The 72,089-nt window shown below is 45.4% G+C and overlaps 1 protein-coding gene and 1 long non-coding RNA gene across 2 annotated transcripts; one reads left to right on the top strand and one right to left on the bottom strand.

Moving 5' to 3' along the window:
- The first annotated feature begins 33,836 nt into the window (after nt 1-33,836).
- LOC124696215 (pumilio homolog 1-like) lies at nt 33,837-47,496 on the top strand. The gene is made up of 9 exons (XM_047228975.1): nt 33,837-33,998; nt 45,097-45,422; nt 45,504-45,596; nt 45,782-45,923; nt 46,026-46,133; nt 46,460-46,672; nt 46,772-46,882; nt 46,971-47,171; nt 47,275-47,496. Exons 1-9 carry the CDS (start codon nt 33,837-33,839, stop codon nt 47,494-47,496), a joined length of 1,578 nt encoding a protein of 525 aa, XP_047084931.1.
- Nucleotides 47,497-48,978: 1,482 nt separating this feature from the next.
- On the bottom strand, nt 48,979-50,060 carry LOC124701772. Its single transcript, XR_007002222.1, has 4 exons — nt 49,966-50,060; nt 49,775-49,831; nt 49,640-49,696; nt 48,979-49,087 (listed from the first exon to the last, which is right to left on the bottom strand). It is a non-coding gene; the product is annotated as an uncharacterized LOC124701772 (long non-coding RNA).
- Nucleotides 50,061-72,089: the final 22,029 nt, after the last annotated feature.

Below are 72,089 nucleotides of genomic sequence, written 5' to 3'. Positions count from 1 at the left end.
CTATGCATGAGGCTTGCAACTTATAAGATATAATTTACATGATGCATATGCTTTATTACTACCGTTGACAAAATTGTTTCATGTTTTCAAAATCAAAGCTCTAGCACAAATATAGCAATCGATGCTTTTCCTCTATGGAGGACCATTCTTTTACTTTCATTGTTGAGTCAGTTCACCTATTTCTCTCCATCTCAAGAAGCAAACACTTGTGTGAGCTGTGCATTGATTCTTACATATTTGCATATTGCATTTGTTATATTGCTTTGCATTGACAATTATCCATGAGATATACATGTTATAAGTTGAAAGCAACCGCTGAAACTTCATCTTCCTTTGTGTTGCTTCAATACCTTTACTTTGAATTATTACTTTATGAGTTAACTCTTATGCAAGACTTATTGATGCTTGTCTTGAAGTGCTATTCATGAAAAGTCTTTGCTTTATGATTCGACTTGTTTACCCATGTCATATACATTGTTTTGATCGCTGCATTCACTACATATGCTTTACAAATAGTATGATCAAGTTTATGATGGCATGTCACTCCAGAAATTATCTTTGTTATCGTTTTACCTGCTCGGGACGAGCGAGAACTAAGCTTGGGGATGCGATACGTCTCCAACGTATCGATAATTTCTTGTGTTCCATGCCACATTATTGATGTTATCTACATGTTATATGCACACTTTATGTCATATTCGTGCATTTTACGGAACTAACCTATTAACAAGATGCCGAAGTGCCGGTTCTCGTTTTCTGCTGTTTTTGGTTTCAGAAATCCTAGTAACGAAATATTCTCGGAATCGGACGAAATCAACGCCCGGGTTCCTATTTTACCGGAAGCATCCGGAACACACGAGAACCGCCGAGAGAAGGGGGCAGGGCCACCACACCACACCCGGCGCGGCCAAGGGGGGCGCGCCGCCCTAGGGTGTGGGCCCCCCAGAAGCCCTCCTGCGCCGCCTCTCCGCCTATATAAAGCCCACGACCTAAAAACCTCGGGGCGTTCGACGAAAACCACGAAACCTTCCGGAGCCGCCGCCATCGCGAAGCCAAGATGCGGGGGACAGGAGTCTCCGTTCCGGCACCCTGCCGGAGCGGGGAAGTGCCCCGGAAGGCTTCTCCATCGACACCGCTGCCATCTCCACCGCCATCTTCATCACCGCTGCTGCTCCCATGAGGAGGGAGTAGTTCTCCATCGAGGCTCGGGGCTGTACCGGTAGCTATGTGGTTCATCTCTCTCCTATGTGCTTCAATACAATAATCTCATGAGCTGCCTTACATGATTGAGATTCATATGATGATGCTTGTAATCTAGATGTCATTATGCTAGTCAAGTGAGTTTTACTTATGTGATCTCCGGAGACTCCTAGTCCCACGTGTGTAAAGGTGACGAGTGTGTGCACCGTGTGGGTCTCTTAGGCCATATTTCACAGAATACTTACTCAATGTTGAATGGCATAGTGAGGTGCTTATTTATATCTCTTTAAGATTGCAATATGTTTTGTATCACAATTTATCTATGTGCTACTCTAGTGATGTGTTATTAAAGTAGTTTTATTCCTCCTGCATGTGTGCAAAGGTGACGAGTGCGTGCACCGTGTTAGTACTTGGTTTATGCTATGATCATGATCTCTTGTAGATTGCGAAGTTAACTATTGCTATGATAATATTGATGTGATCTATTCCTCCTACATATGCATGAAGGTGACGGTGTGCATGCTATGCTAGTACTTGGTTTAGTCTGTTGATCTATCTTACACTAAAGGTTACTAAAATATGAGCATTATTGTGGAGCTTGTTAACTCCGGCATTGAGGGTTCGTGTAATCCTACGCAATGTGTTCATCATCCAACAAAAGTGTAGAGTATGCATTTATCTATTCGTTATGTGATCAATGTTGAGAGTGTCCACTAGTGAAAGTCTAATCCCTAGGCCTTGTTCCTAAATACTGCTATCGCTGCTTGTTTACTTGTTTTACTTGCGTTACTACTTGCTACATTACTACTTGCTTGTTTCTTGTCCTGGGCAAAGCACTTTTCGGTGTCGTTGCCGTTGCTACTGCTTATTCATACCACCTGTATTTCACTATCTCTTCGCCGAACTAGTGCACCTATTAGGTGTGTTGGGGACACAAGAGACTTCTTGCTTTGTGGTTGCGGGGTTGCATGAGAGGGATATCTTTGACCTCTTCCTCCCCGAGTTCGATAAACCTTGGGTATCCACTTAAGGGAAACTTGCTTGCTGTTCTACAAACCTCTGCTCTTGGAGGCCCAACACTGTCTACAAGAATAGAAGCTCCCGTAGACATCAAGCACTTTTACGGCGCCGTTGCCGGGGAGGAAAGGTAAAAGGCTCTCATACTACGGTCTCAGGTAAAGTATTTTTCTGGCGCCGTCGTGTGTGTGCTCGAAGCTATTTCCTTTAGATCCTGCAATTGCATCTTTTTGTTTCTTGTTTACACTAGTTTGGCATAATGTACAAGAGTGAGCTTCTTATTCTATTTCCTGATTTAAGACATGGATTGTTTGATGCGAAAATTAAAAAACCTATGAAATCTTATTTGCATGATGGTAGTAATATTAGTATGAACGCTTTGAACACCATTGTTGATAATGATATAGAAAGTTCTAAGCTTGGGGAAGCTGGTTTGCATGATATTTTTAGTCCCCCAAGCATTGAGGAGAAAATTTTCTTTGATGATACTTTGCCTCCTATTTCTGATGATGATAATGATAGTGGTCTTTTGATGCCACCTACTATGGAGAGTAAATTTTGTTGTGATTATACTATGCCTCCTACACTTGATGAGAATAATAATGATAGCTACTTCGTTGAATTTGCTCCCACTATTACTAATAAAATTGACTATGCCTATGTGGAGAGTAATAATTTTATGCATGAGACTCATGATAAGAATACTTTATGTGATAGTTATATTGTTGAGTTTGCTCATGATGCTACTGAAAGTTATTATGAGAGAGGAAAATATGGTTGTAGAAATTTTCATGTTACTAAAACACCTCTCTATGTGCTGAAATTTTTGAAGCTACACTTGTTTTATCTTCCTATGCTTGTTACTTTGCTCTTCATGAACTTGTTTATTTACAAGATTCCTATGCATAGGAAGCATGTTAGACTTAAATGTGTTTTGAATTTGCCTCTTGATGCTCTCTTTTGCTTCAAATACTATTTCTTGCGAGTGCATCATTAAAGCTGCTTGAGCCCATCTTAACGGCTATAAAGAAAGAACTTCTTGGGAGATAACCCATGTGTTATTTTGCTACAGTACTTTGTTTTATATTTGTGTCTTGGAAGTTGTTTACTACTGTAGCAACCTCTCCTTATCTTAGTTTTGTGTTTTGTTGTGCCAAGTAAAGTCTCTATGGTAAAGTTGATGCTAGATTTGGATTGCTGCGCAGAAACAGCATTGCTTTGTCTGTCACGAATCTGGGTCTAATTCTCTGTAGGTAACTCAGAAAATTATGCCAATTTACGTGAGTGATCCTCAGATATGTACGCAACTTTCATTAGTTTTGAGTTTTTCCATTTGAGCAAGTCTGGTGCCATTTTAAAATTCGTCTTTACGGACTGTTCTGTTTTTGACAGATTCTGCCTTTTATTTCGCATTGCTTCTTTTGCTGTGTTGGGTGGATTTCTTTGTTCCATTACCTTCCGGTAGCTTTGAGCAATGTCCAGAAGTGTTAAGAATGATTGTGTCACCTCTGAACATGTGAGTTTTTGATTATGCACTAACCCTCTAATGAGTTTGCTTAAAGTTTGGTGTGGAAGAAGTTTTCAAGGGTCAAGAGAGGAGGATGATATACTATGATCAAGGAGAGTGAAAGCTCTAAGCTTGGGGATGCCCCGGTGGTTCACCCCTGCATATTCTAAGAAGACTCAAGCGTCTAAGCTTGGGGATGCCCAAGGCATCCCCTTCTTCATCGACAAAATTATCGGGTTCCTTCTCTTGAAACTATATTTTTATTCGGTCACATCTTATGTACTTTACTTGGAGCGTCTGTTTGTTTGTTTCTATTTTTGTTTGTGTTTGAATAAATTGGATTACATCATGCTTGTGTGGGAGAGAGACACGCTCCGCTGGTTCATATGAACACATGTGTTCTTAGCTCATAATATTCATGGCGAAGTTTCCTCTTCGTTAAATTGTTATATGGTTGGAATTGGAAAATGATACATGTAGTAAATTGCTATAATGTCTTGGATAATGTGATACTTGGAAATTGTTGTGCTCATGTTTAAGCTCTTGCATCATATGCTTTGCACCTATTAATGAAGAAATACATAGAGCTTGCTAAAATTTGGTTCGCATAATTGGTCTCTCTAAAGTCTAGATAATTTCTAGTATTGAGTTTTGAACAACAAGGAAGACGGTGTAGAGTCTTATAATGTTTACAATATGTCTTTTATGTGAGTTTTGCTGCACCGGTTCATCCTTGTGTTTGTTTCAAATAACCTTGCTAGCCTAAACCTTGTATCGAGAGGGAATACTTCTCATGCATCCAAATACTTGAGCCAACCACTATGCCATTTGTGTCCACCATACCTACCTACTACATGGTATTTCCTGCCATTCCAAAGTAAATTGCTTGAGTGCTACCTTTAAACAATTCAAAATTTATCACCTCTGATTTGTGTCAATGTTTTATAGCTCATGAGGAAGTATGTGGTGTTTATCTTTCAATCTTGTTGGGCAACTTTCACCAATGGACTAGTGGCTTCATCCGCTTATCCAATAATTTTGCAAAAAGAGCTGGCAATGGGATTCCCGAGTCCCAAATTAATTAACAAAAATAGACACTCCTCCATGGTATGTGATTGTTGGACGGCACCCGAAGGATTCGGTTAGCCATGGCTTGTGTAAGCAAAGGTTGGGAGGAGTGTCATCATAATAAAACTAAAATAAAAAGGCACTCCTTCATGGTATGAGATTGTTGGCGAGGCACCCGAGGGTTCGGTTAGCCATGGTTTGTGAAAGAAAGGTTGGAAGGAGTGCCATCCAAAAATAAAATAAAATGGGAGCCGCTCTTTGAAGGTTTGTCCGGCAAGGGGGTTAGAGTACCCGCTACCATTCGTTGACAACAACATACACCTCTCAAAACTTTATTTTTATGCTCTCTTTATGTTTTCAAAATCAAAGCTCTAGCACAAATATAGCAATCGATGCTTTCCTCTTTGAAGGACCATTCTTTTTTACTTTTATGTTGAGTCAGTTCACCTATCTCTCTCCACCTCAAGAAGCAAACATTTGTGTGAACTATGCATTGATTCTTACATACTTGCTTATTGCATTTGTTATATTGCTTTGCATTGACAATTATCCATGAGATATATATGTTATAAGTTGAAAGCAACCGCTGAAACTTCATCTTCCTTTGTGTTGCTTCAATACCTTTACTTTGAATTATTACTTTATGAGTTAACTCTTATGCAAGACTTATTGATGCTTGTCTTGAAGTGCTATTCATGAAAAGTCTTTGCTTTATGATTCAGTTGTTTACCCATGTCATATACATTGTTTTGATCGCTGCATTCACTACATATGCTTTACAAATAGTATGATCAAGTTTATGATGGCATGTCACTCCAGAAATTATCTTTGTTATCGTTTTACCTGCTCGGGACGAGCGAGAACTAAGCTTGGGGATGCTGATACGTCTCCAACGTATCGATAATTTCTTGTGTTCCATGCCACATTATTGATGTTATCTACATGTTATATGCACACTTTATGTCATATTCGTGCATTTTACGGAACTAACCTATTAACAAGATGCCGAAGTGCCGGTTCTCGTTTTCTGCTGTTTTTGGTTTCAGAAATCCTAGTAACGAAATATTCTCGGAATCGGACGAAATCAACGCCCGGGTTCCTATTTTACCCGGAAGCATCCAGAACACACGAGAACCGCCGGAGAAGGGGGCAGGGCCACCACACCACACCCGGCGCGGCCAAGGGGGCGCGCCGCCCTAGGGTGTGGGCCCCCGGAAGCCCTCTGCGCCGCCTCTCCGCCTATATAAAGCCCACGACCTAAAAACCTCGGGGCGTTCGACGAAAACCACGAAACCTTCCCGAGCCGCCGCCATCGCGAAGCCAAGATCCGGGGGACAGGAGTCTCTGTTCCGGCACCTGCCGGAGTGGGGAAGTGCCCCGGAAGGCTTCTCCATCGACACCGTTGCCATCTCCACCGCCATCTTCATCACCGCTGCTGCTCCCATGAGGAGGGAGTAGTTCTCCATCGAGGCTCGGGGCTGTACCGGTAGCTATGTGGTTCATCTCTCTCCTATGTGCTTCAATACAATAATCTCATGAGCTGCCTTACATGATTGAGATTCATATGATGATGCTTGTAATCTAGATGTCATTATGCTAGTCAAGTGAGTTTTACTTATGTGATCTCCGGAGACTCCTAGTCCCACGTGTGTAAAGGTGACGAGTGTGTGCACCGTGTGGGTCTCTTAGGCCATATTTCACAGAATACTTACTCAATGTTGAATGGCATAGTGAGGTGCTTATTTATATCTCTTTAAGATTGCAATATGTTTTGTATCACAATTTATCTATGTGCTACTCTAGTGATGTGTTATTAAAGTAGTTTTATTCCTCCTGCATGTGTGCAAAGGTGACAGTGCGTGCACCGTGTTAGTACTTGGTTTATGCTATGATTATGATCTCTTGTAGATTATGAAGTTAACTATTGCTATGATAATATTGATGTGATCTATTCCTCCTACATATGCATGAAGGTGACGGTGTGCATGCTATGCTAGTACTTGGTTTAGTCTCGTTGATCTATCTTACACTAAAGGTTACTAAAACATGAGCATTATTGTGGAGCTTGTTAACTCCGGCATTGAGGGTTCGTGTAATCCTACGCAATGTGTTCATCATCCAACAAAAGTGTAGAGTATGCATTTATCTGTTCTGTTATGTGATCAATGTTGAGAGTGTCCACTAGTGAAAGTCTAATCCCTAGGCCTTGTTCCTAAATACTGCTATCGCTGCTTGTTTACTGCTTTACTGCGTTACTACTGCTACATTACTACTGCTTGTTTACTGTCCTGGGCAAAGCACTTTTCTGGTGTCGTTGCCGTTGCTACTGCTTATTCATACCACCTGTATTTCACTATCTCTTCGCCGAACTAGTGCACCTATTAGGTGTGTTGGGGACACAAGAGACTTCTTGCTTTGTGGTTGCGGGGTTGCATGAGAGGGATATCTTTGACCTCTTCCTCCCTGAGTTCGATAAACCTTGGGTATCCACTTAAGGGAAACTTGCTGCTGTTCTACAAACCTCTGCTCTTGGAGGCCCAACACTGTCTACAAGAATAGAAGCTCCCGTAGACATCAGTTACTAAGAAAGATCATTACCCTTTGCCATTTATTGATCAAATGTTAGAAAGGTTAACCAAAAATACTCATTTTTGCTTTCTTGATGGTTATTCTGGGTTTTCACAAATTGCTGTTAGAGCTAAAGATCAAGAGAAAACCACTTTCACTTGTCCCTATGGAACTTATGCTTATAGGCCTATGCCTTTTGGTTTATGTAATGCTCCTGCTACTTTTCAAAGGTGCATGTCTGCTATTTTTCATGGCTTTTGTGAAAAGATCGTAGAGGTATTCATGGATGATATTTCTGTCTATGGGAGTTCTTTTGATAATTGCTTGTGAAACCTTGATAAAGTATTGCAGAGATGTGATGAAACTAACCTTGTTCTTAATTGGGAGAAATGCCACTTTATGGTTAACGAAGGAATTGTATTGGGACATAAAATTTCTGAGAGAGGTATTGAAGTTGATAGAGCTAAAGTTGAAGCAATTGAGAAGATGCCATATCCGAGGGATGTTAAAGGTATTCGTAGTATTCTTGGTCATGCTGGGTTTTATAGGAGATTTATTATAGATTTCTCTAAGATTTCAAAGCCTCTTACTAATCTTCTTCAAAAAGATGTACCTTTTGTTTTTGATGATGATTGTAAGGAAGCTTTTAAAACTCTAAAGAAAGCCTTAACAACTGCTCCAGTAGTTGAACCTCCTGATTGGAATTTACCTTTTGAAATTATGTGTGATGCTAGTGATTTTGCTGTAGGTGCTGTCCTTGGACAGCGAGTGGATAAGAAATTGAATGTTATTCATTATGCTAGTAAAACTCTTGATGCTGCTCAAAGAAATTATGCTACAACTGAAAAGGAACTATTAGCTGTAGTTTTTGCTTGTGACAAGTTTAGATCTTATATTGTTGATTCAAAAGTTACAATTCATACTGATCATGCCGCAATTAGATACCTTATGGAAAAGAAAGATGCTAAGCCAAGGCTTATTAGATGGGTACTTCTTTTGCAAGAATTTGATTTACACATTATAGATAGGAAAGGTGCTGATAATCCTGTTGCTGATAATTTGTCTAGATTGGAAAATATTACTTATGATCCTGTTCCTGTTAATGATAGTTTTCCAAATGAACAATTGGCTGTAATAAAGGTGAGCTCGCGAGATAGTCCTTGGTATGCTCGATTATGCTAACTTTATTGTATCCAAGTACTTGCCTCCAACCTTTTCAGCTCAAGCAAAGGAGGAAATTCTTTTATGACTTGAGGCATTATTTTTGGGATGACCCACACTTATATAAAGAAGGAGTGGATGGTATTATGCGAAGATGTGTTCCCGAATATGAACAACAAGAGATATTGAGTAAGTGTCATGGTAGTGCTTATGGAGGACATCACGCCGAAGATAGAACCGCGCAAAAGGTTCTACAATCAGGTTTCTATTGGCCGACTCTCTTTAAAGATGCAAGGAAGTTTATCTTAGCTTGTGATGAATGTCAAAGGGTTGGTAATATCTCCAGACGCAATGAAATGCCTATGAATTATACTCTTGTTATTGAACCATTCGATTGTTCGGGATTTGACTTCATGGGTCCTTTCCCTTCTTCAGAAGGTAACACTCATATACTTGTCGCTGTTGACTATGTTACTAAATGGGTGGAAGCTATACCGACAAAAAGTGCTGATGGTGAGACTTCTTTAAAAATGCTTTTAGATATTATTTTTCCTAGATTTGGAGTACCTAGATATATTATGACTGATGGAGGTTCTCATTTTATTCATGGTGGTTTTAGAAAAACTCTTGCTAAATATGGTATTAATCATAGGATTGCTTCCGCTTATCATCCTCAAACTAGCGGTCAAGTAGAATTATCAAATAGGGAGATTAAATCTATTTTGGGAAAGACTGTTAATAAATCTAGAAAGAATTGGGCTAGTAAATTAAAGGAAGCGCTATGGGCTTATAGAACTGCTTATAAAAATCCCATGGGTATGTCACCTTATAAAATGGTTTATGGAAAAGCTTGTCATTTACCTTTAGAACTAGAGCACAAAGCTTATTGGGCTGTAAGGGAACTTAATAAAGATTTTAAACTTGCCGGTAAGAAAAGATTGCTACAGTTGAGTTCTTTAGATGAATGGAGAAGTGAAGCTTATGAAAATGCTAAACTTTTTAAGGAGAAGGTTAAGAAATGGCATGATAGAAGAATTATTAAAAGAGAATTTAATGTTGGAGATAAAGTCCTATTGTATCGGTCTCGTCTCAGATTTTTTGTAGGGAAATTGCTCTCAAAATGGGAAGGACCATACGTCATTGTGGAGGTGTACCGTTCAGGGGCAATTAAAATTAGTTCTCTGCAAGGTGATGCCACACAGGTAGTGAATGGACAAATGCTCAAGCACTATATTTCTGGAGATTCTTATAATGAAGATGTTGATGTTATTCAAGTGGTGATTCCGGAAGCTTTCATCAAAGGTCAAATTGATAGTTCTGCAGAGTTCGACTTTGAATAGGTAACAGTTCTGGTAATGAAAAGTCCGCGTTTAACTTTCTAAACAATGTTTTTGCTATTTTCGGAAAATATGAAAAATTACGAGATCGAAACGGAAGGGAGGAGACGCGTGAGGGCGTGCCCCCATAGGCCGGCGCGGGCCCCAGCCTGGCCGCGCCGCCCTATGAGGACAGAGCCTTGTTGTCCCTCTCCGACTCTGGTTCGACCTGGTACTTTCCTTCTGTCGTAAAAATTTCTGCTATATAATCCCCCGGACCCCTGGAGGTCCGTATATCGTTTTCTCGTCATGTTTTGTTTCGAGCTGTTTCTGCCAGGAACTGCTTCGGATCTAGAGCCAGCATGTCTTCGTCGGGGACTCCGAAGGACAGCTTCTTTGAGGACGTCGTCAACCCGTACATGAACGAGCTGAAGATGCACCCCAAGGAATTGCTGCTCGTAGACGGAGAGTTGCAGATCAAAGATGTCCAGGGTCCTAAAGGAGAAGGAAGCTTGGAAGACAGGGTGGAGAAACTAGAACAAGAGGTCTTAAACTACAAGAAGATGGCTGAGCGTGAAGTGGACATCTTCCACAAGATTGTGTCTGAACTTATTGACGGACACAAGAAGGAGACTGCAAAGTTGTGGGACGATATCTTCTCGCTTCACGACACTACCAACAAACTCCAAGCTCAACTCTATGATGTTCAGAATCAAAACTGTGAGTATGAAAACAGGTTTAAACACATAAGTTATGCTGCTAGTTTCAGGATTCCGGAGACCAAGATGTCGTTTGTTGATGGAGAGCCTCTTCCTTGGAAGTCTGATGATGGGAAGGATTTACCATCATCACAGAAGGAGTAATTCATCATCGGTATTGGCATCCCCTTGGTTTGTTTCCAGCTTGGGGGAGTGCCGTGGTATCACATCATCACTATCTTTTACCTTTTTACTATCAAGTAGTGTCATATCATGAGTAGGGAAGTTATCATATAAGATGGTTTGCAGTGTGGAAGTATCTCTCTTTAGTTGGTTATCTATGTATCCCTTGGTGTGAGTTATCGTTATGGAATATTAATGAGAAGTTTTATCATTTACATATTGCACACTTTATTTTAGTTTGCAACCTCTATTTTGTGATTGATCTTGTTGTTAGTATTGGTATCACTTTGGGAGCATCAAGTAGATCTATTTGGTTTTGGCAAATTTAGCATTGGTCAATAGCAACAACACTCTGAGTTTAAATAGAAAAGAGGAAATACATGTAGATATGATAGTTCATTATCTTTCTTGATCAACTATGAGCTTAGTATTCTGAAGTTAAAATTGTTTGTGCTTGCAAGTAAGATGCATGATTGTTTCTATCACATGTATATTTGTTTGTTTCCCTTAACTCTTATGCTTGCTAATCAACCTTGCTAGCCAAAGACCTGTACTGAGAAGGAATGCTTCCCGTGCATCCAAACCTTTAAACCAAACCTATGACATCAGTGTCCACCATAACTACCTAATATGTGGTATTTTGCGCCATTCCAAGTAAATACTTCATGTTCTACCTTTAAACAATTCAAAACTTTATTACTCCTTATTTGTGTCAATGTTTTATATCTCATGAGGAAGTATGTGGTGTTTTATCTTTCGATCTTGTCATTTACTTTTGATAGACTTTCACAATGGACCAGTAGCTCATCCGCTTATCCAATAATTTTGCAAAAAGAGCTGGCAAAAGGGGTTCCCAGCCCCAATTAATTAACTTGCATTAATAATTCTCTTCACATGCTTTGCCCTGATCAATCAGTAAGCAACTAAATTTTACAAAAAGGCACTCCTCCATGGAATGAGAATGTTGGAAGGCACCCGAGGATTCGGTTAGCCATGGCTTGAGAAAGAAAAGGTTGGGAGGAGTGTCACCTATATAAATAATGAAACTAAAACACATGTGTAAACAAAAGAGAAGAGGGATGATCTACCTTGTTGGTAGAGATAACGTGCTTCATGGGAGCCGCTCTTGAAAGTCTGGTTGATATGGTAGTTAGAGTGCCCACTATCATTCGTTGACAACAACAAACACCTCTCAAAACTTTAATTTTATGCCCTCTATATGATTTCAAAACTTGAAAAGCTCTAGCACATGATTTAATCTCTGTTTCCCTCTATGAAGGGCCTATCTTTTACTTTTATGTTGAGTCAGTAAACCTATTTCCCTCTATCTTAAGCAAGCAATTGAGTTGTTGTGACCCAACCATCTATATTGTGATCTATTTAATCATGCCTTTTATTCTTCCTTGTTTAGTACAAGTTTTATCCGAATGAATATAGCTTTGAAAGTTATCAATGATTATGAGGAGATTATTATAATTGAGTATGCAAGTTGTGTTATATAAGCTTTAATATAAGAGCGCTGCTCGACGAATAAGTATAATATGTTAATTGTTCTTTGACCAAGAACGAAGTTTGCCATCACAAAGTATGATTTCCTATGCACCTTTATTTGTGATGTCCTTCTACTTGTTTCAAGTTGAATTATATTGGGAAGTTGTTCACTAGAATGTCTTGTGTGAATCAATATGATGCTTCTTGTCCGTATTTTATTTATCGACTCTTCACTCCATAAACATGTGGTCTTGTTTACTGAGTTCAGCTTCGCTTGGGGACAAGCGAAGTCTAAGCTTGGGGGGAGTTGATACGTCCATTTTGCATCACTATTTTATATCATAATTTACTGTTATTCATTGATATATTTCATATTTATAGATGATACTTATGTTATTTCATCTATTTTGCATGTTTCATGATTATTGGAGAATCGCGCACCGGAGTCAGGATTCAGCTGGATTTCGGAAGATCAGCAATTGACGGAAATTACACGGAAAATCTTATTTTTTCCAGAAGACGGAGACAGCCAGAAGGAGGAGCCGAGGAGGGCCGCCATGGGCCCTCCCCATAGGCCGGCGCGGGCCCAGGCCTGGCCGCGCCGCCTTGTTGGGAGGGGGCCCACAGCCCCCTCTGGCCTCCTCTCCTTCGCGTACTTCTTCGTCCCGAAAACCTAAGCTCCGGAGAATAATCGCGAGGAGACACAGCCGCCTCTGCGGGGCGGAAAACACCAGAGAGAAAAGAGCTCACCGGCGGGCAGGAATCCGCCGGGGAAATTCCCTCCCGGAGGGGGAAATCGACGCCATCGTCATCGTCATCGAGCTGGACTTCATTGGGATCATCATGACCATCATCTCCACCATCGACACCGCCATCTCCACCGCTGCACCTCGTCACCGCTGTAACATCTAGGGTTGAATCTTGATTGTTTGATAGGGGAAACTCTCCCGGTATTGATTACTCCTTGTTATTGATGCTATTGAGTGAAACCATTGAGCTAAGGTTTATGTTCAGATTGTTATTCATCATCATATCACCTCTGATCATGTTCCATATGATGTCCCGTGAGTAGTTCGTTTAGTTATTGAGGACATGGGTGGAGTCTAAATGTTAGTAGTGAATTATGTTGAGTAATATTCAATGTTATGATATTTAAGTTGTGGTGTTATTCTTCTAGTGGTGTCATGTGAACGTCGACTACATGATACTTCACCTTTATGGGCCTAGGGGAATACATCTTGTATTCATTTGCTAATTGCGGGGTTGCCGGAGTGACAGGAACCTGAACCACCGTTGGTATATCGATGCAGGAGGGATAACAGGATCTCAGAGTTTAAGGCTGTGGTTAGATTTATCTTAATTACTTTCTTGTATTTGCGGATGCTTGCAAGGGGTATAATCACAAGTATGTATTAGTCCTAGGAAGGGCGATGCATTAGCATAGGTTCACCCACACAACACTTATCAAAACAATGAAGATTAATCAACTATATGAAGCGAAAGCACTAGATTAATTCCCGTGTGTCCTCAAGAACGTTTGGTCATTATAAGTAAACAAACCGGCTTGTCCTTTGTGCTAAAAAGGATTGGGCCACTCGCTGCAATTATTTCTCTCGCATTTTACTTACTCGTACTTTATTTATCTGGCTATATCAAAACCCCTCGAATACTTGTCTGTGAGCATTTACAGTGAATCCTTCATCGAAACTGCTTGTCAACACCTTCTGCTCCTCGTTGGGTTCGACACTCTTATTTATCGAAAGTACTGCGATACACCCCCTATACTTGTGGGTCATCAGTCGGCAGTAAGTTTTCCAGGAAACCAAAAAAAAGCCGATCTAGATCTAGATCTAGCTCGGGTTCATTTTGTGTGTTACTGTGGACCACCTTGTTGTCGTTGCCACGCCGGTGTAGGAGTAGGAGGAGTAGTAGTAGTAGTAGGCCTGAGGTGGACGTGTAGGTGGAGGTGGAGGTGGAGGTGGAGGAGGAGTAGGCCGGAGGTGGACGTGGAAGAGGAGGAGGAGTTGGCCGGAGGTGGAGGTTGAGGAGGAGGAGGAGGAGGAGGCCGGAGGTGGAGGTGGAGGAGGAAGCCCGAGGTGGAGTAGAAGGAGGAGCTCACGCCTGAGGAGGAGGCCCGAGGTGGAGGAGGGATGTCACCGGAGGAGGAGGCCCGAGGTAGAGGAGATCACCAGAGGAGGAGTAGGAGGAGACCGTCGGGGAGGAGAAATGGAGAAGGAAGGAGAAGAGGATGAGGAGGGAAAGAGGAGAAGGGGGACAAGTGAGGAAGGAGAAGAGGGAGAGAGAGCCGGTTTTGGCATATAAAATCAAGGTTACCGCCGGCGCACCAAATATGGTAGTGCGCCGGCCGTAATTTTTCCTATTTTCACCCAAATCTTAAACCTCAAAAAAGTCATGTTTCTGTTTTCAATTTGCCAAATCCAATTTTTTTCCAAACGACCGTAGGTGGTTGAATTCGGATAGGAAATTTCGCGTAGATAGATTTTGATATAAAAAAGTTTTTCATCAGAGGTCGTATGCAACCAGAAATCCCGTTTTACCGAAAGATGACGCCATTGTGCATAATATATCGAAATTCATGTTTTTAAATTTTCATTAAAACTAGATGGCATAACACATGGACACCTCGAAGGATTTAATTTTTTGAATTTTCTATCATTTTCTTTTATTTTTTCAACTGGTAAAAGGCGTTTCGGGGGGGGGGGGGTTGTGGAGCAAAAATGGCAACTCCTCCTACTGCTGGCGCACAGCCATATTGGTGCGCCGGGGGTATTAACCCCGGCGCACCAATATGGGGGTGTGCCGGCAGTAGGAGAAGCTGCCCATTTTTGGTGGCCCGAACCTGGCCGACCATTAGCCCTGGTGAAAGTGCATAGAGTCCCCATGTGTGGTTTTGGTAATTAATGACAATCCCTATGGACTAATGTTTGCATTGAGTCATTATTGTAGGAGTTGTCTATAGGCAATGCTTGGACCATATGTTGGCTTCAAGGTTGCAATAAGAAGAAATAAAGTGAAAGATCAAGATGACCCAACTCGAAGAGATCATATGCTTGAAGCTTGCCTTTCATATGGTGATCATGGATATGTGAAGATGCACCGAAGAAGAAGCTCTCCCATAATGGAGTATGGGGAGCAATTAGCAAGACTTCATCAAGCAAGCACAATCAAGAAAGGCGTTCCATCTTATTGCGTTCAAGATCGTCATCACCGAGCTCAAGTGGAATGTGCAAGGTTAAGGTTTTATCTTTATGGGGTTTCTTTCTTACCGGTCTCGTGGTTTAGTTGGGAGACCGGGTTATATGTTAGTTTCCGCACTATCAAGGGGCTCTCGAGTGAGTAACTTGATCATATCGTTCGGAGAGAGTTCAAACCTTTGCATCTTTGCATAATCTTTCTTGGTTGTTATTTGGATCTTATCCACATGGTGTTTTAGAGCTTGTACTTATACTCATGACAATCTCTAGTTCATCAAAAATGGATTCCACATGAAATACTTGTTGTGTTTTCGATATTGGATTTTTTCCCGGTTCTTCACTTTGAGAGGTTTCACATCTAAATGCATGGAAAAATCTCGACAAGGGGGATCCCAGCAGATCCTCCTAGGGTGTTGCCCGATCTTTCACAGCCGAGAACCCGGGATAGTAGATCCTCCCAACAACGCGATAAACGCAGCCTGGAGAAGAGGGAACGAATCCAGCAAGCAACATATCGATGAACGATACGCCTCAAACCTTGAGCTAGACAATCCTTGATGAACACAAGAACCTTCGCAGCGGATATAATAGATAAACGGTAGCGCCGTACCCCCGGAGGGATGATACACGTGAACACACGCAATGGGGTAAACCCTAAAATTTAGTCTAAACTTGTCTCTCTAAACCCTAGCCGCCCCACCTCCTTATATGAGGGGGAAGTGGCCGGCCAGCCTTGCTAGGCTGGGGCGCCCCACTATGGGCCTAACCTGGTTTGGTTTGGACAGGCCCAAAACCAAACACAACCCTAATTTAACCCTAATTGGCCCACCACATGACCTGGCTACATTATTTCCTAACATAGAATGAATGACACAACCTTAGACTTAATTATTACGTAGCATAGGTCGTCCTAGCGTGTCACTCCTGAATCCTCGATGGCGTACCACCTAGCTTGGTGGAGTCCTGAATCTGGGCTCCACATAGGCCTCCATGCCCGTATCATCCTCCCCCTTCAAGAAGCGTTGTCCCCAACGCGTGAGGGTCTTCTGGAAAAGGTGCGTGATATGAACATGACACGTCCTCGCCGTCCTCAAGTCTTGCTTGCCTTCCACATCACATCCTCCCTCGCGGCCTGCTTGACTTGATACAACACTTGGCGCCTCCTTTCTTATCCACATGAGCTTGGACTTCGGCGCCAATTCCTTCTTCTTGCGAGGTTTTGATGGACCCCTGTGTCGCTGCACATAACACTGCAGAAGATGTGTAATTCCAGGGCCACATAGATGTCTTACACGTCCATCCTTGCCTCGATGCATCCGCGGTGTCACGGAAAACTGGACTGCAGTACTCCTAGCACGGTCATAGTGCCGCTGCCCACTGTCTCCACTGACGCGCTCGCCTCCCACTCCTCCCACGCGCATCTGCGCCATATGCACTGAAACACCATCAGCACACCCATCATCAGTCTGTGTACTGGCATCAACACAAACTGGAACTGTAGCATATGCTGCCTCATCTTCATCAACAATAGGATTAGCTTCTTCCGGCTTGTCACCAACAAGAACTGGCTTGTCATCTACAAGCATGGCTGAAACATCACCAACATCAATTCTCGGAACACCATGTACCTCATGCTGCACATTAGGCTTGTGCAACTTCTCCTTACGCACCACTAACTCCACATCGGACTTGATATGATCATCACCCATAGGCTTCAAAGTCCGCTGTTTGCCACCATGCATAAAAGAATATGTATTTGCTCTCCCAAAGATGTTTCACATTACGATCATACTGCCAAGGACGCCCAAGTAGCAATCCACACACCTCCAATGGCAACACATCGCACTCTATCTCATCAACATACTCATCAACTGTAAATGGCACACGCACCTTGTGAGTAATCTTCAGCATACAATAGCTATTTAACCACTCAAGACGTTTAGGTTGAGGAAGACGCCATGTAGACAACCCCAATGCTGCCACCATCACCTTGCTAATGCCATTAGTATAGCTACCACCATCAATCATCAACTTGCAAGCCTTGCCCTTGATAATGCACTGAGTCTGAAACAAAATCCATCGCTGACCCCTGTCAACTGTCTTGCAAGCATCATCTTGTACCTTCTTGAGTTGCATATTCAGCCCGCTCAATGGTACATCCTCCTCAACAGTCACAGTAGTGCCCTTGGTATCAGAGCCAGGTTTCCTCTCCTCAGTGACTGCCTGAACTGGAACAACGCCCTCTATGGTAGTGTTAGAGCACACCACCGGCTTATTCAACCGTGTAAACTTAAAGCTAGGACGCAGAAACTTCTTGAAATCTGCCCAACTAGACCGTACTCCAATGATACCCGCAACGATCAGAGCATTACGGTACCAACTAGCCACAACATCATCAACACGCCGGTATGCAATAGCAAATTCAGTCTGGCCACCAAAAGAACTATCAAACACCTTGCATCTCTCAAATCCACCTTCAATGTGTGATTCCCAAAGTTGAAATTCCGTCGGTGTCGCGGAACTAGCAAACCTCCTCTTGATTGTAGATGCATCAAACTGCGTACCCGTCATCATACCGAGGTAGTCATGATACACATCCGCAATCCTATCTGTCTCACCAACAACACAAAACATTGGAGCAACAACATCAATAGCATTAGCCAGCATCGCCGGAGAAACAACAGCAGCAGCAGCAGCAGCCTGCATCGCCGGAGAAACAGAAGCACCAGAAGCCTGCCCGGCCCAGAGCCCGGTTGGACCGGCTTGGGGACCGGTTGGACCGGCCTGGTGACCGGTTGGTCCGGCCCAGGGCCCGGTTGGTCCGGCCCAGCAGATCCTCCTAGGGTGTTGCCCGATCTTTCACAGCGAGAACCGGGGATAGTAGATCCTTCCAACAACGCGATGAACGCAGCCTGGAGAAGAGGGAACAAATCCAGCAAGCAACGGATCGATGAACGATACGCCTCAAACCTTGATCTAGACAATCCTTTATGAACGCAAGAACCTTCGCAGCGGATATAATAGATAAACGGCAGCGCCGTACCCCCGGAGGGATGATACACGTGAACACACGCAATGGGGTAAACCCTAAACTTTAGTCTAAACTTGTCTCTCTAAACCCTAGCCGCCCCTTCTCCTTATATGAGGGGGAAGTGGCCGGCCAGCCTTGCTAGGCTGGGGCGCCCCACTATGGGCCTAACCTTGTTTGGTTTGGACAGGCCCGAAACCAAACACAACACTAATTTAACCCTAATTGGCCCACCACATGACCTGGCTACATTATTTCCTAACATAGAATGAATGACACAACCTTAGACTTAATTATTACATAGCGTAGGTCGTCCTAGCGTGTCAGTCCTGAATCCTCGATGGCGTACCACCTAGCTTGGTGGAGTCCCGAATCTGGGCTCCACATAGGCATCCATGTCCATATCAAATCTACCCCACTTTTTCTTTATATTTTCACTCTTTGTGGGTTAGCTCTTGTCATCCTATTTCCAACTAAATTGGTTTCACCTAAATCCGACTTTTCTAACTCAAGTTGTTGCAATTTCCTTATTGGAGGTGTTACCGGTTTAGCTCTTATAGATAGGTTAAAACTTTCCCCTTTTGATCTTATACTCCGTGGTTGGACTATGATGTTTCCCTGGATGATCTTGTAGTGATTTTCGTTGTGATTCCAACGAGCCCAAGATCATCAAATTCGGAGTCCCGATGTGAAAATGGCGACGTTTTTGGTGTGCGATGCGCTGCGAGCCGAAGTGGTCCGGCCCGTCCGGCCCCCAGTCCGGCGAAGAGATCCCGACTCTCAGATTAGTCGCCGGAATGGGTCTGGGGCCGGCCCGGACAAGTCCGGCTGACCAGATTGGTCCGGCTAGGCCCGGAAGGTCCGGCGGGGTGCGAAAATGGAGCCCTTTTCTTCAAACGGCTAGTGCTCCTCCTCCCATATAAAAAGGGGTCTTCTTCCCCATTGAGTTTGTTGCTTCTCCTACTCTTTCTCTACTCCATTGTTGACCTTGAGAAGCTTTCTCTCCCTCTAATCCCTCCATGATTCTTGCTCATATTTGAGGAAAAGATAGAGGAGATCTAGATCTACATCTTGACCAAACAAGGTCTTCTCTTTGTGAGGGAAATCCACTAGATCTAGATCTTGGAGAAATTTGGTGTTCCTCCTCCTATTTGTTCTTCCTCTCTTATTCCCCCAATAGCTTTTGTAGCTTTGTTGGAATTTGAGAGAGAAGTACTTGAGCATCTTTGTGGTGTTCTTGCCATTGCATTTGGTGCATCGGTTTGATTTCTCCGCGGTGATACGTGGATGTGAAACTTCGTGAGACACTACTAGGAAAAGGCCTAGCCGTAAGACTGCCATCAGTGGCGCACCATGGCTGCCGTGCGCCACTACTACTTAGCAGTGGCGCACCACAAAACGGTGGGCCACTGTTACAAAAGTAGTAGTGGCGCACCTTGATTCTGGTGCGCCATAATTAAGTGGTGACAGGAGGCCGATCCTCCCCCAACCTAGTAGTGGCGCACGTCTCCGGGTGCGCCATCGCTACATTCCTTACCTATGGCGCACGTTGTAGAGGTGCGCCACTCGCTAGGAGGTGTCCGGAGACCGTTTAGAGATGATAGGCTTAGCAATGGCGCACCGCCGTGGTGCGCCACTGCTACATAGGTTACCTATGGCGCATGTCATTAGGTGCGCCACTCGCTAGGGGGTGGCCGTAGCCCCTTTTAGAGATGAGAGGCGTAGCAGCTGGCGCACCACTTAGTAGTGCGCCATTGCTATGTCTTAGCTTAATAGGTAAGTAATGGTGAAGCTTTCTTAGCTTAATACCCTACTCAATCTCAACTTTTTACCTCATCCAACACTCTAGGTCTCGCCGTATCGGTAACTTTGTTGGTTTTATGCTTTGTGTGTGACCGGTTCCGATCGTCTTGCACACACACGTATGTGCGCATGCGCGAAAAGCGTCTCGATCACGTGCATGTGTGTTGTATGCGAAGCCTCCACATGTGTTGTATATGCAAAGTCCTCCGATCCACACATGTGTTGCATGTGTTTGTTTGCAGGGATTTGAAATGCAAAGGTCACCGCGAAATATGAGCCATGGGTACTAGCTTCCCAAGTGGACCAATGCTTCTTAATTACCGACCCGCAAAAGCCCAGCCGTGTTGTCGTGAGGAGAGGCAAAAGGAGCATCATCGGAATGGATGGAGCCACCAACGAGCTAGACTTTGACCAAGCACGGCGATCCGAAGATGGAAGATGACGACGACGATGATGAAGAACCATACACAACAAGAAGAAGCAGGACCACCCTACCTAAAGGCCGTCCATTCAAGAGAAAGAAGTCTAGGAGTTCCGGGGCTAAATTATTCAACCGCGAGAAAGAAGGGCAAGAAGATTGTGAAAAGATAATATGTATCATTTTCTTGTATGAATAATGGATGTCATATTGTTAATCTACACATTGTACCGATCAAAATAGACATATAATTTATATTTTTGGATATTTTCTAGATTCTATAGTATTTTAAATATTCTACATAATTATAATTATTTATGCCTTTTATTTTGGTGTATTATGCTATTTTGGATGTTTATTATAGTGTTAAATCAATTTAAAAAGAAAAGGAAAAAAATTGGGTCCGCCAGGGTTCGAACCTGGCCGGCAGGGGTTTGGCACAAACCAACCAGGGACAGAGCCAGTGCGGTACTAAGCAGGATATGTCAATCCCCCGCGCGTTATTCTTTTGACCCAGCCATAAGAGGCGTGGCGCACCCCTAGAGGTGCGCCATTGCTAAGCCTCATAGTGGCGCACCCCGAGAGGTGCGCTATTGCTAAGGCGTCGGGGACTTAGTGAAATTTCCCTTTCTTCCCCCGTTCGACCAGCATCCCACCTGCCCCGAGCGACGCCGCCGTCCCTCCCTTCCCCCGAGCGACACCGCCGTCCCTCGATCCGCCTCGCGCGTCGCCACCCTCCCCGAGTGACGCCACCTCCCACCGGCGGCCGCCACCCCTCGCCCGAGCAACGCCCTCCTCGACCCCGGCGGCCGATCCCCTCGACCTCGATCCCCCTCCTCCCACCGGTGGCCTCACCTCCTCGATTTACCGCCGGCGACCGCCTCTCCCACCTCGTCCGCGACCTTGTCCTCGACCTCGCCGCGGAGGAGCAGCACCTCGTCCGCGACCTCGTCCCCGACCTCGCCACGGAGGAGCAGCACGCCACGCAAGCGTCCCGGAGCAGCAGCGGGAGAAGCACGCCGTGCCGCCCTCGACCGCCGACGCCACCACCGCATCCTTCCAAGGTAGGTTTCTTACCGCTGCTGCTCCCCTCCTCTCGTCGCTAGGATTTTTTACATGCACCTAGCACCTGCCTTGTGAATCTGTTCTCCCGTGTGTGCACTAGAGCCTCGTTTGGCATGAGCTTTACAATCCACGATAGTAGCACTCGTATGCTGTATTGCTGTGTGTTATCAGAAGAAAAATCAAAGGTAATGGACATATTGATGCTTATCACCAAACATGATCTAAGCACAAAAAAGAAAAGAACTGCTGCTCCTTAGAGGAGAACTTGTGAAGTGGGTCAATATATTTCAACAGCGTGTTAGGCCTAGATGCTGAGAAGTGGGTTGGCGTGCATGCTAAAACTTAATTTGCGGATATAATTTTCCTTAGAGGAGCAATACTGCTAGCATTACATTAGGATAAGGTGAATATATGACTCTGTTTAAGGTATTTTACATTAATATATCAAGCAGTATTGAGTGATTATTGAACTTGTATTCTACTATAAAAAATAGGAGGAAAAGGTGAAACCATTCTTGAATGTGGGCATGTTCATATCTAGTTTTGTGGTTCTTGTTCATACAAATAGCACACTTGCTTCATTCGGTCGATCAAAGAAATTCATGGTAAATATGTAGTTGGTGTTGTGTCCGTATTTGGCTGCTATAGTATATATCTTGCAAGGTTTTGTTTTGGAATGAACACCGTAAACTGCAGCATGAGGATTTCATCTGTATTCTAGGTACTATGTGCTTGCTAGGTTGCTTGCTGCTGCTGCTATGTGCTTGCTAGGTTGCTGCTATGTGCTTGCTAGGTTGCTTGCTTGCTGCTGCTGCTATGTGCTTGCAGATGTAGCAAGCAAGGAAGGGGGAAAAGATGTTTTAGTTCATAAAAAGAACAAGTTCATTCTCTGGTTTAGTTCATTCTCTGTTGCTGCTTGTCATATTCTTGTGCAGGGATCGACAGAGTTGCCCATTATCGCCGAAATGTTGATTCATTTCCGTTTCGGCGAAAATGGGGCACTCATATGTCCATAAATTAGCATAGGTCATGCCCAATTTTTCCGTGAAATCTTGCGCTAACTTTATGCATTTTTTCCTACTTAGTTCGAACATGGCCAACAACGAAGAGGTCGGGCGGCAGCGGTAGCAAGCCATTCTGGATGCTAACCGATGAAATGGAGGTGATGGAGTCACAACCTCGCCGCGACGACGGCGAGGATGATGGCACCGATCCGGAGTACCGAGCGGACGATGCCGCCGAGGCCGACACCACCGATTGTGCCGCCGAGGATGACACCACGGATGGTACCGGCGAGGATGACACCGGCGCACCGAAGAAGCTACGGAGGGAGCGTCGCCCGAATGTGCTCAAGCACCGTGAAGCGTGCATTCACCGAAGTGAACACCACCGGGCTTCCAACGGCGCCCCTGATTTAGTCAAAGGTTACGCTGCCCAACTCGGGTGCATCCTCCGGAGCACGGTCTCGATCAACACCGAGAACCTCAGGCATCCCGACCGAGCGAATTTGCGCACCCTCCTCTTCCGTAAGCCGCACGAACGATACGAGTTCCCGGTGGACCGCTCGGAAAAGCGTCTCATGCGGAACAAAGTGCACAATGCCGCCCTCACGAAGATGAGCACCGCCCTCGCTAGTTGGAGGAACCGAGTGAAGAAAATGATTAATAATGGTGAGAGTTACGAGAAGATCAAGGAGTCAAATCCCTCGATCACCGAGCAAGACTACGCTGATTTCAAGATCAAGTGCGAGAGCGAGTCAACATCGGATTCTAGTCAGTGGGGGAAGGACATGCGAAAACTGAACTTAGGCACCCACAAACTTGGTCCTCGGCGGTTTTAGGGTGGCGCAACCGAAATGGGACGCCGCGGATAAGGAGCGTGTGAAGAACGGCCTCGAGCCCCTCTTCCCGCAATACAAAAACAAGCAAACCAGGAACTTTCTCCCGGCCCGGTACCGTCTTGACCCGAAAACAAAGGAGCTCACCACCACTCCGGATGTGAAGGAGTTTGAGGCTCTTCTGGTAAGGAATGCACCCGCTTAATTAGCTCCTTTATGGTTGCATTCTTATTGATGAATCCAAATTTCTAAATGGTTCATGCATGTTCCTCCCGTAGGCTAAGGAGATCGCTGCGGAAAGTGAAAAGGAAGCTAGTAGCGGCGCGGGGTCCACGAGCTCCTCGCAGTGTGCCCCTTGGGACAACCCTTTAAATAGGGCGTTGAATGCCCACAAGAAGAGGGATCCATTGAGTAAGCCGACGTCGGCTGGTCGTGTGGCCGGCGAAGGATGCTCTATGAAATGGTCGAATACTATAAGTCGGGGAAAAAGGAGAGAAAGGCCACCATCGATGAGAAGGAGGTCGCACAGCTCAAGGCACAAGTTGCGCAGATCCCGACATTGGTCGAGGAGCAAGTGCGGCAACAAGTGCAACAAATCGTGGAGACCCAACAGAGGACGCAACGACGACAGCAAGTGGAGGACCAAGTGGGCACGACGCTTAGCTCCCTCATCCCTACCTTGGTTGCCGGTCTGGACGCGTGGTATAAGGGAGGACAAAAGGGGGAACCCCCGGTTCCCAGTTTTGCGGGCAGCAACTCCCACAACGTGGAGCCATCGGTGAGTCCGCAGCGGCAACAATGGTGTCTCCGGCGGCGCCAACCTTGGTGGCTCCCGCGGCGCCAACCGTGGTGGCTCCCGCGGCGCCAACCTTGGTGTCTCCCGCGGCGCCATTACTTCAGCTCAATGCACCCGTCGCTGCGGATAATACGCCGCCCGGCACCGCGCCATCAAGCGGCCACTCCATCAGTTGCACGCCCGTCGCCGGCGGTGCCTCGACCTTAGCCGAGCTGGACGCCATCACGGTAACCAACCCTCGGCCAATGACTTCCATATCCCATCCTTTGACTAGCTAGCCATCCCTAACGCCCTACATGTTTTCCGCAGAGCTCCGCCGTCGACGTCCCATGCACTCTCCTCGCACTTTGTGAACGGCGAGTTGATCGATGTTGCCAAGGCCAAAATCGTCTCAACCGAGCAACCGCCGCTACACGGTAGACCCATGCAACCCGACGTGTATAGGATTCAACCGATTCGGGTGCTTAGCGGCTACGACGACGTGGTACCTCCCTTTCAACCCGATGGTGCCGACGAAGATGATCAGTGTCCTTGCCCTCCACCAATGCTTCAATTGGTCCATGGTTTGGCCAAAGAGCCGATTCGTTTGGGGGCGAGCGACACCACCCCACTGGACAAGCACCCCAAGCCATGCCGGCGCCAAGCCATGGCAAGACCACCCCAACGGTGCCGCCATCAGCCGATGTGGACATGCAGATGGCACAGGATCCGAACGACGGTCCGGACGAGGACAAGTACGTTCGCCAACCCGGACCGCAACTTCGATTTTGGGGTGATGGACTACGATCTCAGTAGCCAACCCTCTCAAGCTGCCGCCGAGGGGAAAACCTTTTGCAACAAGCGGCGCCTATTCTGTTCTCGTGGAGACGCCTCCAGCCGCCGACTTCACCGAGACTCAGCCGATAGCCGAGGTGAGAAGTGTTATCAGTCCTAACACACTGAAGAAGGCTTGCGAAGAGGAGAATGCAGTCCCAGTAAATACGAGGCCGAAGGGACGGAAAAGAAAGAAGAAGGACGACAAGTCTGCCAGCCAGCCGGCACCTATCCGTGCTCAGGACGGGCCACCAGTGCCCAAGAATATCGAGGCGAGGGTGCATGTGTCGGGTGAGCGGATGCTAATTCAAAGATTGTACGATGCTGCACCCGGTCCTATGCGATCTCAGGTTGACGGTATTCAGCTTTATGGAGGAGCGGCGTCTCGTGGAGAAAGATAATGGATACCCAGATGTATATTGCCAAGGTGCCCTCGGGCCATGGCTTTGTCGATAGTGGCTTCGCGGAGAAGATCTTCCCGCGGTATGATGACATCTTTGCCATGCTGAACAGCTTATCCGCCGCACTACACCTTCATTCGCCTATACTCGCTCAGCAAGGCGATGCGGATCATTAGAAACAACATCCCGGACATCGCGATAGCCGACCCCTTCTACATGCGTGCCGTCCACTTGGCCACCGCCGGAGACCGGCAGACGCGAGTGGATACCTCAAAGACTTCTTTCTAGCAAACCGTAAGAAGTCTAACATCCTCCTCGCTCGTATTTCCCGAGTAAGTCACCCCCTCACCGTACCGGTCTTAACTCGTGATTTTTTTAGATTTCAATCGTCATGTTCTTAAACATTATGTGTTCTACGCAGAGACAAAACCTGCACACTCATCTCCATAACCCCGAAGCATTCCGTGGCCACATACCTCGATGCGGACGGTAAGTCAACCACGGACTACACGAATGTCAAGGCCGTACTTGATGATGCTCTCAATGCCTACGTCAAAGCGAAAGGCAACATGCAGAGGCCAAATGTTAGGTACGGGAAGCATGTGTTCAAGCACCAAACAAAGTTTCCCTGCGTCAAGAAGCCGCCTTCTAGTAACAAGGATGCCTACTACGCCCTCTATCACATGGATAAGTTCATACGGGACCAGCAGCAGCTTACGCTACCTGAGCATCTCAGAGACTGGGCCAACAAATTGGCGCGGGTCCCTGACGACGGCATCAAGCAAGACTTCTTCCGCATCCAAGTAGAGTTTTGTGAAATCATCCATCAAGATGTCATTAGAAGCGCTGGGAGTTCTGCGCCGGCTATCAGCCGTCAAATAGTGACATAGACACAATGCTCCAAATGCAGTGGTGACGACTACCGCTCATGGATGTGCTTGAAGAAAGGCGGCGGTTTTATCCACGCTCCGCAAAAGTCTTGATGTGCGAGCCTAGTTATGTAGTTGTGAACTAAAGACGAGCTTCGTTGTAATAAACTTTATCCAAGCACTTTACTTGCATGTCTCGTTTAATTACTAGTTCGGCTATGTTTGTGAACTTATATATATGGCTCTATCGTTTTCCGCACTTGATTTGGTCGTTAATTTTGTTTGCATATGCCGATGATTAGAATGTTCGGTCAATCGTACACTCCGGGGTGTCGCTAGTGAGCCCTGGTGTGATGACACAAATATCAATCTCTTGTGCATCCTACCCGGCCTCACTAACGCCATCCCGGGATGTTCATATTTGTTTCGACCAACAATGTATGAGGCCCTTGTCATTCTTCCATTTGCTTTGGTATCTCAAAATGCCAATGATTAGAATGTTGGTCACCTATACACTTGGGGAGGGGTCGATGAACCCGGTGCGATGACACAAGTATCAATCTCTTGTGCATCCTACTTGGTTTCACCGACGCCTTCCCTAAATGTTAATATTTGTTTGACCGACAAAGTATGAGGCCCTTGTCATTCTTCTATTTGCTTTGGTATCTCAAAATGCCGATGATTAGAATGTTGGTCACCTATACACTTGGGGGAGGGGTAAGTGAACCCGGTGCGATGACACAAGTATCAATCTATTGTGCATCCTACTTGGTTTCACTTACTCCGTCCCTAAATGTTAATATTTGTTCCGACCAACAATGTATGAGGCATGCCTTTTAGTTCATACTACTTGGATCGTTTTTGAGTTTGCTCTTATTCGTTGCAAACATCTATGAGCGTGCACTAATGTTTCTTTGGCTTGTGCATATGTACGCGGATATGACGTGGTATGTCGTGTACAAGGGCAAGGTTCCCGGAGTCTACAACGACTCGGGAGGAGTGTCGGAGACAGGTTCACCGTTTTAGCGGTAACAGCCTACAAAGGGTACACCACTAGAGCGGAGGCCGAAGACAGATACGCACGCTATCCGGCGGGAGAGAGGACGGAGCGGAGGAGGAACCGGATGAAGACCACTTTCATCGGGACGGTGCTAGTAGTGACTCTAGCTCTCTTCTATGTGATGCTAGTTTAGATGATCGACCTTGTGCCACTACTAGCTCATTTGTGACTTGTAACACCGTAACTTGCATTGTAACCTCTAATGTGAATGCTTGTGAATCATGTGGGGCTAATGTGAAGAACTATGTATGGATAAGCTGTGCCGTTGTTTATATGCTGTTATATATCCCGTATTGTGCTATTGTACCGTCATATACAACCCGTATAAATACCTGCCAAGATACAAAAAAAAATTCGAAATCCTAGCAATGGCGCACTAGTGGACCATCTCGTGGCGCACTACCACTAAGTAGCAGTGGCGCACCGCTACCGATCCAAAGGGCGCACCGCCCCGTGATCCTCTCCGAGACTAGCAATGGCGCACAAGGATAAGTAGCAAGTGGCGCACGTCCTGGAGAGGGCAGTGGCGCACGTACTAACGCAGCAGTGGCGCACCTACTAGCTGGACCAGTGGCGCACGCAAAACTGTAGCAGTGGCGCACCTCTTCTACACAGTGGTGGCGCACTGCCTCTGACCAACAGTGGCGCACCACTTTGGAGTAGTAGTGGCGCACTGGTGGGCATGTCAATGGCGCACCATGCAGTGCGCCACAGGTATCTAGGCTAGTAGTGGCGCACCCCTAGTGCGCCACTACTATGTGTTAGCAGTGGCGTGATAACAGTGGCGCACCACTAGTGCGCCACTGATGGCTATATGTGGTGCGCCACTGAAAGCCTTTTTTCTAGTAGTGAGACATACACTTCGGGAGCTTGTTCCTCTCGGGTCTTTGGACCCTAGACGACTTAGTGGTCTTGGTGGTGTTCTTGGGGCCTCCAATTAAGTTGTGGAGATTACCTCAAGCTTTGTGCTTTGTGGCTTAGTGGTGTTCTTGGGGCCTCCAATTAAGTTATGGAGATTTCTCAAGGGAAAGGCCTTTGTGGCAATTTATTGGGAGCCTCCAATTAAGTTGTAGAGATGGCCCCGAGCTTTGTGCCGGTTCGGTGACCACCCTAAGGTTTCATAGTGGATCAAGGACATCCCTTTTGGTGGGAATTCCCAAGGAGAATACGGTGGCCCTCGTGCATTTGGAGTGACTTGTCCTCCACACCGCTCCAACGGAGAGTAGCACTCGCAAGAGTGTGAACTTCGGGATTCATCGTTGTCTCCGCGTCACTTCGGTTATTCCTATACCCGAGATCTTTACTTATGCACTTTACTTTGTGATAGCCTTCGTGCTTGAAGTTATATATCTTGCTATCACATAGTTGCTTGAATTGCTTAGCATAAATCGTTGGTGCACATAGGTGAACCCTAGTTATATAGGTTTTGTGCTTGACAAATTAAACGCTAGTTTTATTCTCCATATTCGTAAAAGTTTTAAACCGCCTATTCACCCCCCTCTAGGCGGCATCCGTGTCCTTACACCCGTCGCACCAAATAGGTTGTGCGCCGGCGGTAAGGGAGCATCACCGGTGCCCCTATACAGTGGCGCGCCGGTGGTAAATAGCACCGGCATACCTAAAATGGAGTGCGCCGGCGGTAACCTTTGCAACTATAGGCCTTTTCCTAAAAGAAGAAGAAATTGAGGTGGGCTACTGAGACGGGGTCTGAAAGGAGTGAAAGGGACTCAGTTTATGACTACATGGCAAGTACGACTGACTTGGCGGCCTCTGAGGAGGACCGCCGTGAACAATGAGTGCCCTGAGCCACAACTGTCCTGGCTTGGGCGGAGCTGCGACACTAAAAGAGATCCACGACTTAGCGCGGAAACACGCCCCCACGGTGATGTGCGTCCAAGAAACCCAACTTCAGAAGGCACATGTGGAAGGATTAGCTCGATCGATAGGTTTTGATAAGTGTTTTGCTGTAAGTAGTTCAGGTCGTAGTGATGGCCTTGCTATCTTTTGAAATAATAATATATCTATAGAGATTTTACCGTATTCACAGTACCATATTGATGCTATTGTGAAGGAAGTAGGAAAGGAACCATGGCGTTTGACGACAGTGTATGGTGAGGCCCAAGTGGCTAAACGATTCAAAACCTGGGATGTCTTGAAATTTATTCGATCATCGTCACCATATCCGTGGGTCTGTGTGGGATATTTCAATGAAGTACTGCATCGACACGACCATATCCGTGGGTCCGTGGGCCTGCTCCGGGTCAGTGGGGACGTGCGGTTGCTCACCCACTGCACCTCCTCCTCCGCCGCCTCAGCTTCTGCGTCTGCTACGTATGCCTCGTCCCACTCCTCGAACCGTGGATCGATAGAGTCGTCGGAGTTGTTGTCGATGTCGGCGTCGGGCTACGACGGCTGTGGCTGCGGTGGTGGTTGAGTCGCCACAGGCGGCGTGCAGCCGTTGCGGCCACGCATCGAGTAGGTCGTATGGAGCCGCTGCGGCATTGTTGTGGTGGAGAGGAGAGGATAACGCGGCACCAGTGGTGGAGATGAGAGAGGATAGCGCGGCGGCGGTGGAGATGAGAGGATAGTGCCGCGGCGGTGGAGGGCTAAATAGGGGTGCTAACTACCCGCAAAGCAGCCGAGGTGTCGCATTTACGGCGGCGTCTGCACGTGGACCGGTGATCTCATCGGCGGCCGCCGCGCTTCAGCTGGGGCGTCGCATTTATGATGCACCGTCGTTTCCAACGCGAACCGTCGCCTCCTCTCACTTCCAAGACGGCCCCATCCGCGAAAACCGACGTGCCGCGAGACGCCGTTGCGCCCGATTTGCGCCCTTCGAGAAGGGGCCGACACGGGGTTGTCGACGCTTCTATTGGGCTCGAAACCGCGCCGGCGCTTTTTGGTGTGCGCCGGTGTAAGCATAAAAACCATACCGGCCAACCCCCAAAATACTATCGGGTTCGCTATCGAAGCCGCCGGTGAAGATACTCTTAGGACCAACATGTAGATGTAGATGCTATGAGGAATAGTCAAACCCTTAATTCCATAGGTTAAAAAAACCTAAAATAACACTCTAACCACACATTTCTCGTGAAAGACGTGACTATCTCGTGGCGCCACATATTTCTTACGTTTTCTTTAAAAGGGAACGGCCCCGAAGGACCAAGATGTCACTGCATTAAATCCAGGCGGTGGGAGTAAAAATTACAACAATTGCCCCAAGGAACATAAAAATTACATCCTAGTTTTGAATTTTCTCAAAGAGGACCATAGATCTAATATTGAGCCGCAATCGATCAAGTATTTCTCCACCGATGCTGACGTGAGGTGGAATCTGCCGCGCGGACACTGCCTTCATCACCGGGGACTATGTCACTTGGAATCATGAAAGTGTGGAACGCCACCGCCGAACCACCAAAGTACCCCCCCCCCCACCCCCACCATTTTGGCAGTTGAGATGCCGCCTTTTGGCAAGGATCGATGGCCTACTAAGGAGCATCATAGGAGAGTTCTCACTTGTACCAGGTGCTCCCCGCCGCTGCCAAGCTTTTGTCCTCCATCACACCGTTGCATCCTCTCTTCTTCCCTCGCCACCAAGTTCGTCCAGAGAGAGAAGCTGTGTTGTCCATAGGAACGAGAGCTCACTGCAACAACAAACCTTATTGACGGAGTAGCCAGTTTCGTTCCTCTCCGCGACATCTAGCTCCATCATTAGGACCGCCCCGACGATGAAGAACAACTCCAGCAGGCACTAGATATGGCTCAGGAGACCTGACAATTTCCTCCTTTCAAGAAGCCTTTGTCTAGCATAAAGCCGAGATGGCCTACATCACATATTGAAACACCTAGCTAGTATATATGCTACAAGCTCCGGTTCCTCGCCTTAGCACGTCCCGGTCAACATCGCTGACTTGGATGTCCTTGGGTTAGCCTAGCTCACCAGGGCCGACTCTCAACTTCTTGGACTTGGAGGAGCGGAAAAGGAGAGAAGGGTGTAGTGGTTCTTTTTGACCAAAAGACCATAGTTTCTACCATATTTCTTACCTCGTGCCGTGCTTTTCACATGCGCATGTAAATTAATTGGTTTTGCACTGTCTCGCATGCATGTAAACGATGATATCATCCAAGATATTATCAAACTCCAAAACTATTATCTCATTATGTTTTGACCATTGGCTTAGTCGCGAAGAGATATTCAAAAGTATATCCCATATTTACATATTTTGGACAACTTTTTGTCGGTAATTGCCTGATTATCTAACTTGCGCCATGCATCACACTCTCTCCCATGGAAGCAACTCACCATATCATCCAAGATTCTCTCAATTCTAAAGATTATTTCAATTCTCAATCATATTATACCATGCAGCCTAAGTTTGCTTACTACTGCACTAAACTATGATTTGGTTAACGTATGTCGAATCACACAATCACATACACGTTCGGTCCACATAATTTGTGCCATCGAACTGATAATTTTGGGGCACGGAGTGTACGTATGGCCGGTGAAACAATAGTTTGATGTGTCGATGGCTTTCGATGTGGCGGAGGGGAGCGCCTAACCATCACCCCTTAGCGATGGTTTATAACCATCGCTAAGGGGAACCATTTAATGGACCTAGCCTATTAGTCGGTTATTTCAAAAAAACCAGACTCGAAAATTTGCTTAGATTCAAATTTGCCCAGATTTGAAATTTGCTTAGATTTAAAAATTGCCCAGATTGGAAATTTTCTCAGATGTAAAATTTGCTAAGATTAAAAATTTGCTTACTTCGAAAATTTGTTCGAATTTGAAATTTTCTTAACTTTAAATTTTGCTCCACTTTAAAATTTATTAAAAAAGAAAAAACAGAAAAAATCAAAATACGAAGAAAAACCAAAAGAAAACCGCAAACCAGAAAAAAAACCCAACGAAAACAGGAAAAAACGTGGCCTACAGCCTCCCAGCAGGTTAATGGGCCACGGTCCAAAACGGCCCGCGGGTGAAACCATGCGGGCGATTGTTGATAACTACCACCCACGGGTGATGAATAGGTTTTGGCGTAGCGGAGCCCACTGGGTGGAACGGTAGGTCCCACCCTGAGAGTTGGCCCAACATATACATAGGGCACATGAAAAAAGAAAGTTAGAAAAAAAAGCCTAGCCCAGCTTAGGCCTAGCGTCTCACCTTAGCAAATTGGAGTTGGATCCGCTTCGTGTCGATGTTGCACTCTGGAAGAGAAAAAAAAACACGCGAGGTGGCCTGTGCGGCTGTGCGGTGCATCTGACTTCCCCTTGTCTAATTGCAAACGTATTTTCACTAACGTCACACATGGAACAGTTGGCCGTATCTTGTGGCTGTAGAGGGTGTATCTTGTGGCTACATACGACTGTCCTTTTGTGCAGCACAGCCGCACAGGCACAGCTAGCCTAGCGCCAGGTAACGTACGTTACGTTTGTCCAGCGTGCATGGTTTCCCCCATATCTAATTTGACGGTCAACAGTATGCTCATGCCATTTCCCCCATATCTAATTTGACCGTAGGTAATTAAAACGTGCTATATATACACACCATCCGGCCGGCCTACACCTCTCTTGCTCACATATTACAATTTCGTTTCTTCCTCCTGGTTCAAGTCATCCAGCAGATCCTCGGCTCCTCATGCTGCCTTGTGTTTCCTTTGAACCAGAAGAAGATCAGTATCTCTTCTAGTTTGGCTTAAGGCTAATACCCGAAAGGCAAGCCTTAACTACATACCTTGTGCATATTGTTAACTCTGGATCTACATAAATCCTTGTATTCTTGGTAGTATGCCTGTACTTTTTTAGATCTAATTTTTCCTTCTTTTTCTGTCCATGTCCATCGGTCCCATGTTGGTTAACTTTGTGTTTCTTTGAATCACCAGATCTATGCCATGCTAATTTCTCTTTGTGTATTTTTTAGACTAGATCTACCCATGCATGTTTTCTTGGACTTGGTTTTTTTTTGGTTGTTGCTACCTAGATCTGTTTTTCATACTAAGATATTTCTCTCCAGTTCTATTTGTTAAATAAAATTCCCCTTTCCACTATATCATGATGTACATGTTTTAGACTAGCTAGATCTACCCATACATGTTTATAATTCCTGGACTAGCTTGGTAGTGTTTTGTAGCTAGCTACTGTAGATCTGTTTTCATACCACGTATTTCTCTCCATTTCATTCCTGATTAACTCTGTGCACGTACGTAGTACATGTCTTCTGCTCTTGCTTCTACCTACTGTCCGGCCTGAACATGTGTGCCTGTAGTAGCTTTCCTGTGGAAGAAATTATAAAGTTTTACGTGATGTTGCAGCTAGAGACATGGCTGACAAGGGTAAGTCCAAGCTTGTTGACGAGGACCTCCGTAGTAACAGCAGCAACGAGGGAACACGTAAGGAGGTATGGGAGGACGATGCTGTCGCCGCTGCTCTTGGCCACCACCGCCGCGACAGGAGCCTCTTCCTCGGTGTCTTGCAGGAACAGGTAATTCATTCTTCGTGCCTGCCAGCTCCGTATAATAATTAATGTACTGCTTTAAATGTATATATGCATATCTAACCATTATTATAGTAATTGCCTTGTTGTATTGTATACTACTGCACATATATGTGCTGTTCACTGAATTTGGCCATATATGGCTTCCATCCACGCACTCTCCAATGGATCGTTACCAGTGGGCTGGCACCTAATTACTCAGTATCTGCTGGATGCAATGGTGGGGGTTAATTAGTTAATGGGTTATAAATTTGATCAAGAAATTATTTTTGGAAACTATTTATACATTAATAGTGATATTATTTTGTATAGATGGAAAATACCATTTTTGTGAACTTTTCCAAAATAGTGATAGTTTTTTTGTGACGTTCCAAACTGATATTATGCAGCCCTGGCTGGTACTTTTTTAGGAAAGAAAAAACACTGTTATTTTTTTAGGAAAGACAAGCACTGATGCATTTTTAGGGAAAGAAACACTGATTACATTTTTGAGCAAAAGAAACACTGATACTTTATTTTGAGTAAAAATAAAAAATAATATTTTGTTTTGAAACTCAATAAAAACTGATATTTGATATTTTGTTTTCAAACTCAATAACCACTGATACTCTCTTCTGTGTGAAAAAGGCCTCATTTGGGCTGAATTTGCTTGAAAAAGACTGCTACGTCTTTCTTTATCTTTCGTAATGGGCTGCTATGTAGCCTGCGTGGTGAAACAAAGGACCTTCTATTCGGTCCAGCGCAATAGACTACTATAGCCCACTTTAGTTCGTGAACCGGGAACTCTAAAAATGTCACTGGAATATCTGGAATCGGCGGCGGCGGGGCAAGCTATAGAGGAAGCCGGGGACCCGACGGTCGCTGGCGGACCTCGAAATGAACGCAGCGTATGCACCCGGAGACGGAGGCCACGACTGCGTAATCGCTCATGGACGCCTCGTCAACGAAGCTAAGGTCGCGGGCGATGGGGGAGAGAGACGGATGACGGCGACAGAAACGTAGATTCCAAACTCCAAACCGCACTGGTTTCGTGTTCGCCATCCAAACTCCAGTCGAAGCCAAGCTATCGGCAGGGCAGACAAAATCGGCGCTGTGACGCCGGTCGGGCCAATGTTCGTCTTGTTCTAGGTACGCACTTCAATCGAACACCCAATCCCGCAACCACAGTGTAATCCGATTCAGTGCATGGATCTTAGTTTTTTTTTCTTATACTACCTCCGTTCCAGATTAAGTATTGCAACTTTTTTCTTGGATAATTCAGGTCTAGTTGGAAACAAATGCTTCCTAAAACTGAAGTGTTACAAAACCATACTTTCTCCGTTTCTAATTATAAGTTGTATAGTTTTTTGAGAAAAAAACTAGTTGTACAACTTGTCTCGATAACTTTTTTTGAGATTTGATTCTATTTTCTTAACTTTTGCAAACTCCTCTATTTTCTCACGTAAATTATCAGGCGTAATCCCATCCAAACATAGTGTAATTTTTCCTCCATGTGTATTCTTTCATTTTTGTGCCAAAAACTATACACCTTATATCTAGCAACAAAGAAGTAGTATTTAACTAGACCAACAGTTTAGTTTCAGAAAATAGGCCTTCGGTTGTTTTCCCAATACTTCAAAAATAGCACCTTTTGGGAGATAAAATACTACAGGTTTTAGTCACAGCTAAACACTTCAAAGTATTTAAACTGTGACATTTTTAGGAACTATATAGTATTGCTGAAATATTTTGAAAATAATTTTTTACCATTCTATATCTAGACAAAGCTGCGTCAATTAATTTGGAACGAACGAAATGCTAGCTTATGATACTCCTAGTTTATGGTGCAAGGTCGAAATATTGACAGCCCACGGGTCCCTTTTCTTATCCGAATGGAGGGGAGAGGGAGGAGAACACCGCTGGCGGAGAGGAGGAGAAGGGAGTACCGCCTTCGTTGTTGCCTCTAGATCTAGCCTACCCTTGCATTCTCACCCTAGCCCGCGGCCGCCTCGCCGAACCCTCTCAAATCTTGGCCTCCATTGGTTCGTTGCTGCCCCGAGACCCCCTCTAAGCCCCTCAATAGCCTTGTCTTCTACAGTCACCGGTGAGCGCTCCACCCCAGAACTCCTAAGTTCCTTGCTTGTTCCATCTGAGACGATGTCTTCTCCGTGGCGGCTCCCTAGTGGTCCCCGGGACGTAGTCTGTGGTGGTGGGTCATGGCAGTGGTGGCATAGGGAGAAGGAGGTACCATGGTGTTGTCTGTGTCATCGCGAGAGGAAGAATTGGTAGAGGGATGGGGAATAAAGGATGGAAGAGGGGATAAGTGCCTTCATGCGGGTTGGGCCCACCGAGGTGAACATGTGTCGCACATTGATTGTAGGCATACCCACCCGGAATGATGCTAGTGTGATGTATATGTTGTCCATAGAATGGAGACAACCCATGGTATTCTTAGAGGAACTCTAGGCTCTAGCAGATCCCCCATATGCATTCCCCATAAACCTGCTATGGGGATCCCCCATATCAGTTATAGGGGAAATGGAGGTATTGCAATCCCCCAAAACAACACCCCCATATCATTTTTTTACAAGTGGCACCTTATCATCATTCCAATCTCTCTCTCCTCCCTTCGTCCTCTGCCCGCAAATCGGTCGTACGATGGCCACGATAGCCCTCTCCCCGAAGTTGCCTCTAGGTTTTAAGTTGAGCTTCAAAGCATGGCCAGACCAACGGCAACATTTTTTTTCTCCTAGAATCTAAACATTCCCAAGTTTACTACTCACTCCAAACATTCGAGAAACAAATAAAAGCACCAGGTTTCCATTTTTCTACTTGTGAGTAATGACAGGTCTCCCCATGTTGCAATGGTTAGTTGGATTTCTTTAAAGATATTATTGCATGTCACTACATACCGTACTCTCTTCATTGGCTCCATCTGCGCCGCTATTAGTCACCCTTTGTTAATAGAGAATGTGGTAAACGGATTTCCTTTTCATTCCGAATAGGAACAAGCCGTAACTACATGGAGAGGCCAAGGACCAAGTACCGAAACAAAGCCTACCCTTCGGCATTGCATACCTATGGTGGTAAACCACTTTCTAACACTTTGTATCTTCTTTGATAGAACAAGACAACGGAACATCACAATGCATGTCCTGGAAGACCCTAGCGTTCTTCTAACGTCGAAGAGGACCACATCATCAGGGCAACCATTGATTCGTACCCTAGCTCCTTTTCTTCAGGGATGCGCTCTCGGCTCACCTGGCACCAATCCTTTATGGAATCTAAAGTCGAGGGAGAGAGACGACCAACATCAACCTACTTGTTCTTAATGGATCATTGCCCTTAGAGTTACTAGTGGCAATTATTTATCACATGTGGGAACAAATGATTGTATATGCCCAAGTGGAGCTTGTATCGGTTTTAATATTGGTATGAAAGTTCAAAATGTCATATTGATGTGGTCTGAATATGCCAATTGGTACCAATATTGGAACAACAAAAATCTCATTAATTGCATCTTCCCCCAAATCTGATGTGCAGCAAAGTGTCGACTTGAATTAGATCCACCATAACATCATTTATGGTATTTGTAGTTTGTAGTATTCTTGGTCGGAGGTGTAGGGGAATCGTTTGAAGAGACTCTGAATTTCGGGAACCTTGAGCCATGCTCTTGTCCCATTTTGTACACAGGGCATGTTTGCAGTTTGGTTATTGAAACCTTATTTCTCAAGGTACCTGAAGCATAGAAGTGGTCGCATGAATAGTTCCACCAGAATGTAACCTACACCTTTTAATGCAATCCATGTTTTCGTCCTTGAAGGCTTATTTCTCTATGCACAAAGCCTAATTTTTTGGGATGATTTTCATACAAGGTATGCTTTGGTCCTTGAATCATTGTTTATGAAGGTGTCTAAAGGACGACACAACCTCAAAGGCACCCTTCAATGCCCAAAGCCTACTTTTGGGGTGAAGGGAAATGATACCTTGATTTTTGTTTCTATTTTAAGTGGCCTTAGTTGTAGTAATTGGCGATTCACTATTGTGCTCCACCAATGAAATATCAAGTTATCACCTTGTTGTCAAAGTGGAGGTCATGTGTAGCGATTGGTTGCTTTGTGCATTGCTCCTCAAAGATGGGTACTGAGTTAACAACATCGTCGTGCCAAAGTGGAGACTAGGTGGCATCCTTATAATAAATAAAACACGTACCAAGGTGAATCCCATCATATAAATTTGGCAAACATAATTGAATGATTTTGTATGGTTATACCAGCTGAGATGTCTACATATAGAACTAAATATGAGTTCTCTCGGGACAAGATTCTACTTGCTTCTTTTTCTTCGAGAACACACAAATGACCTTTGCGTTTCATTTCATTGAAAAGGTACGGGTTTCGTTAAAAGCCTCCTAGGAAGCGAATTCCTGTGTACAAAATGAAAGCTCAATGGACATCCTAGGTCGTAGGAAGCACAACACCTAGCCCTAATGCGCCAGCTTTGGCCCAATGCATAGATTCATCTTTAATTTTGTTGAATAGAATGCTCGCAGATGACCTTGCATTGTTGAAAATGCAGTCGTTCTTGTGCTTCCATATCATCCATGGTGTGAGCAATGTCATGGAAGAAATGCCTTGTGCATCGTCTTGGTGGTGCTTTGTCTCACGTGTGCCCACTATCCAACAGCGATGCTTCATTGGACGGAGGGATGCACGTCATGCACAATCATGACAGGACCCCGTGCTATACTTGCCTGGGCGAGATCAGGTGGCGCATCCTCTCTAGTTCTTGGTCATAGAGAGGGAACCGTGGGTGGTGCTGCAGCCCTCGGCAAGCGAGATGGTCGGCAGTCCAACAACAGTCCAAACTGGCAAGGAAGTGGAAGAATTTAACTCGCGGTGGCGTCGATGTCTTCCAATAAGCTTCCATGTGCTGCAAGACATTGATCCCTGGAAGGAGGCTAGGTAATAAGATTAGGAAGTTGTCATTCCTAGTCCATCTCCACACCAGTTTAACAGGTTCAGTTGACAACGTCATGTCTTCCAACAGTCGCCAGATTTGCACGTATTGACCGATCTCGTGTATAACTAGGATCCCATGGATGTCCCGTGCTACTTGCTTCTTTTGACTCCAGAAGCTTTTGGTCATGCTTGCTTTGATGTATTGTTGTGGCTATTACATGGAAACAAACTAATGGTGTTGCACTCATGTCAGTATCAACTCTCGAATGCGAGCCTCATTCTATGATGTGAAAGCCACCTAAGATCATGAACCATGAGGTTCCTTTAGTAAACTCCTTCCAAAGATGAAATATGCCGTATAAGCTTATGTAATGTTTACAAACATTTGTAGTAAAGAAGTGAGCCTAGCGCACTTGGTTAGGAGCAAATAGAGATAGGAAATAAGATTTTAAGTTAGAAAGACTTTTGATCAGTTGGTTGGTTGGAGGGGATGTGAATTAAGGAGGGAAGAGGAGATGTAATTCACATGTTGAAATCCCAATAATCTCTTACCCGTGGGATCATGGTAATTGCAACGTGGGAGCGGGAAGAGGCATTGAAATCCCCTTCCCCTTCCCTAGGATTGCCAAACATGTTGCAAATGTGAATGTCATGGGGAAATGAGATCTCATGTCATGTACCGAAGTCCTTTCCTTGTGATGCATTTGGAGAGTTGTTTTTTTTATTTGAATTATCATCTACAAAACCTCAGTGCACAAACTCTTAGAGGAAAGTACTATGATGAATTCCTCCGTTAAAATGTTAAGGTACGTGTAATTATTGTAAATCACATAAAAAGACTATAATTGAAGCCTAGATGAAGGAGGCATCCTCCATAGGGAATAGTGAACAATTGACATAATGTTAATAGTTTTCTCTATAATAATGGATATGTAAACATTTTTTTCTTTTTTAACAAACAAACCTCTAGACACCTACCGAAGTTGCGAAGATGACAACGCTATCTGGGATATTTTTCTGAAAAGGCATCTTATAAAAAACGGCTGAGATTTGAAATACAATGCCCTTTGTGGAACATACCATTTATGGTGTTAATGTTGATACACCATTGTTACAACATTCCCACGGCTGTAGTTTATAAATGAGCCAAAACCTATTCTAACATGCTAAACATTGCCTTTCTAGCACAACTAAATGAAACTTTCATGTAGTAGAGATGTAACTACGCTCACTCCTAGGAAAAAAAATTATATCCATGCTAGCATCACTAGCCTCTCCATGGCCATGCTCCGTCAAAGACAATTTCTTGCAAGTTGCAACTCTGCTCACTAACAAGTTCAATGCCCAACTCATTGTGCAATTTATTGTAGGAGTTGCATACCTAAATACGTTGGAGCTCATTGTGGCTAGATCCTTTCGAGCTCATGATCCCCATGTATCTTGCGGAGACCTGGTTCCTCCTTGGACCATAGATTGAAAACATAGATGTTTTTAAAACGGAGGCAAAAGCTTTGCCTCGTTCATTAATTAGGAAGAAACTGTCCAGATTTTAAGAGAAAACCAAGCGAAAACCTACAACAACAGGGCCAAGCCCACACAAAAGGCAACACAAGAGACCACAAAGCAACATCAACCAACACTCGAAACACGATACTCAAACAACGCGCCAACAAAGACTTCCCATGCGTCACACATCAATCAACTGCGGGTCCAGGATAGGCAGCATCCAAGGTGGTGAGAAAATCGTAAACCTCTCTAGCGACGACAGTTCGGGACACCGCTGCAAGAGTTGTGAGTTAGTAACCACATCACCAATAAGAACCACATGCCTGCCGGGCCTAGGAAAGAGAGATATTGCAGTATTAACAACACCACTCTTCTCAACCAAGATCACACATGATCTGCACCATCGGTGCCAAGATCCTGTCTATTCCCTCGTTCTCATAGGTAGCCAACACAACAGGCTGCGGCAACTGGCTGAGACTGACATGAGGAGAGAAACAACGGTTGAGATGCTCTTCCTGAACCGCAGATGACATCTGGTGAGCGGAGCCAAGTGGAAGCGAAGCCCTGCCCGCTACAAAGAATCACCAATGGGTGCCAACAACAGCTTGATCCTTGCCACCTCTTCACGAAGGGGGCGAGACGCCTCCTTGACGTGGTTAGCAACCAACTGATGGAGCTCCATTCTTAACAACACAAACTTCCACTGAAAGTGAGAGTCCAAACTAGCGTTGACATTGAACCCCTCGCAACACCTTGGGGAGGGCCTTGGCCGCGATGTTGTAGGTGACGACGAGCGGCACACGACCTCAGCCCAACTCCGGGACGCTGAGGGATGACAAGGCTGAGCGGGCGGAGAGCGGCTCCGTTGGCAAGGAGCACGTGGATCCGGAGAACTAGCACAAGTGTTCGGAAAACATAGAATTTGTTTCCTTTGGTTTAGGCTAAAGATCGTTCAAGTAGGTCGACCAGTATGAGCTAGTGGGTTTGTGGTGAAAAACAAATAGTATGGTGCTATCCTTTTCGAAATGTTTTTTCTTAAATCTACAATACTACTAACAAAAATTCCCCACTTTTCTAATGAAAACGATAGTTAATCATAACTTTGTGTTTTGTAATTCTATACTTTATTGCAATCAGACTTAAGCTATTTAACCTGGTAAAACCTCAAACAATATTTGGGGACTCTTACTAGCACAATGTGCTAGTTAGTCTTCCCATGATGCAGGTTGTAATAGTTTTTCCCCTATGGAGAGAAAAGTGGTATGGGAATCTGCCACCTCATGCTGACATCATTCTTTTTAGTTGCTAAATTAGAATTTAAAATGATTTTTCATCGCCATCAGTATACGGTATCATGGTTTGCTATGTTAGCAAGGGAAAAGAAGTCGCAATGTACAAGATATATCATCTAAACCATATCAATAAAATCAAATTGTAATAACATATGTTTTGTAGTTAAATAAAGACAAATTTTGCTTGTAGTTTTAATGTGGATATACACCCACTAGGCCTATCGAACAAGTAAATTTCCTTATCGGTGTTGAAATTTGCCACATCTCTTCCTATTATATAATACTGATTTACAATTTGAGCCGTATAGTTAGAGGTTGAAGCAACTAGTTCAAAAAAAATGTTATGTACAATCAAAATATTAGTCTAGTTAGTACAAATGCGCGGAGGCCTCGATCTATCGAGTATGGAGTTGAATAGCGGAATGAATGTCCGCAAAATCAATAAATGCATCAATGATGTGTGTTGATGGTGATGGCCCCTTCTTGCTCCCTTATCTTTGCCCCTGAATGTTAAGAGCGACCATTTGCCTCGATAGTAGCATATAATAATATATATGTTTTAAGACATACCAATGCCATAGAGGTAGAGATTTTATACCATAAAAGTACAACCATGCAAGTCTTATGTGTGTGGGGAGCAACCTCCTAAAACATGACAACCAAGTTACCATAAACTAGTAACCAAGTGCATATAACCTTGGTTTCAACCTCCTTTTCGAAAAGGAAAAAGTAACTAAGTGACAATCATCAGTCAATTATTGATGGAAAAAAGTTGTCGAAACATGTAATCATAGAATCTAGTTTTGAAGATTTTGTTCGTGAGGAATCCAACCGGGCCCTTATACGAGAGATTGGGCTAATTGGGTGTGTGGCTGGTTGGCAATATTTTGTAGGCCATGTTGAAAACTTTGGGCTAAGGCTGTGTTGGGGCATTTAGAATAACACTTTAGAAATATTATGATGGATTTAGTGATTCCAGAGTATAACAGAGCCAATTTTTCCACCATAAAATCATATTTATGATATATTGGACATAAAGGGGTCAATCAGGTATATGCGCATGCTTTTAACAATATGATATTTCTTATATAGTACCCCTCATTCCTCCAAGATGTTGGAGCCAGGATTCAACCAAGCCCCAAGCCAAACACTAAGTGCCCATATACCCCGGGAAGTACCAGATAGCAAGGCATAACAAATACCTAGAAAAACAAATCGATTAAAGCTACAATAGTAAGTTTCACCCGCTTTATTGAACCAATCCACTAAAGGAAGGAGAAATATAAAAATACGGAAACAAGATATTATACTAAGCTGTAGTGGGATAGCAACCTTTCTGGTCTTTTGGACTGGACTCATGGTTCTTGGTTCTTTTATGGAGCATAGCCGCCAGTGCGGAAGGCGTCTTAGCTTGTGGCTAGCTCTAACTGGTGGGAGGCAGTTCAGTCTTGGAAGCTCACAGAGAGCTCCAGGTATGCACGAAGGTCAAGATGGCCCAGACATGCATAGCGTCACCACGAGCATTCGTGGTGGTACTTGGAGTTAGGATTCGTCTCCGGTACAGTTGGCATCAAGCCAACAAGCTTTGTTCTTTTTTCTTGTAAGTTGTTTGCTTAACGGAATATATGGCTTGGTGAAAAATATTGTGAGTCATCTATGAGATTTGTCGGAGGGCCGTGCTAGTGGGCTTTCATTAGGAGGACTGCATGGATAGGAATTTGTAGGCTGAAAATCATAAATCACAAACCAAGCCACAAACCCACATATAGATAGTGAAGAAAAAATTCCAGGCCTAGGCCAAAGCCCTAGGCGTTTAGGGCCCAGCTTCGAGGGCCTCCGCCTCCCCTCTCCTCGTATTTATTGCTTCCTCCTTGATCTCAATGTTTCCCTAACCTCTCATCTATGTTCTTCCCATCGCTGCAGCCACATCTAGCTAGGCTCTTCTTGTCTGGACATGCACGAATGGAACCTGGGTGCGGGCGCACCCAGTTTTCCAAAAAATGAAAAAATGCTATTTCAAAGTTTCAAAAAAATATGTAGTAAAATTTTGCATGTACATATTATGTTGATACATATTTGTGTGCATTTTCACGAAAAAATACTATTGTATGTGGTCTACACACAAATGACAAAATGTCCAAATGACAATAGTGAATAGGAATCTGTACTATTCATAGGATCCGAAATTTACATTTTGTCATTTTTGTGTAGGCCACATACGATGGTATTTTTTCGTGAAAACACACACGGGTAAGTATCAACATAATTTGAACATGCAAAAATTTACTTCACATTTTTTTTAAACTTTTAAATAGCATTTTTATGAATTTTTCATAACTGGGTGCGCGCGTACCCAGGTTCCGTTTGGTATTTTCGCTTCTTGTCTCCCCTTCCTTGTCAACCACCCTCCTTCTCCCTCCCGCTACTTGTGCCACCGTTTTGATTAGGGTTAGGGTTAAGTGACCACTACCAATTCTGACCGACCATCGATACGCGGTCTCCACATCATCTTCACAATCGTTGTTTGGCAACTAGCCAACAATATAAGATTGGTCTAAGATGGCTTCACTTCATGAGGATAAAACAAGTTTTTTAGTTACCAGTAGCACGCTCAAAGGAGTGCACATCATTTTTATTACATGAGACCAACAGCTGGACGGTGTGGATTAGGTTTATGGTTCAGGTGAGCGGCGATGATCTGGTAGTGGTGAAGCTGGTCGGTACTGGCATGTAGGTTGGAGGTGACTGCCGCGGTGGGCCGGTGGTTCAGAGGATGTGGTGTAGCGTGGGCACTGAATGTTTTGCTAGATTCAACCTAGGGAAGGTTGATTATATTTGTGCTTAGTGTTTCATATTTTGTATCTTGTCCCATCTCAAAGTTAAAATGAGAGTGTTCTCGATAAAAACATGCTCTGAAAACCTTGCAATCTACATTGGTTGGGACAAATTATGACGCTTTAGCCATTTATAGTTGACTAACTGCTGATATATGTTCTGTAGAAGGTGTACTGCATTGTGCTTATACTATGATACACTATGAAATAGTTCTCTGCCAAAAAACAACCAAAAATTTACTTCTTGTTTCCCTATCTTAGAACACTCCGACTATTGTACATGAAATTTACATTGAGGAAAGTCATCCATCTTTGAGTCAATATTAGGTGTGATCCACTAAGCAGTTAGCAATCAGTACCAAAGAGATCACATATGGACGGAATTTACCCTTGAAACTACCATATGGTTTCAGTTGGTTGCCTGTTTTTTCATTGCTATGTTTTACTTATTGGATGTATATGCACCATGAGCTATTTCTCTTATAGTACTGAAACGTTGCCGTTTCCTTTTCAGAATGATCCAGGGAGTGAAGAGCTGGCCCCAGACAATCAAAATGTGCCTATAAATGACACAAAAACAGATCAATGTCTTCCTCAACAGTCTTCATCTGCCTCCTCAAGGAGTGCATTCCAGACTTCCGTCGAGCAACATGCACAACAAAAGGTTGATGTCGAAAACCAGGAGTCATGTATGCGTGCATTGATTGACCCAGACGAGGAATATGCCTACAGACTATGGACTCGGTCCCTGGAGGCTATGAAGAATCACTACACTCCTGATGCTGATGTTGAGAAGGCATTATCTGGGCAACATCAGCCAACTACAAATGCTCCTGGAAATGGAACAATTTCTGATTTTTCTCAAATCCGAGATTCTGGCGGTAGACTGGGCAATATCCACAATTCTGACCGTGTAATGTCCACTCATGTCGATTCCCTTCTTCAGCAGATCAAGCATCCAGTGGACCATTTTATAAGACTGATTCATATCAAGGGTCACGTACCTGCTATCAGGTGCACATAACTCATGCAACCCTCAAGTTCATTATTACATGGTTATGTTGTCGGAAGTACTAGGCAGTAGTTTCAGTCCGTATGTCCATAAGGTTATTCATCCCATTGTGCTATGTGTTCCTTGAAGTGCTCGCAACCTTATATTGCTAAATCACCCATTACCCTTCGATGTATTGGACATGCAGTGTTGATCCAAATGGGAGTCGCTTTATCCTGAAGAAACTTGACACCGCAACTACTGGGGAGATAGTTATGCTCTATAACGAAATCACTCCTCTAATGAAATCACTGATCATTAATGTCTTTGCCAATAATGTGATTCTCAAGGTTTCTTACTCCAATCCTTTATATTTGTAACTCGAGTCTTTGATTATGCTGGGCTAATCTTGCATAACCTAATGTACTTACGTTCTGTTTTTTTTTCATCAGCTTCTTGATTATGGACCATCAGTCTACACCAGGAAACTCATCGGTAATCTGATGGGGCATGTGTTAGACCTAAGCCTTCAGCTCTATGGTTGTCGAGTGATCCAGAAGGTAAACTGAACAGTGTGCCTTTCTTAACATTTCTGGTTGGAAATAATTAGAACGTGCCTGTGGATTGCAAGGTTGCGCTTTTAGATTTAGTAGGCTGTAATGTTCATATAAGTTAGAATATAACTGAATTATGTTGTTCATTATATGTTATTCTCCTATTATTGTATTCTTTATCTTAAATAGCTTCTGCTGTAGATATTATGACCTTCTCAAATGCATAATTTTGATTAAGTTGATTATGTTTTGTCCTAGTTAATTAAGTTTGTACCATGATAGGCTTGTTGTTTCACGGTGAGCTTGATCACTAATGGTGTCTCTTTCTTCAGGCTTTTGAAATAACCGACACTGATCAGAAGGTAGAGATGGCCAAGGAGCTTGGTCGCAACATATTGAAATGTGTTTGTGACCAACATGCAAACCACGCCATCCAGAAATGTATAGAGTTTGTGCCACCACAGCATATCCATTTCGTCTATAGAAGCTTACGTGGGAAGGTCAAGATGCTATCCTCCCATCCTTTTGGATGCCATGTCATTCAGGTTGTTAGATTGGACATGCATTTTTGGTTGCTTCCTACCTTTTGACGTTTGTTTGTATTTGTTCATTGCTTATCCTTTTCGTTCTTGTGATTTTCCCAGAAAGCGTTGGAGTTCTGCAGGGATCCGCAAATGAAACAGGCGCTTGTCACGGAGATTCTTGAATCTGTCAATGAGTTGTCGGTAGATCCGTATGGAAACTACGTTGTCCAGGTAAAAATATGGAGTGATTTGCAAATGATGATTTAATAACCCCTCAGCGAAAAGAAGATTTCAACTCCGTTTTACGGGCATGTTGCAGTACATTGTGGAGCATGGAGAGCCCCGTGAAAGAGAAATTATTGTGCTAAAATTTGAAGGGCTGGTTATGCAAATGAGCCACGAGAAGCACTCTTCCAACGTCATTGAGAAATGCCTAATCCACGGCAGCTACATGGACCGCAAGCGGATCATAGTTGAGATTTTCTGTGCTGCGGGTGGCACAACCGCAGACCATCTACTGGTATGGCTCTTAAGATCATACCATCCATTGTTACTCTTACGACATGCGTAGCAAGCTGTACATGAGTACATGACTAATCTTGTGTGGTTGTCTCATGGTCCAGGGTATGATTGTCCACGAATATGCGAACTATGTGATACAGAGGATGCTTGAGGTGTCGCGGGAGTGGCAGGTCGACGTGATTGTGAAGCTGGTGAGGCGTCACGAGGCCATGCTGGCCAAGTACCCCCACGGCAGGCACGTGATAGCGCAGGTCGAGAGGGTTGTCAATGCTAGAGCGGGGCTCCCTGGCTCTGTTGCACCAGCATCACCCCAGTTCCCCTAGCTGCCTGCCTTGCCTAAGCTGTGGTGATTTGCAGTCATTCGTGTATTGAACTATGGTGAACTTTGTTGCTCTTGTTTTCCCGATTAGGAGAAACGGAAACTCTGAGCGGAGAAGTGAACTACAACTTCCGCTGGTCTCTAGACTTGTGACGTCTGCCGATTATGTATACCGACTATCTATTATTTCGTCAGAACTCAATCAGTTAAGTTTCAGACTTCTAAAATATTTGTTGTTTCATTATGCATGCATGTTTTAATCTGCAGTTCGATCAGGTAGCATAAAAGCATGCTCCATAAATGTAGCTACAGTTTGTCCAGGTATATATAGCGATCGATAGCGATCCATGGATCATTCAGGCTGTGGTGGGTAGAATATGATGAGGTATCGGTTGGCCCTGAAGCGGTTAAGGCTTGAGGCGTTGTTGAAGGCGTAGCTGTAGGCCTTGGGGAAAATGGCTTTGAACATGTGCGAGAAGATGGTTGTGCTTGCACGAAGGCAGCTGGTGTCCCCGCCACCTTCCCTTCCCGGTCACTCACATCCAGTGCCGACGGGCAAAGTATTAGATTGCCGTATACGTATGTACTCTGGTTTGCTGAAGAGGTAGATGATGCTGGTTGCTTACGTTACGAGTAGTAGGGATTGCCATGGAAGATGATGACACTGATGAGGAGGATGAAGTGCTTCGGGGAGGCCATGACGTGCGTGTTTGGCAGTTGGCAGCTGGAACTTGGAAGTAGTACTATAGACATATTAACATACTCCATTATACCCTGGGGACCTAAATAATTGTAGCACGATGGATCCAGACATATTTTATCCCTACTAGGAAGGTGAGGCGCGCCGTGCCCGTGAGCGATATCGTGGTTGTAAAGCATCTGTGGCAATGCTGTTAATTAGTCAAGATGACTAAATTGGCATGAACGAAGGCAGGCAGTTGGAGTAATTACACAGGGGTACTCAAGTGCTTAATACTACCAATACACTGGTGGTGTTTATAGATAATGTTATCGCAGTCAGCAGAGTTCATACTTCCGATTGTGACAGGTAGGCAAATAACATTTGACATGTAATTTTGGTGGCTGGCATTGACAAAATAGATATCTTGATATAGATCACCAGTCTGGATACTTGTTCACTTCTTCGGCTAACCTCGTTTGTTGCTGCAGATAATACTTCGTTGTTTAATTTGCTGCAAGGAGAAGAGTTAAGAGTCAGTACTCTTGGTCGTGCTGAAATTTTTGTCAGGTGTTTGAAGTTTATCTTAAAATCTGACCTGGTAGCGTGAAGCTTTCTACTTGGATGCCTTCTTGTTTTTATAGGTGCTACTGCAGACAATGAATAGTGAGTTCTTGGTATCACTGTAAACTGACTAGATTGAGAGCATGGGAGTAAATGTACCTCTTTGAGGTATTGTATTAGATGGCCTTCAGTTTTTTCCTTGTTATCACTGCAATCCGGACACTTTCCTAAGGTTGGCCAAAACAAATCCAAACTCTCTCTCCAGGATTAGTGCTCCACTATACCTACCTTTTTCTTTTGTAGCCCTTCAACCTTCCTCAGCCACATCAAGTGTTAAGTGCCTACATGAAACCTGCAGAAATAGTCCTCAGTACATAGGCGGCTGATAACTGACAGGAAACATTATCATATAATTAACAGTAACTGAACATCAACAAACGCTCCTTACAGTGCGTTAGCGAGGCAGTAGTGCTCCTGTTCTTTTTTAGGTCGAGCAATCTGGTGACTTATGTTATGCTCATAGTTTTGGATTTAGTAGAACATATGGGACAATACTTTCACCATATCAGCTAGACAATAATTTCTAATGAGGACAAACCATGGATCCAATACTAAGCAGGGTCAAAAACACGCATATGACTGACTGCAACTCAGTGGATAGTTAAAGTCCATCAGAAATTCTTGATCTATAGGTCCTGAATACTTTTGGACTATTTAGATACATCTATTTTTGGGCAATTATTTTGAACCGGAGGGAGTAACTTATTCCTGGCATCTACGTTTAGTTAAAACCTAAGACAATGTTTGCGTTGTTCTGTAGATATAAGTGCCAGTGTTATTTTTTGGTACTTTTTAATAAAGGGATGTGTGCATCTATTGATGCAGGGGCCAGGGCCAGTGTTACCTTTAATTGGGTTTGCTGCAGAAATAGTTCAGAGGTAGAGTGGTCTCTTGCCAGCAACTAAAAAAATGAGAAAACCCCGTATAAGCATAACATGTAGATTTAAAGGTAAATTGTAGATGTAAGTGGCAGTGTTACTTTCAACTGGGTTTGCTGCAGCAATAGTTCAGAGGTAGAGTGGTCTCTTGCCAGCAACTAAAAAAATGAGAAAACCCCATATAAGCATAACGTGTAGATTTAAAGGTAAAAATAATAGTAAAGAAAATATACAAACCGTAAGGCGCATGATCAGCTGATGGTTCGAAAGTAGCATGTACTTGAGAACTAACCAGACCATGAATATAACAGGTGGCACAACTGAAGGAACCGATGAATAAGTATCAGTAGCAAAAGGCAACCGAAATCCAGAATTCTCGGCCAATATACTACTATACTATATTTGGGAACAAACATCTTTTTTCTCCTAATTTTGAATTTTTTTGGAGATTAACATTGAGCTGACACGTGGTTGGCTTTCTGCTGGTAATTCTTTGTGTGCAGTTTCGGTGCTCCTCTAGAATTTTCTTTAGATCCCGTTTGAACCGGTCTAGCATCAATGTTGGTCTCCTATCTATGTGTCCATAGCTCTAGCACCGCTTTACCCATCCCTTATTTCTTTTGTCTCCCCACGTGGGCCATCTAGATGACTCAGGAAGTCTTCAACCGACACACGTTTTCAGATATGTTCCTCTCCTCTCTCCACTCAACACGAGGGATTGGATGTCGAGGATCTTCCCCACACCACCGCCGCTGCCGACGTGCGTCCGCCGACGATGGCGAGGACGGGATCCGCCTCGACGTTCACCTCCCGCCCCGCTCCGCATCCGGCGGCACCAAGACATCGGCGGCAGCGCCGCCCTCCACCACCCGTAGATATGCATCTACATCGGCCTCCCCTGCTCCCACATGACCTCCTACCTGCTCGACCCCCCTACCTGAGCTCTCCGGGGCTGAGCCTTCCCCGGCCGCGAGCTCCCGTTGCAGAGCTCCTTTGTGTCGACGGCCGTGGCGGGGGTCGGGTCCCGCTCCGGTGTCGCAGCCGTCTGCAAGGCACTCCGGCTCCCCGGACAGAGCTCCTCACCTGGACGGCGCCTAGCCTTCTCCATGGTCTCCGCGCATCGGCGCTCGGTGCGCAGCATGCCCGTCGACCTGGCCCTGGAGCTCGACGACGCCGACGTCATATGGGGCGGAGGAGGCGCTTTCGTGCGCGCCGGCGGCCGCCGTCGCCCGGGTGTGCTGAAACTGCAGGTGCTGCCCCTCGGCCAACGGACGCAGACGGCGTGGAGCCCTCGCGATGGAGGCAGAGAAGGCTGCCTGCAGGCACGACGACGGTTGACGGCAACCAGGCGACGGCAAAGCGCTGCGTCCAGCCGGTCAGGTATTTACCACTTCTCCAGTCGCATACACATAGCAGATAAACTTGGGTCGGGAGCTTTCGTCAAAAAAATTCCCCACGCGCGATTTCAGGACACTGGGCGCTAGGGAGAGGCGCTGTTTCTCAGCGATCTTCACGCGACCTCGGGGCGGGGTAGACGCCGGCAGGGGACGGCGATCTCGAGGCGGAGCAGGTGCGGGCCGCAACGACCTCAGCAACCCGGCGAGCGACCGGCGACGACGATCTCAGGACGGGCTAAGAGGGGGCGTTGACCGAGCCAGGCGCCTGCCGGGGACGGCGAGCTCAGGGCGGAGCAGTCGCGGGCCGGTGGCGGTGATCTCAGGGCAAAGAAGGCGCGGGCCGCCGGCAGCGACCTCCGGCTGGAGCAGGCAGGAGCCAGCGAGCCACCGTCGACGGTCGCAAGGAGGAGGACATGCGGGGAAACGGCAGGCTGCCGTGTGGGTGTCTGAGATCGGCGCCGCCCCTTTTTCATCATGCGACAATGTTGGTCGGAGCTTAGCCGCCTCCAGTCCCTGCTCATCTTCGTCGCACACGGGATCCATCCAAGTTCTGACTCCTCCACTCGACGCCTCTTCTTAGCGCACAAATCTTGGGCGGCCGGATTCTTCCTTCTGGACTATAGGTACAGCCTAATCCCCACCTTTGCACACGAATGTTGGTCTTCCCGTTTGGTCATGATTATGTATCATAGCCCTCTTCTTTTGTTTTTACAGAAACTTGGAGTTAGCAACCAACGTTGGGCTGAATGCGGAAATTCATTCGCATCCTCTCTTGGTCTCCTCCTTTATACAAGCCATCTGTTTTCGCTACAAGCTTCTGTTAGTTTTACTTATATGGAGTTGTAAAGATTTCGTGTTTTTGTTTTTTTTTCCCAAACGATCCACAAGGATCGAATTTTCATTATCAGGGGAGATAACGAAAATACAGCAGTGTTCACGAACAACAAAACAAAAGCGGAGGATCGCCACCTAATGCTAGCGTTTTAGGGGGAATATTACAAACCAGCATACAGTTTTTAAAAGCTAACAGCATGAGCACCCCTGCCTACAGCCAAAAGGGGAAGATCTTGCTCAAAAGAAACAACTACAAGCATATATCCAAGAGCAGTCAAGCAGCAGCGTCATCATTTGCATCTTCTCCAGGTTCTATTATCCTCCAAACGCAGAAGATCGCCACGACCATCGTTTCCAGAAGATCTTACTCCAGCCACCTCAGCCAGGCGCAAGAGCCCGTCTGCACCAGCACGAAGATCTGAAGCATCTTGTTCTCCATGTAAACCTGCCCAGTATTTCATAAACACAGCAGCGTAGCTGGTTAGATCAAAGGGAGAACTAATCATCTTTTGCTCAAAGCAAGCTTTATTTCTAGTTTTCCAAATAGCCCAGCAAATAGCTGCTAAACATGCTATCTGGGTGTTGCGGCTGACTGAAGCAAATTGGGGAAACCACCAAAAGAATTGTGAGAAACTCCCAGGCCGTGTGGGAGATTTAACAGCAGTAGCCACTGCACTCCAGACAAATTTGGCTGCAGAACAGCCAAAAAAGAGATGTGAGATGGTTTCTTGCTCACCGCAAACCGGCAGCTTGGGATTCCCGGACCAATTGCGTTTGAGGAGGTTGTCCTTAGTGGCTATTGCATTATGCCAAATTAACCAGAGCCAAATTTTGATTTTGAGAGGAATTTTGCTCTTCCACGGATGCTTAAAGGATCTGTCTCTACCATTCCCACATATCTGTTTGTACACAGATTTCACAAGTAAAGCAGCCATTTTTTGACCATTTCCACCTAGGATAATCATTTTCCTGAGTCAAATTTGTTTGATTCATCAGCTGAAGCAATCCAGCCTCCTGAATGATGAGATCAGGAGTCAACCATCTTCTATAAGAGAATCTCCATCCCATAGCAGCAGCTCCAGCCACAGTAATATTCTGTTCATTACAAATATCAAACAACACAGGGAACATATCCTTGAGAGGCCTTGTGCTGCACCAAGAATCTCCCCAAAAGCTGGTTAGCAATCCATTCCCAACATTCATTCTTCTGCCACAGAGATAAAGCTCCCTGACTTTCAACATATCAGACCAAAGTGGAGAATCTCCAGGCCAGCTTTTTGCAAAATAAATGCCTTTTCCTCTTAAATATTTCAATCTCATAAAATCCTGCCAAGGCCCTGTGTCATGCTCCAGCTTCCACCACCACTTACACATCAGACTAATGTTAAATTTGGCCAAATCTTTAACACCCAAACCACCTTTTTGTTTTGATTTACAAATCCATCTCCATTTCACAAAGTGATATTTTCTTTTATCAGCACTACCAGCCCAAAAGAAGGATCTAATAGGCTTATCAATCTGCTCAATATTTGTTTTGTGCAAAAGCCTCACGGACATCTGATACACTGCAGTGCTAGCCAAACAAGCATCTATTTTAACCAGTCTTCCTCCAATGGTCATAGAGTTACCAATCCAGCCACACATTTTCTTCTTGGTTTTTTCCTCCAAGAATCTCATGTCAGACACTGAGGCCCTTCTAGCACAAACAGAGTTCCCAAATATTTGATGGGCCAACTACCCATCTGGCATTTGAACAAATCAGCATAAAAGCTCTGTTTTATATTGTCATCTAAAATCATCATTGCTTCACTTTTATCAAAGTTAATTTTCAATCCAGACATGGATTCAAAAATGTAAAGCAAGAGTTTCAAATTGATTGCTTGCTGAACATCATCTTGCAGCAATAAAATGGTGTCATCAGCATATTGTAAGATTGCCACCCCATTCCGTACTCGGATTATCTCGCGATCCCGTGATTAACCCATTGTCTTGAGCCAGATGAATCATTTTAGCCAAACTGTTAGCAGCCATGTTAAATAGGAAGGGGGCAAAAGGATCACCTTGCCTCACTCCCTTGTGGCTAGTAAAATATGGGCCCACTTTGTCATTAACCTTGACACTGAGGGTCCCACCAGCAACTGATTTTTTAATCCACTGCATCCAATTATCATTGAATCCTTTCTGCTTACAACAATCAAACAGAAATCCCCAATTTACTTTGTCATATGCTTTTTCAAAGTCAATTTTTAGGACTACACCTCGTTTCTTCCCGACTTTATCCTCTCTCAAAATTTCCCGAAGCAACTTCACACCATCCGAGATGTACCTTCCCTTAATAAAAGCTGTCTGGCAGGGAAGTAAGAGCTTACTCATCACAGGAGATACTCTAACAGTCAAAGTTTTTGTCACAATCTTGAAAAAGACTTGCAACAAACAAATTGGCCTAAACTTTTGAATGACATCAGCATCAGCTGATTTTGGAATAAGGGTAATAACCCCATAATTAATTCTATCCAAGCCAATTTTATGATTAAATAAATCATTAAAAACATGCAGGATATCAAATTTGACAATATCCCTGCAATGTTGATAAAATTCGATGGGAAAACCATCAGGACCAGCTGCCTTGTTTTTCTCCATGTGATCAACAACATCTTTGATCTCTTCCAAAGTAAAACGTTTATCCAACTCAACACGATCAAGAGTATTAAGTTTTTCTCTTTCCGTCCAAACATCATCTCTTAATCTAATCCCGAGTCGAGTCATCGGACCAAACAAATCCTTGTAAAAGGCAGTAGCATGCTCCAACAGAGCAACATCACCTTGGATAATTGTATCTCTGTTTTTCAAAGAGAAAATAGTTCTCTTCCTTTTACAACCATTGGCAGCTCTGTGAAAGAAAGCAGAATTGCTATCACCATGGAGGAGCCAATTCTCTCTAGATCTTTGTCTCCAGAAGGATTCTTCATTGTCCAAGACTGACAGCAAATCCTGCTGCAAAACACTTCTCCTTACCCTTTGTGATGGAGATAATGGAACATTCTCTTCCAGCTCCTCTAGTTCCCTCAATTCATTGGAAATATCTTTCTTCTTTTTAATATCTGGACCTCTCAGATTAGCTCCCCAACCTTTCAGAGCTTTCTTGACATTTTTTAGTTTCTTCATTAATCTGTCCAGACTGTCCTTGGCAAGTACTGGTTGCTCCCTGTTATCACCAGAATTTGACCGGATCAGAGGTGGGCCGCGATTGAAGATGGGCTTGAAGAATATACATAGAAGAAATACATGAATCGGCCTTGTTTACAAAGTTTGGGCTAGTTTGCCCGTGTATCTGTAACATAGTAGGATACGTGTCGATTAGATAGAGTTTGGCTCGTGCCCGGTTGGGATTATTCCCACGTTAGAAAGTCTACGGACTATAAATATGTATCTAGGGTTTATGAAATAAACAACAATCACGTTCACCACAAACCAATCTAGGCGCATCGCCAACTCCCTTGTCTCGAGGGTTTCTTCCGGGTAAGCATCATGCTGCCTAGATCGCATCTTGCGATCTAGGCAGTACATGTTTATTCGCTGTTCATGCGTTGCTCGTACTGAAGCCTTGTTGATGGCGAGCAACGTAGTTATCATAGATGTTTTAGGGTTAGCATTGTTTCATCGTATCATATGCTTTCGTCCATGCAACCCTTAGACATCTAGCCGCCCTTACACCTATCTTGGGTGTAAGGGCGGCACCCCGCTTGATCATTATTTAGTAGATCCGATCCGTCATGATTGCTCCTTGTTCTTCAAGGATTAGTTTAATATCTGCATAGTTAGGCCTTACAAACGGGTTGAAGGATCCAAGTGGCGCGTAGGGTGTAGTTTGCTAGCCCTAGACAGGATGTTCCGAGGATCAACTTCGTGTTGGTTTTTAGGCCTTGTATAGGGTCGGTTTACGATCACCGTGCGTGGCCGCCAGGCTCAATCACGAGTAGGATGTTCCGATTATGTGGTGAAAACCCTAAATCATAGTAGGTCGTTTTAGCTTTATTTTGATCAAGCAGGACCACCATCTGATCGTACACCTCGTACGGATCATGGGTGGATCGGCTCCTTGAGCCGATTCACAGGACAACCTGAGAGCCGATCGAGGCTCGTATTTAATGTTTACGTGTATGCCATGCAGGAAACTAAGCGAGGCACATCCAACACCTTCCTGACCAGGTATAGGTCAGGTGGCACGCCCTTGCACCGAGCATCGGACGTGCGTGCCGAGTCTTTGCGGGCCGTCGCTCGGAGGGACCAGGGCCAGCCGCAGTCCTGGGAGCCTCCCGGCTCTACGGTGTTGCCCGTCGCTGCTCGCCGGTGGGTTTCTGACCGCAACACATTCTGGCACGCCCGGTGGGACGATCTTCGACATCAACCGCATCGCCATCTACATCTGAGATGGCGGAAGGCACTCCAGTCACGTACGAGGATCTGACCGAGGAGCTCAAGAAGAAGCATGACGAGGTCAAAGCGATCCTCGAAGCCGACCTCGTCGGCTCTTTTCACAGAACCCGCTCACACGACATCAGGTGGAAAGGGTTCTCACCGGAAGGCGCGCTCGATGGGGTGGACCTGTCCGCCCCGTCAGAAGAACGCACCAGGTCTCTGCGTCAGGAGATTAACTTCATGGTAGCTCATTCGCTGCACCGCCATTCTGAGAGCCTGGTGAACACTTTGGAGCGTGTCGCTCTTCGCGTGATCCAGGAAATCATGAGGCATCAGTACTCTCCGTCAGGACCAGCTCTGGGGACTCACCAAGGAGAGATGCCACTCCAGTCCCGTCCACCGCTGCCATTCGCGTTGGCAGCACCAGAAGTGCCGAGTTCACCGGCATACGTCGTCTACAAGATCGGTGGTGACCCTAGTGACTACCAGTTCTTGCATGAGGCGCCTAAGGAGATCCCTCACGGATACACGTGCACATACGCGCCAGACTGTAGTAACTGGGCACTCACGAACCAGGCTGCAACAGCAGGGACTTCTGGAACAGCAGGAGGAACTTCGGGAACAGATCTTGAGAAGCAAACGTGGCTAGCTAAGTATGCCACTCCGACGAACCTCCAGAGCTCAGCTCCTGCAGTTGGCTCAGAACTGGAAAAGCAAGCATGGCTGGCTAAGTATGCCACCCCGGCGAATCTTCAGAGTTCGACGCCTGCAGCCATAACCGCGGTTCAGATCAGTACAATCCTAAAAGACCAGTTCGGCATGGTGCCGAAAAGGAGGACAATCGGCTATACCAAGCCGTACCCCAACGAGTACGAGTTGATCCCGCTACCACCCAAATATCGGCTCCCTGATTTCTCCAAGTTTAATGGATCAGATGGTTCCAGCTCCATCGAGTATGTGAGCCGATATTTGGCACAGCTGGGCACGGTCTCAAGCATCGATGAGCTGCGTGTGAGGTTCTTCGCACGAGTCCCTCACAGGATCGGCTTTCGGGTGGTACACATCGCTGCCACCAGATTCAATCCGGACTCGGAAGCGGTTGGAAGAGCAGTTCCACATGCGGTATCACTCGGAGGCTTCCGAGGCCGGCATTGCCGATCTAGCACAAGTACGACGAAGCGCGGAGAAACAGTGTCAGAATATGTCCAGCGCTTCAGGACCGTTAGGAACCGATGCTATTCGGCTCATGTGACTGAAAAAGAAGCAGTCGAGTTGGCGGTGGTGGGTCTCGCATCACCGATCAAGGACGTGGCCTCCCAAGCAGACTACCCTTCACTGGCGCACATGGTGCAGAAGCTGTCAGCATATGAACAGCGCCACCCAGATGTATACCAGGATAAATTCAAGCGTGCGGTGGTCCTGGTTGAGGCTGATGAAGATGAAGGCTCGCGGGAGATCAAGAGGTAGCAAGTGGCTGAATGGACTCGGGGGCAAGCCCCGTGTCCTGTAAGTGGGTTAAGCCACAAGGTCCTCCAAGAGGGTTTGACTTCGATGTCGCCAAGGCTGAGCAAATTTTCGACCTCTTACTTAAGGAGAAGCGACTAAGGTTACCCGAAGGCCACAAGATCCCCACGGTGCAGGAGCTGAACGGAAAGCCATACTGCAATTGGCATAACACGTTCACCCACGCCACCAACGACTGCAGGGTGTGGCGTCAGCAGGTCCAAATGGCGATAGAACAAGGGCGTCTAATTTTAAGCCAGTACGCCATGAAGGTCGACACACACCCCTTCCCCGCCGTTAACATGGTGGAGTACACTTACCCTGGAGGGTGCCAGCCAGGATTCTCATTCAACATCAACATGATAGGACCTGGGCACCACTCTGGTAAGGACGGAGACGAGGGCAGCTGCTCTCATAACGAGGACAAGGAAGAAGCCGTTCCACGCGATCGGCTCCGACACTTCCCAAAAATCTATGGACGAATGTTGCGAAACCTTCCTTGAGCGATTCAATCAACATGGAGGCCGATCCCAGCAATCGGCCAAGATTATCCTCGCCATACGTTCTGCCTGTGTTCAACGTCGATCTAATTGGCAGCGGTTTTACGTCGGCTGATGAGATGGAAGAAGTCAACATTGGTCCTAACGGAGCCGACGTTCAGATACAGTGCCTTGGCTAACTATAGAGCCGATATCCGCAGTTACCTGGCAGATTCGGCTCGGGGGGCACCTAGTCAGAGGAACAGGTGCGATACATGTGCAGTGAAATATTGGGGGCCGATGGAAAGATCGGCCAGTAAAAAAAAATCAGTACATGTAAAAAGCCGATGCACGGCCGTCGACTTCAGAATGTAAAAAGCCGATGCACGGCCGTCGACTTTAGACAAGTTCAGCGAAACAAGTTCAGCAAAACATTCGTCAGTTTGCACAAAGAGGCTCTACTGAAGAAAAGCGTTGAGGGCGTGAAGGGCATCGGCACGGATTCGATCCACCTCGGCGATCTCAGCCTCATCGTCCTCGTCTCTGCCCGTCACCAGCTGACTGCTCAGGGCACGAATTTCAGCCAGATCGGTCTTCAGATCGGCTGTGAGGCCTTTTGCTTCCTCTTGAGAGCGAGCAATGAGGGTTTCCTTGTCTTGGATAAGTTGTTTGGTCTCCACGACCCTCTTTTCAAGGTCCTCCGAGTTCCTTGCGCAAGATCTCGAGTTCGGCACTATTGGTAGAAGTGTCGGTTTTGGCGTCTAAAGCGGCCTTCTTCTCGTTGAGCCGTTGACATTTGTCTGCAATATCGGCTCTCAACGGAAGCTGGGCGCGGCGAAGAGTAATTCTTTGACGAGCCGATTGCACCCTTGACCTGAAAACCGACAAAGTCACAGCCGGCCAAAGCTTAACCTGCAGCGTCACCGGGAGATGGGGCTGGATGTCTTCGAGGATGCCTTTGATCGCCTCGGGGTTTTCGACCAGGGTTTCGACCGAGGAGGAGAGCAAAACCTTGAGACGCTGGAGCGGGCCATGGACCGTGCTAGGGCTTGGCTCTTCACCTGCTTTGGAAGTAGCTGGCTCGATGGAGTCGGGATCGAACGTCAGCAAGCTTGAAAGATCACAACCCTGACAGATGAACAAGAGCAGTATGAGCATACAACAAAGGAAAAGGGTATGCCCGAGAGAGTGGAGCGTACCTCTCCCAAAGAAGGAAGGGCAGCCGATGTTGTGACAATCAGCTTTTCGGTGGACTGGGCCAGGTTAGCCACTTGGTCAGCCACGCTCGGCGAGGTGGTCAGGCCGAGCGCGGCGGATGGCATCGGTACCTCTTCAACGTCCCCGCTAGAGGTCCCATTAGTCTGCAAAAGAAATGTTGAGCCGATCCAATTAGCAACGGGACGGTATGGAATATGAGCTGTTGAGGTAATTACATTTGAAACTTCCTGGCTCGGCGAGGAAACTCGTGGGTCTTTGCGAGCCCTTTTGACGCATCGACGCTTCATGCGTGACCCCGTTTTGATCGGAGCTTGAAGGTCAGCAGGTTCGGGAGTCGACCTTTTCCTAGAAGCCGACGCTGGCGAGTCCGTCTGGCTCTGTGTGGTGGATCTCTCAGAATCGCTCGGGGTGGAGTCCCTTGGGCTGGACTGTGCTTCCTCACTGGAGTTCTCTTCAGTGGAAGTCTGAAAGAAGAGGTACAACCATGTTACAAAAGATTGGGAAGGCAAATGTGTTTGGTCAAGACACGAGTCAGCTTACATGCAAGCTTGCTTGGACATGAGCTTTGCGCTTCAGGGTTTTCTGGCAGCTACTTTCCTCACTGCCTTCCTCACCTGGGTTGAGGCTCGGGGGGCAACTGACCCCGAGGATGCTTTACTCTTGGGAGCCGATTTCGGTGAAATCGGCTGGCTCTGCATTATGACCTTCTTCAAGGGCTGTGAGCTCTGACAGAAGAGAACCACCGGGGCTGGTGGAAGGAACTTGAAAGGGGAGCCGTAGGCTTGTGTGGGCTCTGGGCCATCCTGTTGCTGCCAAGGAATAAAGTCAGGTTGCAGACAATCATCATGAGCCATTGCAAGTAATTTATATGTAATGGTACCTGGTGTGCAGGAACGTCATATTCAGCATCAAGTTGCTTCAGCAACGGTCCTAGAGCTCTTCTGAAGGCGTGGGTCTTCCACATCGACCACCAAGTCTCGAAGCCATCGGTAGTGGTGGTGAAACAGAGGTTATGAGGAATTGGAATGGCCAGAGCGTCAAAGAAGGTATAGCACCTTTGGCCAGTAAGAATGTCAGGCAGTTCAGCCCTGCTTGCTGTCAGGTGGTGGAGAAAGAAGTGTGGGGGCACTTGCCCGAGGCCAAGCTGCCGGGCTACTACCACCGGTTGGTAAGACTCATAACCAGTGCTTGATGATCCTGTTTGAGGTACTCATGCCAACTCGGGAGAAAGCAAGGACGGATCATGGTAGAGTACGAGTGCTGGGTGCCAGGCGTCATCGGCAAGGGCTGTCTAATCGAAAGGAGACCGGGTTCTCAAAGATTTCCGATTCGAGTATAGGGGAAGAACAGGGGGTTGTCCGGGCCTTGGAAGAAAATCTTGAACCACTCGCTCGCTTCCTTGGGGATCAGCCTGATGCCTGGGAGACTATACAGAGCTTGGCCGTAGCTAGTGCATCGGATATCCTTCCCATTTGCATCTCGGAAGGTGCAGGTGGCCAAAGGTGGGAAATTTGGGATTTGGTTTTGAAAGTACAATTGAGCCCATAATTGAATAAACCACCAGGGGCCTCCTGTTTTGACTGTCCTTTGGGAGAACAGTTTGACGGACATCAGTTGAAGAGATCGATAGACTTCTCCAAGGAGCAGTTTTCCAAGGCCAAGTTGAGTACCTTTGGCGAGCTCATAGGCCAGGGAGAGGTAGTTCTTGGTTGGGGCGAGTGAAGGACCACAAAATATGAAGTGCTCCAGCCAGAAGTTCAAGAAAGCTGTGTGCTCTCTTTCTGTCACAGGGCCTTTGGTTTTCATATAATGCCTGAGGTAGGCGCCCCAGCTTGTACACTCTGTTTTGGAGGAAAGGGTGAAAGGGACCTTTGGCAATTTAAAGGCGAGAGGGCTTGGGGATGCAATGTCCAAGCTCGTGATCATGGCCACGTCCAGCAGAGTTGGTGTCATGGGGCCATGGCCGAACATGAAGCAATTTAGTGCATCAGACCAAAAGTAGCCGATGGTTTTCAGGATGTTCTCATTCTTTTCAAGAGGAGACAATGATAATGACAAGGCATCGGCTATCCCTATCGTATCCCAGGTAGCGTAGTGTGTTTTGGACACTCTACTGTACCATGCCACCCAACCTTCGGGAGGATTAGGCCAGGCTCGCAGGCAGTCGGCCCAGGAAGTCAGATCTAAATTCTGGTTCGCGAAGGGGATTCTATTGGCCTCGCATGAGATTAAGTGAGCGGGACTCTCGGAAGAACGGGGGCCAAGACACATAGAGTTTGGGAGAGAAGGGTGCGGCAGCAGGATATCTGAAACCTAAAATTGATAACGGAATAAGGCATTAATTCAGGTGTTTGCTGTTTAATCCTAACATTGATTCGGATGGCGTAGAGGCGGTTGAGGATTACCTTCAGACCGGAGACCATGGCGTTGGCGTTGGATGATTCCGCCATTTGATGCGCTGAGGAATTGGGACGGCGTGGTTGAGATCTGAGATTCGTGGGGCTGCTTGGGCGGCGATTTGGGGATCTGAGTTTGAAGGAGATATGCCCTAGAGGCAATAATAAAGTGGTTATTATTTATATCTCTATGTTTATGATAAATGTTTATATGTCATGCTATAATTGTATTAACCGAAACATTAGTACATGTGTGATATGTAGACAACAAGAAGTCCCTAGTATGCCTCTTAAACTAGCTTGTTGATTAATGGATGATTAGTTTCATAATCATGAACATTGGATGTTATTAATAACAAGGTTATATCATTATATGAATGATGTAATGGACACACCCAATTAAGCGTAGCATAAGATCTCGTCATTAAGTTATTTGCTATAAGCTTTCGATACATAGTTACCTAGTCCTTATAACCATGAGATCATGTAAATCACTTATATCGGAAAGGTACTTTGATTACATCAAACACCACTGCGTAAATGGGTGGCTATAAAGGTGGGATTAAGTATCCGGAAAGTATGAGTTGAGGCACATGGATCAACAGTGGGATTTGTCCATCCCGATGACGGATAGATATACTCTGGGCCCTCTCGGTGGAATGTCGTCTAATGTCTTGCAAGCATATGAATGAGTTCATAAGAGACCACATACCACGGTACGAGTAAAGAGTACTTGTCAGGAGACGAGGTTGAACAAGGTATGGAGTAATACCAAAGATCAAACCTCGGACAAGTAAAATATCGCGTGACAAAAGGAATTGGTATCGTATGTGAATGGTTCATTCGATCACTAAGTCATCGTTGAATATGTGGGAGCCATTATGGATCTCCAGATCCCGCTATTGGTTATTGGTCGGAGTGAGTACTCAACCATGTCCGCATAGTTCACGAACCGTAGGGTGACACACTTAAAGTTGGATGTTGAAATGGTAGTACTTGAATATGGAATGGAGTTCGAATATTTGTTCGGAGTCCCGGATGAGATCCCGGACATCATGAGGAGTTCCGGAATGGTCCGGAGAATAAGATTCATATATAGGATGTCATTTTATGTGAATAAAATGTCGCGGAAGGTTCTATGGAAGGTTCTAGAAGGTTCTAGAATAGTCCGGAAGAAACCACCAAGGAAGGTGGAGTCCACATGGGACTCCACCTCCATGGCCGGCCAACCCTAGTGGGGGAGGAGTCCCAAGTGGACTCCCCTTTGGGGGCCGGCCACCCCCCCCATATGGGAGGTGGAACTCCCACCTTGGTGGGAGTCCTAGCTTGGGTAGGTTTCCCCACCATATGGAAGGTTTTTGGTTCGGGTCTTATTCGAAGACTTGGAGACCAACACTTGGGGTTCCACCTATATAATGAGGGGCCAAGGGGAGGGGGCCGGCCACCCAAGAACCACCAAGGTGGCCGCACCCCATAGTGGCCGGCGCCCCCCTCTCCCCAAACCCTAGCCGCCCCGCTCCTCCACTTCCCGCACGCTTAGCGAAGCTCCGCCGGACTTCTCCACCACCACCGACACCACGCCGTCGTGCCGTCGGATTCAAGAGGAGCTACTACTTCCGCTGCCCGCCGGAACGGGAGGTGGACGTCGTCTTCATCAACAACCGAACGTGTGACCGAGTACGGAGGTGCTGCCCGTTCGTGGCGCCGGAACCGATCGTGATCAAGATCTTCTACGCGCTTTTGCAAGCGGCAAGTGAACATCTACCGCAGCAACAAGAGCCTCATCTTGTAGGCTTTGGAATCTCTTCAAGGGTAATACTCGATACACCCTCGTTGCTACCGTCTTCTAGATTGCATCTTGGCTTGGATTGCGTGTTCGCGGTAGGAAAATTTTTGTTTTCTATGCAACGTTATCCTACAAGTGGTATCGAGCCGTGTCTATGCATAGATGGTTGCACGAGTAGAACACAATGGTTTTGTGGGCGTTGATGCTCTTGTTATCTTTAGTTGAGTACTTTGCATCTTTATGGCATAGTGGGATGAAGCGGCTCGGACTAACTTTACATGACCGCGTTCATGAGACTTGTTCCTCGTTCGACATGCAACTTGTATTGCATAAGAGGCTTTGCGGGTGTCTCGTCTCTCCTACTATAGTAAAGATTCAATTTACTCTTCTATTGACAACATTAGTATCAACGTTGTGGTTCATGTTCGTAGGTAGATTAGATCTATATCGAAAACCCTAAACCACGTAAAATATGCAAACCAAATTAGAGAGCGTCTAACTTGTTTTTGCAGGGTTTGGTGATGTGATATGGCCATAATGTGAGGATGAATATGTATGAGATGATCATTATTGTATTGTGGCAACCGGCAGGAGCCTTATGGTTGTCTTTAAATTTCATGTTGAGTAGTATTTCAAAGTAGTTGTAATAGTTGCTACATGGAGGACAATCATGAAGACGGCGCCATTGACCTTGGTGCTTTGCCGACGATGATGGAGATCATGCCCGAAGATGATGGAGATCATGTTCGTGCTTTGGAGATGAAGACCAAAGGCGCAAAGACAAAAGGACCATATCATATCACATATGAACTGCATGTGATGTTAATCCTTTTATGCATCTTATTTTGCTTAGATCGCGACGGTAGCATTATAAGATGATCCCTCACTAAAATCTCAAGATAATAAAGTGTTCATCCTTAGTAGCACCGTTGCCAAGACTTGTCGTTTCGAAGCATCTCGTGATGATCGGGTGTGATAGAATCAACAAGTGCATACAACGGGTGCAAGCCAGCTTTGCACATGCGGATACTAAGGTGGCCTTGACGAGCCTAGCATGTACGTACATGGTCTCGGAACACGTGATACCGAAAGGTAGAGCATGAATCATATGATTGATATGATGAACACTTTGAGTGTTCGCCATTGAAATTACACCTTGTCTCGTGATGATCGGACTATGGTGTGGTGGATTTGGTTCGTGTGATCACTAAGACAATGCGAGGGATATTGTTTTGAGTGGGAGTTCACCTAGATTTTTAATTATATTGAATTAAAATTTGAACTCAATTTGTCATAAACTTAGTCTAAACTATTGCAAATATATGTTGTAGAGATGGCGTCCCCAATCAATTTTAACCAGCTTCCTAGAGAAAGAAAAGCTTAAGAGCAACGGTAGCAACTTCACCGACCGGTTCCGTCATGTGAGGATCTTCCTCTCTGGCGGAAATCCGCAATATGTGCTTGATGCACCGCTAGGTGACCCTCCTGCAGAAACTGAAACCGATGAAGTAAAAGCTGTTTACGAGACTCGGAAAACTCGGTACTCTCAAGTTCAGTGTGCCATCCTGTGCAGTCTGGAATCCGATCTTCAAAACCGTTTTGAGCACCACGATCCTCATGAGTTGATGAAAGAGTTGAAGACTATTTTCGAGACTCATGCGGCCGTGGAATGCTATGAAGCATCAAAACATTTCTTCAGCTGTATGATGGAAGAAGGCAGCTCCATTAGTGAGCACATGCTCGCCATGACCGGGCATGCGAAGAAACTCAGTGACTTGGGAATAGTGATTCCTAACAGACTAGGGATTAATCGTGTCCTTCAATCACCGCCACCAAGTTACAAGAACTTTGTGATGAACTACAATATGCAGTAACATGAACAAGGAGTTACTCGAACTCTTTGGCATGCTAAAAGCTCGCTGAGATTGAGATCAAGAAAGAGCACCAAGTGTTGATGGTCAACAAGACCACTAGTTTCAAGAAACAGGGCAAGTCTAAGGGAAAATTCAAGAAGGGTGGCAAGAAAGCTGCCACGCCTCCTATGAAACCTAAGAACGGCCCTAAGCCCGATGCTCGAGTGCTATTACCGCAAGGAGAAGGGACATTGGAAGCGTAATTGCTCCAAGTATCCGGCTGATCCGAAGAGCGGCCTTGTCAAGAAGAAGAAAGAAGGTATATCTGATATACATGTTATAGATGTTTATCTCATCGGTTCTCGTTCTAGTACCTGGGTATTTGATACCGGTTCGGTTGCTCATATCCGTAACTCGAAACAGGAACTAAAGAATAAACGAAGACTACCGAAAGATGAAGTGACAATGCGCGTTGGAAATGGATCCAAAGTCGATGTGATCGCTGTCGGCACACTTCCTCTACATCTACCTTCGGGATTAGTTTTAAGCCTAAATAATTGTTATTTTGTACCCGCGTTGAGCATGAACATTATATCTGGATCTTGTTTAATGCAAGACGGTTATTCATTCAAGTCTGAGAATAATGGTTGTTCTATTTTTATGAATAATATCTTTTATGGTCGAGCACCACAAAAGAATGGCTTATTTCTGTTAGATCTCGATAGTAGTGATACTCATATACATAACATTGATGCTAAGCGAATTAAATTGAATGATAATTCTACTTATATGTGGCACTGTCGTCTTGGTCATATTGGAGTGAAACGCATGAAGAAACTCCATACCGATGGATTACTTGAATCACTTGACTTTGAGTCACTTGATAGATGCGAAGCATGTCTAATGGGAAAAATGACTAAGACTCCATTTTCTAGTATGATGGAGCGAGCTACTGACTTATTGGAAATCATACATACCGATGTGTGCGGACCAATGAGTGTAGCATCGCGCGGTGGTTATCGTTATGTTCTAACCTTCACAGATGATCTGAGTAGATATGGGTATATCTATTTCATGAAACATAAATCCGAAACTTTCGAGAAGTTTAAGGAATTTCAAAGTGAAGTAGAAAATCAACGTAACAAGAAGATCAAATTTCTACGATCCGATCGTGGAGGTGAATATCTGAGTTATGAGTTTGGCATGCATTTAAAGAAATGCGGAATACTTTCACAATTGACACCGCCGGGAACACCACAACGAAACGGTGTGTCCGAACGTCGTAATCGAACTCTCTTAGATATGGTTCGATCTATGATGTCTCTTACTGATTTGCCATTATCATTTTGGAGTTATGCATTAGAGACAGCCGCATTCACTTTAAATAGAGCACCATCAAAATCCGTAGAAACGACACCGTATGAATTATGGTTTAATAAGAAACCTAAGCTCGTCGTTCTCGAAAGTTTGGGGTTGCGAAGCCTATGTAAAGAAGTTACAACCGGACAAGCTAGAACCCAAAGCGGAGAAATGCGTCTTCATAGGATACCCTAAGGAAACTATAGGGTATACTTTCTATCACAAATTCGAAGGCAAAATATTTGTTGCTAAGAACGGAACCTTTCTTGAGAAAGAATTTCTCACTAAAGAAGTGACTGGAAGAAAAGTAGAACTCGATGAGATTGATGAATCTATACTCGTTCATCAGAGTAGCGCAAGCACGGAAGTTGTACTCGTACCGCCTACACCGGCAACGAGGAAGCTAATGATAATGATCATAAAACTTCGAACGAGGAAACTACCGAACCTCGCAGATCGACAAGGGAACGTGCCACTCCTGATTGGTATGATCCTTGTCTAAATGTCATGATTGTGGATAACAATGATGAGGACCCTGCGACGTATGAAGAAGCGATGATGAGCCCAGATTCCAACAAATGGCAAGAAGCCATGAAATCCGAAATGGGATCCATGTATGATAACAAAGTATGGACTTTGGTAGACTTACTTGATAGCCGAAAGGCTGTCAAGAATAAATGGATCTTCAAGAGAAAAACGAGATGCCGATGGTAATATTACTCGTCTATAAAGCTCGACTTGTCGCAAAGGGTTTTCGACAAATTCAAGGAGTTGACTACGATGAGACTTTCTCACCTGTAGCGAAGCTAAAATCTGTGAGGATTTTGTTAGCAATAGCTGCATTTTTCGATTATGAGATTTGGCAGATGGATGTCAAAACGGCATTCCTTAATGGAGACATTGAGGAAGAGTTGTATATGGTACAACCCAAAGGTTTTGTCGATCCTAAAAATGCTGACAAAGTATGCAAACTTCAGCGTTCAATCTATGGACTGAAGCAAGCATCAAGAAGTTGGAACCGACGCTTTGATAAGGTGATCAAAGACTTCGGGTTTATACAGTGTCATGGAGAGGCCTGTATTTACAAGAAAGTGAGTGGGAGCTCAGTAGCATTCCTGATATTATATGTAGATGACATATTATTAATTGGGAATGATATAGAACTAGTAAGCAGTGTAAAAGGTTATTTGAATAATAGTTTTTCAATGAAAGACCTTGGTGAAGCATCGTATATATTAGGCATCAAGATTTATAGAGATAGATCAAGACGTCTAATAGGGCTATCACAGAGTACATATCTGGACAAGATTCTAAAGAAATTTAGAATGGACGAAAGTAAGAAAGGGTTCTTACCTATGTTACTGAGCAAGGTCTTGAGTAAGACTCAAGGACCGGCTACGGCAGAAGAAAGAGAAAGGATGAGTAATATCCCCTATGCCTCGGCGAGTAGGATCTATCATGTATGCCATGCTATGTACTAGACCGGATATAGCATATGCCGTTAGTCCGACTAGCAGATATCAAAGTGATCCAGGAATGGAACATCTGGACAGCGGTCAAGAATATCCTGAAGTACTTGAAAAGAACTAAGGATATGTTTCTTTGTTATGGAGGTGACCAAGAGCTCGTTGTAAATGGTTACACCGATGCAAGTTGGAACACTGATCCTGATGACTCTAAGTCACAGTCTGGGTACGTGTTTATATTGAATGGTGCCTGCAGTAAGTCGGGCAAGCTCGAAGCGGTGCACGGTGGCGAAGTCTTCAACAGAATCGAGTACATAGCAGCTTCGGAGGCTTCATCGAAGCGGTATGGATGAAGAGGTTCATTGTAGAGCTCGGTGTGGTTCCTAGTGCATTGGACCCATTAATCATTTATCGTGATAACATGGGTGCCATCGCCAATGCACAAGAGCCAAGGTCACACAAGAGGCTGAAGCATATCAAGCTGCGTTACCACTCGATTCGCGAGTACATCGAAGATGGAGAAGTAAAGATTTGCAAAGTACACACTGATCTGAATGTAGCAGATCCGTTGACTAAAGCTCTCCCTAGGGCAAAACATGACCAACACCAAAATGCCATGGGTGTTAGGTATATTACAATGTAATCTAGATTATTGACTCTAGTGCAAGTGGGAGATCGAAGGAGATATGCCCTAGAGGCAATAATAAAGTGGTTATTATTTATATCTCTATGTTTATGATAAATGTTTATATGTCATGCTATAATTGTATTGACCGAAACATTAGTACATGTGTGATATGTAGACAACAAGAAGTCCCTAGTATGCCTCTTAAACTAGCTTGTTGATTAATGGATGATTAGTTTCATAATCATGAACATTGGATGTTATTAATAACAAGGTTATATCATTATATGAATGATGTAATGGACACACCCAATTAAGCGTAGCATAAGATCTCGTCATTAAGTTATTTGCTATAAGCTTTCGATACATAGTTACCTAGTCCTTATAACCATGAGATCATGTAAATCACTTATATCGGAAAGGTACTTTGATTACATCAAACACCACTGCGTAAATGGGTGGCTATAAAGGTGGGATTAAGTATCCGGAAAGTATGAGTTGAGGCACATGGATCAACAGTGGGATTTGTCCATCCCGATGACGGATAGATATACTCGGGCCCTCTCGGTGGAATGTCGTCTAATGTCTTGCAAGCATATGAATGAGTTCATAAGAGACCACATACCACGGTACGAGTAAAGAGTACTTGTCAGGAGACGAGGTTGAACAAGGTATGGAGTAATACCAAAGATCAAACCTCGGACAAGTAAAATATCGCGTGACAAAAGGAATTGGTATCGTATGTGAATGGTTCATTCGATCACTAAGTCATCGTTGAATATGTGGGAGCCATTATGGATCTCCAGATCCCGCTATTGGTTATTGGTCGGAGTGAGTACTCAACCATGTCCGCATAGTTCACGAACCGTAGGGTGACACACTTAAAGTTGGATGTTGAAATGGTAGTACTTGAATATGGAATGGAGTTCGAATATTTGTTCGGAGTCCCGGATGAGATCCCGGACATCATGAGGAGTTCCGGAATGGTCCGGAGAATAAGATTCATATATAGGATGTCATTTTATGTGAATGAAATGTCGCGGAAGGTTCTATGGAAGGTTCTAGAAGGTTCTAGAATAGTCCGGAAGAAACCACCAAGGAAGGTGGAGTCCACATGGGACTCCACCTCCATGGCCGGCCAACCCTAGTGGGGGAGGAGTCCCAAGTGGACTCCCCCTTAGGGGGCCGGCCACCCCCCCCCCATATGGGAGGTGGAACTCCCACCTTGGTGGGAGTCCTAGCTTGGGTAGGTTTCCCCCCCATATGGAAGGTTTTGGGTTCGGGTCTTATTCGGAGACTTGTAGTCCAACACTTGGGGCTTCCACCTATATAATGAGGAGCCAAGGGGAGGGGGCCGGCCACCCAAGAACCACCAAGGTGGCCGCACCCCATAGTGGCCGGCGCCCCCTCTCCCCAAACCCTAGCCGCCCCGCTCCTCCACTTCCCGCACGCTTAGCGAAGCTCCGCCGGACTTCTCCACCACCACCGACACCACGCCGTCGTGCTGTCGGATTCAAGAGGAGCTACTACTTCCGCTGCCCGCTGGAACGGGGAGGTGGACGTCGTCTTCATCAACAACCGAACGTGTGACCGAGTACGGAGGTGCTGCCCGTTCGTGGCGCCGGAACCGATCGTGATCAAGATCTTCTACGCGCTTTGCAAGCGGCAAGTGAACGTCTACCGCAGCAACAAGAGCCTCATCTTGTAGGCTTTGGAATCTCTTCAAGGGTAAGACTCGATACACCCTCGTTGCTACCGTCTTCTAGATTGCATCTTGGCTTGGATTGCGTGTTCGCGGTAGGAAAATTTTTGTTTTCTATGCAACGTTATCCTACAGAGTTTGCTTTCTCAGATGGAGGTCGCAGGTTACCGTTTGGAGGAGCAGTTAGGTTGGCCTTACTCTTGTTTTATCGTAGAGGCTGGTGTGATACCATCGGCTCTTTTGGGGAGTGCTTGACTTTGACTATCGGCAAAGTTAAATGAAAACACTCCTTCATTTTAAGAAGGATTTTTTAGATTGGTGATAAAGTCGAGGAGGCAAACGCCACGACATGACCCGACGAAGAAAAAGCAGAGTGATTTTGGAATTGTCATTTCCAAAACCAGGGGGCATGTGTTATCACCAGAATTTGACCGGATCAGAGGTGGGCCGCGATTGAAGATGGGCTTGAAGAATATACATAGAAGAAATACATGAATCGGCCTTGTTTACAAAGTTTGGGCTAGTTTGCCCGTGTATCACGTAACATAGTAGGATACGTGTCGATTAGATAGAGTTTGGCTCGTGCCCGGTTGGGATTATTCCCACGTTAGAAAGTCTACGGACTATAAATATGTATCTAGGGTTTATGAAATAAACAACAATTACGTTCACCACAAACCAATCTAGGCGCATCGCCAACTCCCTTGTCTCGAGGGTTTCTTCCGGGTAAGCATCATGCTGCCTAGATCGCATCTTGCGATCTAGGCAGTACACGTTATTCGCTGTTCATGCGTTGCTCGTACTGAAGCCTTGTTGATGGCGAGCAACGTAGTTATCATAGATGTTTTAGGGTTAGCATTGTTTCATCGTATCATATGCTTTCGTCCATGCAACCCTTAGACATCTAGCCGCCTTACACCTATCTTGGGTGTAAGGGCGGCACCCCGCTTGATCATTATTTAGTAGATCCGATCCGTCATGATTGCTCCTTGTTCTTCAAGGATTAGTTTAATATCTGCATAGTTAGGCCTTACAAACGGGTTGAAGGATCCAGGTGGCGCGTAGGGTGTAGTTTGCTAGCCCTAGACAGGATGTTCCGAGGATCAACTTCGTGTTGGTTTTTAGACCTTGTCTAGGGTCGGTTTACGATCACCGTGCGTGGCCGCCAGGCTCAATCACGAGTAGGATGTTCCGATTATGTGGTGAAAACCCTAAATCGTAGTAGGTCGTTTTAGCTTTATTTTGATCAAGCAGGACCACCATCCGATCGTACACCTCGTACGGATCATGGGTGGATCGGCTCCTTGAGCCGATTCACGGGACAACCTGAGAGCCGATCGAGGCTCGTATTTAATGTTTACGTGTATGCCATGCAGGAA

This window comes from Lolium rigidum, chromosome 3 (assembly GCF_022539505.1).
Source record: "Lolium rigidum isolate FL_2022 chromosome 3, APGP_CSIRO_Lrig_0.1, whole genome shotgun sequence".
Taxonomy (NCBI): Eukaryota; Viridiplantae; Streptophyta; class Magnoliopsida; order Poales; family Poaceae; genus Lolium; species Lolium rigidum.
The sequence above is the reverse complement of the archived record's forward strand: the minus strand, read 5'-3'. Positions and strand labels throughout refer to the sequence as shown.

What these genes read in the sequence shown, in the direction of transcription:
- LOC124696215 (XM_047228975.1), top strand. Translation starts at nt 33,837, where the DNA reads ATGGCTGACAAGGGTAAGTCCAAGCTTGTTGACGAGGACCTCCGTAGT. An exon ending in GGTCACGTACCTGCTATCAG is followed by an intron (nt 45,597 to 45,781) that starts GTGCACATAACT and finishes TTGGACATGCAG; the next exon opens with TGTTGATCCAAATGGGAGTC. An exon ending in GTTGTCGAGTGATCCAGAAG is followed by an intron (nt 46,134 to 46,459) that starts GTAAACTGAACA and finishes CTCTTTCTTCAG; the next exon opens with GCTTTTGAAATAACCGACAC.